The 60,948-nt window shown below is 40.3% G+C and overlaps 1 gene segment (V, D, J or C); it reads right to left on the reverse strand.

Annotated features, from left to right (window-relative positions):
• Positions 1-7,929: 7,929 nt before the first annotated feature.
• Positions 7,930-57,752, reverse strand: LOC103544596 (T-cell receptor gamma chain C region DFL12-like). The segment is given in 12 exon segments: positions 7,930-8,532; positions 10,696-10,743; positions 11,029-11,076; positions 11,357-11,416; positions 16,269-16,316; positions 16,581-16,640; positions 19,859-19,906; positions 20,171-20,230; positions 23,753-24,082; positions 35,095-35,158; positions 57,107-57,418; positions 57,532-57,752. Coding segments are annotated over 10 exon segments (891 nt in total).
• Positions 57,753-60,948: the final 3,196 nt, after the last annotated feature.

Consider the following 60,948-nt stretch of genomic DNA (forward strand, 5'->3'; position numbering starts at 1 on the left):
CAGGATAGCGAAAAACTACTTTTAGAACTATGAGTACTACGTTAGTCAAAGTACGTTTATGAAAATAAAACCATAACAACACCGTAGTTAAACATGGAGCATTTTCTTTGAGTAGATTCCGAGTAAAATTCAAAGAATTTGAGTGTGAGTGAATGGCAAAATTTGTCCTATTTACATGAATTTATCAGTCATGTTTTATTAAGATAACATTTTGTGCATAGTATAAATTTGTGAAGTAGAAAAATTACCTCAGAGTCCCAGATTTCTAAAGGAGGAGCCTGAGTTCATTATTGTTGACTTAGTCAGAATGTCTCCGTGTCAGATGTTGTTTATCCACAAACCCTAACTTAGTGAGCTGTGAGGGTCGCAGTCCTATGAGATGTGGTCCTGTTATTGTCTCCATTTATACCTGAGGCGAGTGAGACTAGAGTAGGTGAGTAACTTGCCCAAGGTCACACAGGGAGCAAGTGGCAGAGCCAAACTCAGGCCCGCCCAGTGTGGCTCCAGGGTCCCCTCCAACCCTGCACCGGGATGTCTCTCAAGTGCTCTGGAGCCTCAGAGATGCAGGACATGATCGTCAGAGCAGCAGCTCGTGCTGGGCCTCAAGCTGGGCACGTGGGTGAATCCCTTCAGGTCATCACAGGAAATAGTTCATGCTCAGAGACACAAGCAAATAAACCGAAGTCAACTGTAGCAGCAGCGACTCTGTCTAATTGTTTAGTCACAGAAGGGAGAGGTCGTGGGTGGACTCGGAGTCGTGGAGAAGCAGAGGCGGCCGGAGTCGTGGTGGGTGGAGGCCCCGTGCCCGCAGCAGAAGCACCCGACACGCTGCGGCCCCTTCTTTCCGCAGCAGTGGTTGACGTGAGGCAGCAGTGTGGGCGTGTGAATAGCAGACCCTCTCCTGAAACGCCTTAAATAGATTCTGTGTGGCCACAGCCAGGTCCTCCAAGTGTCTGTAGCACAGCTCTTCTTCAGGACATAGACTTTGTCATAAAGACATAAGGCAATGTGGCATTTTGCCTTTACACTACATCTCAAATATTTTGTGTTCTGTCTTTTCTAGCGTGAAAAACCCTCATTGAAAGTCACCTGAGGAAAAAAAGGACTGGAGATGGTGTCTCCCTATTGAAGGTTGAAATGGTGACATCCACTGCTGACTTCACTGAAAGGCTAATAAAGCATTTATTTATTGTAATACCTCACAGACACTGCCCCACATCTATATACATTCAGTGGCCTGCCTGTGGCTGGTAAGATAAAGGAATGATGCATCTAGCATTCATTGAGACCAAGTCTGATCTATTAGTGAATTGCGGCAGGAAGTGCTTGTACTGTATTCCTAATCAAAAGACTTAACATATTGGAATAACACAGTTACAGTAAGCAAAGTATCTTGTTATTTTGATTCACAGAATGGAATTTTTGTTTTGTGACTCAGATTGCTTTTATATGTCTATTTTAATATCTACGTCTGCCTTGTGTTTTCTAACTCATGCATTTGTGCTCTTCATACAATTTTAATAAGCAATAAAATCCAACATATCAAAATGATTCATTTTGTTTTTCTTGTTTCGCATTATGTATTTGGCTGTAAGAGTTGGAATTACAAAAGAGGGACAAGGAGAGAAAGTGAATACATATAAAAGGTCACCAGACATTGCATATTACTTTTATCATGAAATAGCGTCTTTCTCCTGGAGGTATGGCTCTGAATTAGTCTGAGTACTCCTATTTTGAGGCTACACTATGAAATCATTGCCATCATTTTCCCTTTGTGTTTACCTAATTTGAATTAAAATGAACTAAATCATATGGTGAGCTATATTTTCAAACATGATTATACACCTCGATGCTTCACAGGAAGGCAGCTTGTCTATTAGTTTTCTTTCATTATCCATTGAGTCATTCAAGAAAAACTCAATTGTGTGTAGTGGGAATGGCTCTGGTTTGGATGGAAACTGGCCATTTGTGCAGATCACATCAACTCCATGTGTACTTGTTCTAAGAATGGGCCACATGACAGAAATGCAACCTGGAGGCTTACTAGGAAGCTGGGTTCTATTAAAGAAGAGTTGCTAAGGGAGGACAAAGGGATTAGGGACAGCTCCAGTATCTGCCATGGGACTGAACTCAATGGTGTTACCACAGCAAGAATATCCTGACTCACGAGTGGAGTCACATATACACCAAGCCTACAGATGATACCTAAGCCAGACATCAGTGTATTAATTTAGCCTGAGAAAGAACTCTCATCCAGACATGCAGGGTTCAACCAGCAGATGAAGCCAATCCTTGTAGGAAGCCCAGGCTCACCCAGAAGTTGCCTCACCAGCACAGATCAAGAAGAATGAAGTGAATGATTTGAATGTGCCATGAGTTCAGACTATGAAAGCCTAAAGTGTTGATCTCAACAATAGAGCTCTACTCCCCCTGGGACTGGACAGATTGAGTCCGTGGCCTGAGCACCCACTCTCTACGATGCGTGGGTTGGTGGGTGGGGGTGGGGACATTTGCTCTTTATGCTCACATTGCTGAACAGCTGCCCTCTACTTGAGTCCATTCACACTTTTATCTGATGTTAATGTCCTTTACTGAGCCTTGCTCAGGTTGACTCTGACTCATTTTAGAGGGACTTACATTATTCAGTAAATGACATTCAATTACATAGTTGGACTCGGGGCCTCTGTGTCTCTGTATTATTGTGAAGGAAAAAGCACATCACTGTTGCCCACATCTACAGTCCATCCATGCTACCAGGTTCAGGGGCATGGGTCTTCTTTCACTCTGTCTACACTGAGAAAATAATACTACAAGATACCAACCTCAGTAAATCAAACAGCATGGAAAAGCTTGGATACTTGGTGGCCTGTTAAGATAATCTTAGTGCTCCAAGGTGTCCTGTCTGCTCTTTCCTTCAAAACAGGGTCACAAGAGTGGACTGAGATGCAGCATCTGAACAGTCCTGGGCATAAGACTGTGCCTAATTGGAGTAAATGCTGTAGATAAAAAGGAGGGCACCCCCTCCCCACAGCCTAAGAGTATATTTGACAGCAATCACATGTGTGTAGATGGATGTTTTCCTCCAATTAGCTGTTGCCTTTTGAAAGTGAGCAAGGCTGGTTGTGGTGTAACTGTCCTTAATTTATCTCATGACACCTTAGCCACTGCTCCCACAACCCCAACCAGTAGGGGCCGGTTTGAGTTTGAGAATTTTCCAAGAATCAGCCACATTTGGCAGAGCATGTACACAAAAAAAGCCTGAGAAATAACACACCAGCGGCCACACCAGCCCCTTCCCGCCACCCAGGCTGTGCCCTCCGCAACCTGTGCTCTCCCTCTCTGTGCCGCCTCTGTCAGGGCAGCCCAGGCCCAGTGCGGAAGGAAGCTGCTCAGAAGTTGGAAACCACAGAAGACACTGCCTAGCAGTGCCTGGCAGTGAAGTCAGCTGCACAAAGCTCTCAGTGATTTGCAATCTTCCCGTCTTTTGTTCTGCTCTTTCCCAACATGAAAATAGTTCCAGCTCTCTAAGTAGGGGGCCAGGGATTGGGCCTAGACAATCTGGTCAAATTCACGAGAGTAAAGGAGTAGATCTAATTAAATTCAACCATTCTTGTATCTGGTGGGTCTGTGTTTCCAAATGGGAATCTCTAGTTGATTTCCAAAAGAACATATTTCACAGAAACTGCATCTGATTGTAAAGAAGTAAACAAAAATGTTTTCCCTATTTTAAATGAGACGCTGTTTATTTTTAATATATAAATGATTTTTTACCTTAAAGCGATTAGAGAAAATAGAAAATATGTAATCTCTTATTTTTCCCCCTCCTACTATACATTGAACATGTTATTGTATGCCTATGCCTGTAGAAATACAGAGACATATATAAACGAGTGCCATACATGTTGGTATTATTATTCAGTAGAAGAAACGGTCAAAGTACGTGAACAAATGTTTCACAGAAAAAGAAATTTGTATTTTCCATATATGAAAAGATGCTTCTCCTCACTCATAGTAAGAGAAAAGCAAATTAAAATGTCGACGAGAGACTATTTTTCAGCTATCAGATTAGAAAGACCTGAGGCACACTCTTGGCATTCACCGACAGTGTGGTAGAAGTACAAAATGGTGCTCTCTATACAGTGGGTGAGCTGGCGATACCTATCAAAATGTTCAATATACACACACTCAAAGTGACAGAAAACACTATTATAATTCAGCATTTGGAAATGCGCCAACGGTCTATCACAGGGAGCTGAGTTTATAAAATATTGTACATTCACCAGCGAAATATCATGCAGCCATGAATTGTCCCTCTACACTGACATGAGAAAAGCTCTAGGACATTTAAAGAAAAAGAGAAGTGCAGAATAATGTACACCATTCACTATCTCGGTGTAAGAAGGGAGGAAATGAGAATATGTATTGATATGTATACATTTATATGCGTAGATTCATATTCGCATAAATTAAAACTGGAAGGATGCACAAGAAGCAGAAGTAGGACCTTAAGAAGCAGGGAGATAGAGACAGTGTTTGAAACAAGATCACTCAATGCATTTTTTAGAGTGTTTTGAATTTTGAACCACGTAAAGGCATTATCAACAATTTTATAGGGTTGTGCTATGCATATTACTTGTTAACAAAACTTTCTGATTAATCTTACATTTCTTTGAACAATCTACACTTTTTGAAGATGTATATTTTACAATCATATGACATCCTTTAGTTTATTTTGTAGTTTCTTATTGGGCATTTGGCTTAATTTGGGACTGCTATAAGCAGTGCTACACTAAGTGAATATCCTTGCACATAAATCATGTACATACCGTTTGTTTCCTTGGGAAATTGATGGATGGAATGGTGAGAACACTTTCTGGGTTGCAACATGATCTCACTTGTGTGATGGACTCTGTGACCGCTCCTCACCGCGAGCGATCTGGGACAGCAGCACCGGAGCTCAGGAGCTCTTTTAGTCACTTGCTGGCCTCCACTGCTGTGCACATTAGAATTACTGAAGGAGGTTTTTAAAGAAATCTCCTAACCTGTGCTGAAGACTTGGCCTCAGTGGTTTTTAAAGTCTCCCAAGAGGAGAGCTACTGGGATAATGGGTAGAGCAGCAGGTCTTAAGTCAGGCAGACCTGGAGTCATGCGGACTCAGGCACTACTCTATATTTACTCTGGGACATGTTTCTTAGCCTCTCTGGGACCTAGCCTTCTCATCAGAGAGATGAGTGTGATACCCATATGTCGTACAGTGAGAGCATTAGACATAAAGCATGTAAACTGCCTAGCAGAATTCCTGATGCTCACTAAGTGGTAAGCACTTGCCATTACTCAAACAAAGAAAATATATCAAAACAGCAAAAAATAGAATAATAGAACATGACAGAGTCCATGCATTTACCCAGGTGTGATTTCATGGCTAAGGAAAATTTTGAGTTTTTAGCCTTTTGGGTGAAATGTATCATGTTGGTACGGTATCTCTGGTTATCTCTTATTACTCAGATTTTCTAATTGGCAGTTATATGGGACTTTGACTAATATAAAGGGGAAAATCAAGTATTATTTTATTGTGACCTGCTTGATTGACAGAAAGCCTTCAAAAGCGAAGTCTCTGAGGAAAAGAATTCCAAAACAGTGGAGAGAGTTCATACGGGGGAAATTCTGAGAATTGTTGCCTTGAGGTTTCCCTTTGTTAGAGCTGAGAAGTGTATGGAGACTCTAGCTCTATAAAGGTATGGAGACTTGAGTGTTTTTATGTGAAACTGTGTAAATCTTTGCCTAGTTTTCCATTGCACACTTGTGGATGCAACCTGTTGTTCTGGTATTCATTTTACCCAACCAGGTGCTGTGGACTTTAATCACAGAAGTCCTGTTGGTGGGTGGGGAGTCAGTGTGTAAAAGTCTTCCCAGCATAAGAATTGTGTGGCAGGTTGGCCTATGACCCTTGAATGTTCGAACATTATAGGAGCAAGGAGAGAAAGTCTGGATGGTTCTTTTCACTAGCTCTTAGCCTAATAAGGAAGGAAATTTTCCTGTTTCAGTTGAAACTAAAGTAACCTGTTTCTACTCTAGTAGCAAATAACAGCTAGGTTAAGAGCAGAACTCCTACAGCCAGGCTTCTGGGGTTCAAATCTCACCTCTGTTTCTTATTAGCTGGCTAACTATGGGGACATTCTTTATCCCCTCTCTGCTTGCTTCCCCAATCTGTAAAATAGAGATAATTGTACAGATATCACAGGTTTTTTGTGAGACTTAAATAAGCTAACATGTATTTAGACCAGTACCAGTAAGCACAATACCAGCATTTGCTGCTATTGCTTTCCTTGGAGGTTAAACATTGGCCTTGTAAATTGCACTAGACACCTCATATTATTTTATTTGATCACACCCTTCTAAAGCTGGATAACTTAGGCAATGTGACACGGTCAAGAACAAATGACACAGCTAGTTAGAGGCAGAGAAAGGAGCTCAGACTCTACCTATGGCATGTGAGATATGACCTCTAGGCTAGTGTTTCACCCACCACACCATGTGGCAGTCGTGTTGTGGTGGAAAAGTACTGGAGAAAAAGGGCTGTATAAACAGCCTCATTCCTCAGAATTGCACCTGAAGCCATCAGAGGTTTCCACAGGTGATTCTGAGGACCTCCAGGCCCATTCACTCTAGAGGATGAGATGGGGTGTCAGAATGGTCCACCCAGAGAGCACCAGCAATGGGCCTGCTCTGCCACAGACTCTCAGTCCATTTCATTAGCAGCTCCCAAAAGAGCAGTTGCAAATCTAGGGCACACACTCACACAATAAAGTAGGATTTCCATAGTGTTGACAACAAAGGAAGTAATTATGTTAAGAACAGAGTATATACACGTGATGAAAACACAGATGCACTCACAACTCCTTAAGAAAATTCTCACTGACTCCTTGGAGGATGGCTTTAGTAAACAAGCAGTGTATGTTTTGCTTTGTTTTGTTTTTCCCAGTTGACAGTGCTTGAAGGGAAAGGCACCTGATAGTAGGTAAGAAAATATTGGCTCTGAGTTCAGAGAGACCTGGCTTTAAATGACAATTACTTACTTAATTACTACTTAAAAGTAGTGACCTTGAGCATAGAACTTAATTTCTCCAATATTACACTGTGGACCGTATTCGCACCTACCTCCAGAGGCTATTAGAGTAATAATGAGGTTCCCACTGCATAGTTGAAATTCAGAGCCCTTATTCTGCCCACAGCAAACTTCTACAAGGGGAAAAATATTACAGATGACTGTCAGTATTTTTGTGTATGCGTGTGATCTATTATTCAAAAGTAGAACTGCCAACAGTGGACACTAATGCTGTTGAGGACTTGCAAGTGCGAGGTATTATTAATACACTTAATCCAGGAGACAGGGTGCTGTAACTCCATTCTACAGATGAGGAGGGACAGATGCAGAGAGTCCAAAAGGCTTCCCTGAGGTCACAGATGCTAATGCCAGACCCAGGATTCAAACACAGGCACTCAGGGCTCAGAGTCCAGTGGCTTAATCCCTCCACTGCGATACCTCTTGGTGTGACCGCAGGTCTCATGTGGTTATTGTGAGGAGCAGGAAACACAGTCCTTGGGAAACACTAGTGTAGAGCTGAGCACACACAGTGCAAGTCGTGCTAGACATTATGGTGACCCCATCGGAATGTCCCAAACCAAATGAGTGTGAATCTGGTGATCCTTGAAAGAGAAGAAACCTGGGTGCCTTCATTTGACTGTGGCTCCTCTTGGAGCAAATGCCCCAAAGACAGCACCATGACCACTGTCTCAGGGAAAGAATTAGAACTGTAGTATTGACCATCATCACAGCCAACGTTGGACTTGTTTGCTCAGGTGTCATGCTGTTTCTTACCTCGGACTTTCAGTTAGATTTCACCAAATCAAAGGACACATAGACAAAAGTAGACTCTTGATTTCTTTTATTGTGCCTATTATGAAAAACAATGTACAGACTTTTCAAGAAACAACAATGGTGGCTTAAGGATGTGTAAAATGGAAGGCTTCGAGGAGGTCATCTGGTTTAATGGCCCTAAGGGACATAACTAGAGCTGCATGTTGTCTGTACTCAGAAGGCATGATTATTTGAGTCCTGGAGGAGCTGATGGAGATGCTGGAGAGTGTGATGCTGAAAGACAACCCTGTGGCCCTGCCCCTGAGAAATGGCAGAACTCGTTGTTACAGAATAAGATTTTCTGGTTGCCCAGTGGTTTAGAAAACTATTTTCTAACGTTGATATAACAGAAAAATACCCCATGAACTGAAATAACCCATACAAAGAGAGAAACCCCAAATAGATCCTTGGCAGACAGTTTTAGGGAAAATAAACAATGGAGGAAAGTTGCCTTCTTTGTGCCACCAGCTGTTACAAACTCTTTCCGTTGCCACAGACTGCTGCTCTCCTCAACAGACAGAAGGCCATGATGGCAGAGTAGACCACGCTCATGACGAGGAGGAGGACGTAGGCGTAACAGGCCAAAGTGTTGCTGAGCTGCAGCTGCAGGGCGTCTAAGAGAAGTCATATGATTAGATTCACCTGTCCTTTTGAAAGGATGGGACATATGAATTGGAAGGTGGTCACAGTTCTTTATTTCTAACGACCTACATTGCCTTGACACGCTGCACTATCAAACCCAAGAGTAAACAGGTACCCTACCCCCACTAACAACAACAGCAACAACAACAACAACAATAAGATGACTCGGAATACAGTTGACAAGTTATGTCGATCAACAACCTCTGCTAAATTCACTTAGAATATTCCATAATAAAAAAGTGAGGTTGCATATTTAATGAATGAATCCAATGGGAGAAAAGTATTTGTGATAAATAGCTTTTAGCATTTCTTCACCCCACCAAGTCTCAAAGCCATAATAATAGCTAATATTCCTTAACTACTAAGCAAGTGCCAAACACTCATTCTGAGAGCTTTGCATGCAAAGCTTTAATCTTATTTAATTTTTATAATAACCTATGATACCATTATTTTCATTCCCATTTCACAAACAATTTGATGATGGAGAGAGGTAATTTGCCTCATGACATGCATTTAGTAAGTAACAGAAGCCAAAATTTCACCCCAGTTCCATGACTTTAAAGAACACATTCTTAGCCATTCTGTCATTCTGCATCTCCGAATGCAAGAAATGCCTCAGACATCAAAAGGTTATGCATAAATATAAAGTGAGACTCTGATTTAGACACAACTGAGTCAATACACGTTGTGTATACATTGAGATTCCTATCAAGAATACAATCCATGGAAATTTGGTGGCGTTCACAGTGGGGTGGGCGGGAGGTTGAGTAAAGAGGGTATTATGTAACATGGAGAAAGCAGTTAATCCAAATTCTCTGAAACTTTAGGAAATCGTGGCCCACTCACCTGTCCTTCCTAAATGTCCCTCATTGTGGCTATGGTGTTATAGGATATTTGCACTTAATACCCTTTGAAGTTTTTCAAGAAATAAGTGAAGTCAAGAAATAACAACAATGATAGTGAACCAGACTGTCTATTCAATGAACCACAAGGCAGAGTCTCTTCCTGTGGAATTCCCCTTTTTCATGCTGTATCTTCGTAGATTCAAAACTCCAGCATCATTAGTACTTCTTGTGGAAAGAGATTTCAGAGGTGATGTGCTCATAACAGCTTGCCCTTGTTCAGGTAAGGTGTTAGCAGAGGGCCAGAGCCCCCTTGATGTGGGAAAGAAGGGAAGATCAGCAGGGCTAGAGCCAATGCTTCTAGTCACTTTCTTTGTACATACGTAGAGAGAAAGGGCCATAAATCAGCACTGCTTCTGTGCCAGCTAAATGAGATACCCTATGCTGGACATTCCACATAGATGATATTATCTCTTCAATAACTGAGTTAGGTGTAATTATTCCTGGTTAGCTGATGAGAAAAGCGCTGCTCAGAAAATATAAGTAATTTTCCTATATGGATGCAAGTAATCATTAAAAGAACTGGGATCAAGTCCAGTGTGTGATACTGTGAATCCTGTGCACTGAGCCACCCCCCACCATGTGTCCATCCTGTCTCAGGTACTTGGCTTTAAGTTTCTTGTTCTAGGACTGTATCTTAGAGGAAGAAGAAAGAACTGAGTAAGTGTATGAACTCTGGATTCAGATGGCTGGTGTGAAACTCCTGATCTAGCTGTGTGGCATTGTGCCAGGTACTTATTAATTTTAGCTGATTGCCCTTATCTGTAAAAGGGGAAAACATGTTCTACGACTTCATGAGAGTATTATGAGAATTAAACAAGAAAATGCATGCAAAACCCAGCACTAAGCCTTCTGTATATGAAGCTCTCAGTATCCTTAGTTCCTGTTTTTAGGTGCTGGGAAGGACCAGAGACTTAAAAAAGAAAATTCTAGATGCAGCTTATTATCATGTATCCCTCAGTCATTACAGACGAAAGCCACACAAATGAATGAAGTCCATTGTTGACATAATTCAGAGCCTGTCACTGAACTCTAATTTGCAGTCATCTCATCCCTAAACCAGCATTTACTGTGTTTAGATGACTCCTAGGAAGTGATGCATTGATTTAAAATATCACTCTGTCTGTTCTGCAACATCAAGCCTTTCTTGTTTTTCTACCTTCAAAGTGAAGTTTATCAAGAAGAAAAAAATGCTACAGCAAGACATAAAGACAAACATATACAAAAACTTACTGCTTTCACCATTCCAACAAGCTTTTGTGGAGTTGATAGCAGGGACCTCTAGAAGAAATAAGAACAAGTTGTAGTCAATTCTTCATGCCTATGATTTAACAGTGTGATATATATGTATTTGCATGTGTGTCTGTATACATATATATACACATATACACACATATATGTAAAATCTGCCAACAGACTGGGAATAAATTCATAAAAATATGAGACCCACAATTTCAGGAATAATTGGTCTTCTCAACTAAGTAGAAGGGGAGTTACAAAGATAATTTGATTAGTAGTGAAAAAAATGCTACAGCATGATATGGAGGAAAACAAACAAAAACTTACCACTTTCCTCTTTTGAGAAATCTTTTGCAGAAAAAACAGCAGTGACCTCTAGAAGGAATGAGAGCAAGTATTAGTCAATTGTGCATGCCCATAATCTGACAGTGTGTGTGTATAAATGTATATATACATATACATATGTGTGTGTATATATATATAATTTACTGAGACACAGGAGAGAAAGTCGCTAAAAATATGAAATTATGAGCCCCACATTTCTAAGAATAATTTGTCTTTCGTATTTTAAGCCCGAGAATTATAAAAGTTAAGTTAATGAGGACAGAAAAAAACCTATAGCATGACAGAGAGGCAAATATAGACATTGGCTTACTGCTTTCCTCTGTCGTGTAAGCCTTTGTGGAACCGATAGTGGTCGCCCTTGAGGTGACAACTAGAAGAAATGAGAGCAAGATTAGTCAATTATCCATTCCCATTGCTCCATAGTGTGTGTATGTGTTTATATGAGTATGTGTGTATGACACACACACACACACACACACACATAATCCGCTGAGAGTGAGACTGTCCTTTAAAGTATGAACCCTACAATTCCAGGCATAGGTCATCTGATTCTCTGTAGTTCAGTGGATCTAATTCATGTATTGTGTTTGTGCACAGGAAAATCTTGACCTTTATAAAAGATACATTTTGTTTTCCTTTGTCACAACTGAATGGTTATACTCAAGACTGTCTTGCTTTCCTTCTGTATTCACAGCTCCTGGCACAGCACCTGCCACAAACGAGTGGATGGGAAAACACTTGTCAAACAGAAAAATAAATGGAAAATGTCGCTACTCTAGTCTTCAGCACGTACTGCTGACGTGAAGAGTAGCTACCAAAATCAATTCACCAGCTCTCAGAATCCACAACTATATCTCATGTTTGAAGGAATATAATTTTGGCAAATTTCTCACAAAGCAAAGCAAGCATGCACACGTTTCTAAATTGTGCACATCACTGCATCCCCAACTCATGCACGTGATTTTCTCGAGTAGTGCTGTTTTGGACGTGACACCAATATGAATAAAAGCTAATAGTGATTATTACTGTGCCAGGCACTATGTTAAATGCTCCACATGCGTTGTCTCATTTGATGCTCCAGTCACACTGAAGTGAGTTGTAGTTTGGAGGAGTCCTTGTTGCAAATGATGAAACAAGGTTGAGAGTATAAGTAACTTGTCAAGAGTCATACCAGTGATGGCAGACCCAGCATTCAAAGGATCCTTGTAGCAGATCAGTGAGATAGATCATGTGGAAAGTACTTTGTAAAAATAACCCATAGAAATAGAAAAATTATTTATAGAGAAACAAAATAATTCCAAATGCGGACAATACAAACATTTTCTTCTCTCCAGATATGTTACATATTCTTAGCAAATGAATTTCTTACTACAGGAGCTAAGCATTTCAGTGCAATTCTTTCCAAACATAGAAAGACAGGTCAAGTCACATTTATACTTCTCATAATATACACATGAGGTGAGACTTATATACAATGTCAAAAAAAAGAAGGAAGACGTATAAAGGTAATTTTTTTAAAGACTATTTCATGGATGAAAACTGATTTGAAACCATTGTTTTAGTTTATGCTTTTTCCACAAGATGTGTTCCTGTTCATATGGATGTCATTCTGGTATGAAATTTTATGCGCCCAATGAAACCTCTTTCTGATGGCGTTAAAACTGGACATGAGATATAAGATTTGGAATAAATTCCAAGAATGAAATGATAGCATAATCATATTTAAAAGCTAAAATATCTTCAAGAACTGACTTTAACATTTCTTAAGAGTCTCTTTCTTTTCCTTAACAATGACTTACTCATCAAAAGATAAATCAGACTCTCTTATTACCATCCACTGATTGAAGTAAAAACAATAAAGTAAACACTTTTCATAATAAAATTTGTGTATGCATCCTAAGTGCTCTTCCTCAACCAAGCTTGGTCAAAAACTTGTACCAGACTAGTTTTATCTTCTTCAAAGACACTTCATTGATTTGTCCTTTCAAGCAACATTCTAAGCTTTTATCAAAAACAAAGAAACTTTCAAGAAACAGCTTTATAAATGAACTGTAGAACGACATCAACAGAAATGTGCTTATTAGCTGTCTTGCCCTGAGAAGCCCATGCAGACATTTGTTTCAGAAATTAGGTGCCACATAAAACACATGACCAACTGAACTTCTCTATGATGATCATCACCATGGAACTTACTATACTTATTTTTCCCTGATCACTGGAAAAATCACAACTTAACAGGACACTTCAGCCCAGTGGTTATACTAAATTTGTGCTTTGCATACATCGCTTCCCCTCTACTTCTTAGCTATAGAAATACTAAATTAGAGCTGTTGTTTTAATGTCTCCTTAGAGAGTTTTAGGAAAGGTAATTAAAAATACAATAAATACATAAGTAAATACGTCTATGTAGCATTTTCATAAGCAAGTGTCTTTACTGAAAATATTTCATTTGCTTTTCGTCACAGCCCCAGGAGAAAGCCAAGGCAAGTTTTCCTACCTAATTTCACTGGTGAAACTGAGGATCCGAGAAGATAAAGACTGCCTTCCTACTTCAGACTGGTACGCAGCAAAGGTCTTCACAGAATTTGTTATGTGCTTGCTCCCTACAGCTTCAAAAGGGCTTGTTAACCACAGGCAATGTATAACTCAATTTCTCCTTGTTTATAGGTGCTCTGTGGCCTTTGGTCTGTTGTGTTCATACTCAGAACTTAAGTCCTGAATCTAGACAGTTACAGAACCAAATGCAGGATCACGGCACATTGAGCCCTCTGCCCACACTGTCTGAATTATACAGAATCTGCAACAAAGGGACTCCTTTGGGACATCATGCCTGAATCACCAGTGACTTTGTGTGATTAGGAAGAGAATCTATTCTCTTAAAACAGATCCTCCATGGCACAGTAATTCATCACAGTGTACTCATCCACACATCCCTCCCAGGCATGACACAGGCCAGTTCTGCAATAAACATTTGTTGTGCTCTATTTACCAAGAAACGCATTCATTATGTAGAATGAAAGTATGTGTGTACATGTTAGCCTCACCCAATCTTTAATTATGACATTTTACCGTGCGTTGTTAGGTAAAATACAAACCTGGAAAATCTAAGAAGATAAAAAATTTACAGGCATAATTATTTGACTTTTGGTCAAGCTGCCATCTGGCTCCCTCATATGTACATCATTTTGTAACCTAACGGCATTGTTTTTGGGTTATACTTTGTGTATGGCAAGATGAAAGTTAGAGTGACTTTTCTTGCTGATTAGCACATTCCTGGAAGACGTATAATTGTTCTTATTTCCTGATCAACTAAGATCATCCAAAGTGGAATCTCATTCTGAGCATTTCTTGCGTGCCAAGTGCTAGGTGCGGTCGCATATCTTGTTTCATTTAATCCGTACAACCACCCTAAAAAACTCCACTGTGACCTTAATATTTTGCAGGATGAATCTCAGTCTTTGAAAGGTTAAGTAAATTTTACTTTTTCTTTTTCTCTGTTATGCTCGAAATCTATACTATTTTAATTGTATGGGGAAATAGAAAGACATTTATGATAACAATAAATGGAGAAACATTTAAGAAAGACTTGCATTTGTTTAATTAATGGTAATGATGGTGAGCCAGACTAATTATTCAGTGAACAAGACTGAGTCTCTTCTGAGGAGAAAATTTCCCTTTTACATGCTTTATCTTCAAACAGTCAGAACTCCAGAATCATTAGCATCTGTTGTGCAAAGGGATCTCAAAGGTGATGTGCTCACAACTCCTCGCCCTTGGTTAGGGAAAGTGTTAGCTGAGGTCCAGAGCCCTCCTGATATTGCAAATGGAGGAAAGATCAGCAGGGCTAGAGCCAATGCTTCTAGTCACTTTCTTGGTACACATATAGGGAAAAAGGGCCATAAGCTAGTGCTGCTTCAGTGCCACCTCAATGAGATAGCCTACGCAAATCAATCCACATAGGTGAACTTATCTCATCAGTAACTGAGTTAGGTGTAATTATCCTGATTGGTAGGTATGAAAAGTCCTGCTCAGGAAATGTAATTTTCCTATATTGATGCAACAAATCATTAAAAGAACTGGGGTTCAAGTCCAATCTGTGATACTGTGAAGCCGGTGCAATTACCCATCCCCCTCCTTGAGTCCATCGTGTCTCGGGGCCTTGGGTTTGGGGTTTGCTGCTCTAGGACCATATGGCAGAGGAAGAAGAAAGAACTGAGCAGGTGTATGAAGTCGTGATTCAGATGGCTGGGTTGAATCCCCAGATCCAGCTGTGTGGTAAGTGGCAGGGAGCGTCGTTAATTTTAACTCATTGTGCTCATCCATAAAATGGGGAAAATATATTGCATCACTTCCTAGGGATATTATAAGAATTAGACAAAAAAAAATGCTTGCAAGACCCAGCACAACACCTTCTGTATAGGAAGCTCTCAGCACGTATCAGTTTGTGTTGTTAGCTACTATCAAAGACCAAAGACAAAAATATCTGGAAACACCTTGATATCATGTGTTCCTCAGTCGTTAGAAACAAAAGCCACACAAATGCTGGAAGCCCACTGTGGAAATAATCCAGAGCCTATCACGGCACCCTCTAATTTACAGTCATCTCATCCCAAACCAGCACTGACTGTGTTAAGACGACTCCAGGAAATGATGGATCGATTTGCAATATCACTTGGTATTCTCTACAAAATCCAGCCATTCTACTATTTCTATCTTAAGATAGGGAAGTTCAAAAGTTAAGTTTCTCAGGATGACAAAAATGCTATCTCGTGAAATAATGGCCAACATACACAAGATAAATGGCTTTCATCTTTTAGGTAAGATTTTGTAGAACAAACAGCAGTCACCTATAGAAGAAATGAGAGATGTATTAGTCTACTGTGCGTACCTATAAGTCGAGAGTTGAAATATATGAGTATGTATGTATGCATGTGTGTGTGTTTCTGTTTGTGTGTACCTATATACATTTAGATTTATCTATTTATACATATTTATATGTATAATATAAATATTATATTATCTCTCTCTCTCTCTCTCTCTATATATATATATAATCTGCCAACAGAGCCACAGGAGAGATACTCATCAAAAATATGCACCCTACAATTCCAGGGATAATTAGTGTTGTCTGCTATAAACTAGTGAGGTTCAAAATGTAATTTGATGAAGAGGGAAAAAAATACCATAGCATGACATGAAGGCAAGCAGAGAAAAAAACTTACCAGTTTGCTCTGTTGGGGAAGCTGTTGTAGGTGCAATAGTAGTGACAGCTGGAAGAAATGAGAGAAAGTGTTAGACGATTGTCCAGGCCCATTATTTGACAGTGTCTGTACGTAAGTACGAATATATGTATGTATATATAATCTACAGACAGACAGGAGACAGTCACTAAAACCATGAAAGTTATGAGCCCCACAATTCCAGCAATAATTGGTCTTTTATATCCTAAACCAGAGAAGTACAAAAGTTAAGTTGATTAGGAGGGGAAAAAATCCTACAGTATGACAGAGTGGCAGACATAGACAGTGACTTACTGCTTTGTTCTGTCGTATAAGCCGTTGTAGAACCAACAGTAGTGGCCATTGAGGTGACAACTAGAAGAAATGAGAGCAAGATTATTCAATTGTTCATGCCCATTGCTCGATAGTGTGGGCATGTGTTTATATGAGTGTGTGTATGCACACACACACACAAACAAACACACACACACACACACACATACATAATCCGCTGATAGTGAGACTGTCCTTAAAATGATGAGCCCTACAATTCCAGGACTGGTTCATGTGAATCTACGTAATTCAATAGATCTAATTGATAAGCTGTCTTTCTGCATGTTGACCTTCATGAAGAAAACATTGTTCCATATTTATCACACCTGGACGGTAATATCCAAGTCTATATTGTTGTCCTTCTGTATTCACAGCTACAAGGACAGTGCCTGTCACAAAGGAAGTGATGGGGAAATACTTGCCTAATGGAAAAAGAAACAGAAAATGTGGCTACTCTACGGTCTTCAGCACACGCTCCTGACATGAAGAGTTGCTACCAAAATCAATTAGTTAACTCTCAGAATCCACAACAGAATGTCACATTTGAAGGTGTCTGTTTTAGGCACCTTTCCCATGAGAGCAAATGACTCACATACACCTTTCCAGAGCATGCATATCCCAACATCCCCAACTCACGCCCAAGATTTTCTGGAGTTCTGGGGTCTGTGGATGCGACAACAGTATGATTCCCTCTTATTTATATGTGCCCGGGGGCTTTGGTCTGTTGTGTTCATACTCAGGACTTTAAGTCCAAAGTCTAGACTGTTAGCGGAAGACTGCCAAGACCAAGAAACGTTCAGCCCTCTGCCCACACTGTCTAAATATGTGCAGCATCTGCATCAAAGGGACTCGCTTTGAGACATCATGCCTGAATCACCAGTGACCCTGAGTTATTAAGAGGAGAATCTACTCTCTTACAGTAATACATCCTCCTTAGGATGGTAATTCTTCCTAGTGTCCTCGTCCACACATCCCTTCCAGGCCTGGCACAGGCCAGTTCTGGAATAATTTGTTGAGCTGCCTTTACCAATGGCAAGAAATAGATTCATTAAGCAGAACAGAAGTATGTGTGTACACAGTAGTCTTACCCAATCTTTAGTTATGAAATTTTACCTTGCGCTGGTTAAAAAAAAATACAAACCTGGAATACCTAAGACCATTCTAAAACTGCAGTGGCAAAATTATCTGACTTTCTGTTCAGTTACCATCTGGTTCCCCCCAGTGAACACCATGTGGTCACCTAATAGCATTGTTTGGGGGTTGCACTCTGTGTATAGCAAGATGAAAGGCAGACTGACTCTGCTTGCTGAGAAGAACATTCCTGTAAAATGTATAATTGTTGTTATATCCTGATTAACTAAGATCATCCCAAGTGGAACCTCTTTTTGAGCATTGCGAGTGTGCTGAGTGCTAGGTGCTTTCACGCATCCTGTTTCATTTAATTCATACACCAACCCTAAAAAGCACCACTGTGGCCTTAATATGTTGGGAGATTTATCTCTGCTCTGAAAAGTTAAGTAAACTTTACTTTTTCTTTTTCTTTGTTATGTTCAAAGCCTATAATATATTAACTCTATGGGTAAATAGAGCGACATTTATGCTACCAATAAATGGAAAATCTTTTAAGAAAGATTTCTATTTGTTTAATTACTTAACATTTGATGAGTCAGAGTAGTTATTACGTGAACCACAGGACTGTGTTTCGTCCGGAGAAAATTTCCCTTTTACATGCTTTATCTTCAAACAGTCAGAACTCCAGAATCATTAGCATCTGGTTGTCCAAAGGGATCTCAAAGGTGATGTGCTCACAACTCCTCGCCCTTGGTTAGGGAAAGTGTTAGCTGAGGTCCAGAGCCCTCCTGATATTGCAAATGGAGGAAAGATCAGCAGGGCTAGAGCCAATGCTTCTAGTCACTTTCTTGGTACACATATAGGGGAAAAGGGCCATAAGCTAGTGCTGCTTCAGTGCCACCTCAATGAGATAGCCTACGCAAATCAATCCACATAGGTGAACTTATCTCATCAGTAACTGAGTTAGGTGTAATTATCCTGTTCGGTAGGTATGAAAAGTCCTGCTCAGGAAATGTAATTTTCCTATATTGATGCAACAAATCATTAAAAGAACTGGGGTTCAAGTCCAATCTGTGATACTGTGAAGCCGGTGTAATTACCCATCCCCCTCCTTGAGTCCATCGTGTCTCGGGGCCTTGGGTTTGGGGTTTGCTGCTCTAGGACCATATGGCAGAGGAAGAAGAAAGAACTGAGTAGGTGTATGAAGTCGTGATTCAGATGGCTGGGTTGAATCCCCAGATCCAGCTGTGTGGTAAGTGGCAGGGAGTGTCGTTAATTTTAACTCATTGTGCTCATCCATAAAATGGGGAAAATATATTGCATCACTTCCTAGGGATATTATAAGAATTAGACGAAAAAAATGCATGCAAGACCCAGCACAACGCCTTCTGTATAGGAAGCTCTCAGCACGTATCAGTTTGTGTTGTTAGCTACTATCAAAGACCAAAGACAAAAAGATCTGGAAACACCTTGATATCATGTGTTCCTCAGTCGTTAGAAACAAAAGCCACACAAATGCTGGAAGCCCACTGTGGAAATAATTCAGAGCCTATCACGGCACCCTCTAATTTACAGTCGTCTCATCCCAAACCAGCACTGACTGTGTTAAGACGACTCCAGGAAATGATGGATCGATTTGCAATATCACTTGGTATTCTCTACAAAATCCAGCCATTCTAGTATTTCTATCTTAAGATAGGGAAGTTCAAAAGTTAAGTTGATCCAGATGACACAAATGCTATCTCATGAAATAATGGGAAACATATACAAAATTAATGGTTTTCATCTTTTAGATAAGATTTTGTAGAATAAATAGCAGTCACCTATAGAAGAAATGAGAGATGTATTAGTCTACTGTGTGTACCTATAAGTCGAGAGTTGAAATATATGAGTATGTATGTATGCATGTGTGTGTGTTTCTGCTTGTGTGTACCTATATACATTTAGATTTATCTATTTATACATATTTAAAATGGCTCTCTCTCTCTGTGTATATATATATATACACATATATATGTAAAATCGGCCAACAGAGCCACAGGAGAGATACTCATCAAAAATATGCGCCCTATAATTCCAGGGATAATTACTGTTGTCTGCTATAAACCAGTGAGGTTCAAAATGTAATTTGATGAAGAGGGAAATAATGCCATAGCATGACATGCAGGCAAGCAGAGAAAAAAACTTACCAGTTTGCTCTGTTGGGGAAGCTGTTGTAGATGCAATAGGAGTGACAGCTGGAAGAAATGAGAGAAAGTGTTAGACTATTGTCCAGGCCCATTATTTGACAGTGTCTGTACGTAAGTACGTATATATGTATGTATATATAATCTACAGACAGACAGGAGACAGTCACTAAAACCATGAAAGTTATGAGCCCCACAATTCCAGCAATAATTGGTCTTTTATATCCTAAACCAGAGAAGTACAAAAGTTAAGTTGATTAGGAGGGGAAAATATCCTACAGTATGACAGAGTGTCAGACATAGACAGTGACTTACTGCTTTGTTCTGTCGTATAAGCCGTTGTAGAACCAACAGTAGTGGCCATTGAGGGGACAACTAGAAGAAATGAGAGCAAGATTAGTCAATCGTTCATGCCCATTGCTCGATAGTGTGGGCATGTGTTTATATGAGTGTGTGTGTATGGACACACAGACACACACACACACAAACACATAATCCGCTGACAGTGAGACTGTCCTTAAAATGATGAGCCCTACAATTCCAGCACTGGTTCATGTGAATCTATGTAATTCAGTAAATCTAATTCATAAGCTGTCTTTCTGCATGTTGACCTTCATAAAGAAAACATTTTTCCATATTTATCACACCTGGACGGTAATATCCAAGACTATATTATTGTCCCTCTGTATTCACAGCTACTAGGACAGTGCCTGTCACAAAGGAAGTGGTGCCGAAACACTTGTCTAATGGAAAAAGAAACGGAAAATGTGGCTACTCTACAGTCTTCAGCACACGCTGCTGACATGAAGAGTTGCCACCACGATCAATTCATCAACTCTGAGAATCCACAACAGAATCTCATGTTTGAACGTATATGGTTTAGGCAAACTTCCAATAGAAGGAAAGCAGAGCACGTAGGGCTTTCCTAACTGTGCACATCCTCGTATCCCCAACCCAAGCACATGATTGCCTAGAGTTGTGGACATGGTAACAATATGAATAAAGCTAATAGCTACTGAGTAATTCTTACTGTGCCAGGCACTATGTTAAATGCTTCACGTGCATTATCTCGTTTAATGCTCCAGTCACACTGACATGAGTTGTATGAAGGACTCCTTGTTACAAATGAGGAAATAAGGTCTGGATATAAGCAACTTGCCGAGAGTCATATCAGTGATGGCAGAGCCAGCATTCAAAGGATTGTTGTGGCAGATTCAATGAGATGGAGCATGTGCAAAGCACTTTGTAAAAATAACCCATAGAACTCAAAAATATTCTATAGAGAAACACCATAATTCCATCATTGTGGACACTAGAAAATCTTCTCTTTCAGATGTGTTAAATGTTCTTAGCAAATGATATTTTCATCACAGGAGCTCAGCATTTAGTACTCTGAATATATACAACCTAAGGTGATATTTCTCTGTAATGTTAAAAAAAAGAAAAAGAATAAGATGTCACCAAACATACAGAGATAAAAGTTTTTTAAAAGATAATTGACTGTTGAATGGAAGAAAACAGAGTCAAAAGCATTGTTTTGGTTTATCCTTCTACTACATGTATTCTTGTACATTTAGATCTGGTACTGAATGCAGTTTTACGCCTTCAATGAACTCATATTTTTGATGGCTAAAACACTGGGTTTGAGGTGTAACATTTGGAATAAATTCCGATAATGAGAATGTTAGCATAATCATGTATCGATGTTAAAATATCTTCAAAACTGACTTTAATGTGTCTTACAAGGCTCTTTCTTTTCCTTAACAGTGACTTTTTCATTAAAAGATAAATAAAACTCTTTTATTACCATGCATTGCTTGAGGAAAAAACAAAAAAGTAACGGTTTTTCATTATAAATCTGTGTATGTATGCTAAGCTCTCTCTCTCAATCAGGGTTGGTCAAAAACTTGGACCTGATTAGTTTTATCCCTTCAGAATCACTTCAATGACTTCTGGTTCGATGTTATATTCTTAGTCTTTATCAAAAACAAGATACTACCAAGAAACAGTATTAGAAATTTGCTGTAAGCTGACGTTAACAGAGATGTCCTCATTAGCTTTGTTGCCCTGAGAAGCCCATGGAGACTTTTGTTTCACAAATTAGACGCCAAGTAAAACACATTATGAACTGAAACTTCTCTATGATAATCATCACCAGGCAGCTTACCGTACTTTTCATTTTTCCCTGATCACTAGAAAAATCACAACCTAAAAGGACACTTCAAAGCAGTGGCTATATTAAACGTGCTTTGCATAGATTGTTTCCCCTGTGTTCTTAGCTATAGAAATAGAAAATTAGGGCTGTTTTTTAAATCTTACTTGAGTCAGTTTTAGGAAAGGATATTAAAAATTACAATCAACGCATAAATAAGCACATCACCATTGTGTTTTCAAAAGCAAATCTTTTCATTGGCACTATTGCAATTGCTTTTCATCATGGCCCCAGGAGAAAGCCAAGGCAAGAGTTTGAAGCTAATTTGATCATTGAAGAAACAATGAAGCAGAGAAGGTAATGATTGACTTCTGAGGCCGGCCCTGTGGCCAAGTGCTTAAGTTCACATGCTCCCTTTCTGTGGCCCAGGGTTTCGCTGGTTCTGATCCTGGGCGTGGACATGGCACGGCTCATCAGGCCATGCTGAGGCACCGTCCCACATAGCACAACCAGAGGCACTCACAACCAGAATATACAACTATGTACTGGGGGTGGGGAGGGGCTTTGGGGAGAAGAAGAAGGAAGGGGAAAAAAAAAAAAAAGAAGATTGTCAACAGTTGTTAGCTCCGGTATCAATCTTTAAAAAAAAGTAAAAAAAGAAAGACTGACTTCATAAATTTGGACTGGTATACAGAAAAGATCTTCACACGTTTTGTTCTCTATTTGTTGCACACTGCTTCTAAGGGGTTTATTAACCACAGGGAAAAGTACAAACTGATTTCTTCTTATTTGCCCTTCGGAGACTTTGGTCTGCTGTGCTTATACTCTGGACTTCAAGACTTGAGTCTGTTGAATTACCAGGCCACTGCCAGGACTCCTTAGGGACATCATGCCTCAATCACCAGAGACATTAAGTGATTATAAAAGAATGTCTTCTCTTGTAATAGGACATCCTCCTTAGGGACAGTAATTCATCCCAGTGTACTCAACTATACATCCCTTCCAGGCCTAGGACAGGCCAGTACTGCAATAAATGTTTATTGAGCCGCATTGACCGATGGCAAGATATGCATTCATTATGTAGAATGGAAGCAAGTGTTTACACATTAGCCTCCCCCAATCTCTAATTATGAAATCCTACCTTACAGTGGCATATAAGACACAAACGCAGAAAATCTAAGGCCATAATAAAATTGCAATGTCAAAATTATTATATTTTTTGTTGAGCCGTGATTGGACTGCATCAAATAAGCACAACTTTGTCACCTAATAGCATTCTTTTGGGTTATACTCTGAATACAGTAAGAAGACAGTGAGAGTGACTCTGCTTGCTAAGTAGAACATTCTTGAAAGTTGTATAATTGTTCTTATTTCCTGACCAAGTAAGATGATCAAAAGGGGCCTCTCTGTTTGAGCATTTCTTGTGTACTAAATTGTTAGCTCATTTCAGATATCTTGTTTCATTTAATTAATCCACAACCCTAAAAAAAATCACTGAGAACTTAGTATCGGTTGATGAAACTGAGGCTGAGAAAAGTTAAGTAAAATCTTTCTTTTTCTTTTTTATGTTCCAAGGTCTAACTATCTTAATTCTATGGGGGGAAAAAGGACTATTTATTCTGCCAATAAATGGAACAACATTTAAGAAAGATTTATATTTGTTTTTCATTGATACTTTATGGAAAAGGTGGGCTATTCCCTTTGGAGAAAAAGTGTTTTGGAAGGTTATATTTATTTATACATACCTTTGTTCACTGAAGGAAAAAGAATCTCTTGGTCAATCCCTCTTTGATTATTCTCATGTTGGACAATACATCTGTGTTCTTTATCCATTGACTTTCCAGTCACGGTCAGCCAGCTGAATTTCATGTATGTGTCGTTAGTCTTCACGGTATTTCCCTGCTGGGATTTCAGAATTGTATGCCCATTCTTTTCTTTCCAGTATACCTTGATAACATCAGGGAAGAATTTCTCAAGAAGACACAAATATGTTCCAGCCTTATGGAGGTTGATTTCAGCAATTGAAGGAAGAAAAATGGTGGGCTTGGGGGGAATGGCTGCAGGAAGGCTGCCATCTGTGGGGGGAAATTGGATAGCAATTAAAAACAATCATTAGAGATGCACAAACATTGAGCAGTGTGGAACAACCTAGGACATGGTAAAAGGAAGAAAAGCTTCCACTGAATTAGTGCTCACCATGGTCGAGTACTGATTGGTCATATTTTCAATGGGAAAAGAGGTTCCAGAGGTTATATAACTTGCCCAGAGTCACAGCTGTTAAGTGGCACAGCCAGGACTACAACTTTTCCTTTGTTCCTTCTCCACATGCTAAGATGTGGTATGAATTTTTACTGTACCATTTCAAGACTTCTAACAGTCATGAACACACAAAATTTTTAAAATCTCTTTTGTCCTATAATCATGGAGCGTGTTTTCAAGGTGGGTAGGTAGGTGGTGGAGATGATGTCTCTGCACGTGAGAATGTCTAGTCCTTTCTAAAGTACTTCCCTTTTCCCATCCCGTTAATTTTGCAACTTATGCTCTTTTAGCCAAATCACACTTTGTCATGTTCTGTAACTCTTTGAAATCTAGATCTTTATTTAACTGTTTCTCAGATGCACCAGATTGGCTTATTTGTCTTATAAATAAATAGGAGGAGGAAATTTTTCATTTTTTTAAAAAATGATGCACGGTAACTTGCTAATGGGAATCCACTTTTGCATGTAATCGACAAGCACGTTGACCTTTTAGTTTCAAATGTGGATCCCATGCCCACTTCTGAGATAATGAGGTTCTTCTACTTGATGTATAGTTTTATATAACATCTCAATTTCACATTTGAGCCACTCCAAATTTTTGGGTAGTGCAGTATTAGAGCTGCACCTCCAAATTGTTTATAAATCTTTGAATTTAGAGGCAAATGAGCAGTATTTTACAAACTCTTATTAAAAATTTTATTGACTATTTTCAGAAATGCTATCTTATTAATCTTATAAAGTACTGCACTTATCAGAATTTTGCTTCACTTTACACTATGTTCACCAAAAGCACATTTTATTTTGGAATTTCATTTGCAAGTCAAGCTTGAAGAAGAATACATCATATTTTGACTCTCAGTGTCTCCTCCAAAATTTGTATCTATCCCGTAATGCTGCTGAACTGTTTTAGAGCTCCACTGTTTTCTTTCCTGAATTAAGTATATATATAATTGGTGTAACATTAAATGTCACAGTTCCAGAATCTCTTGCAGACATAATGTCAAAACAAGTAACACAATATCATAGTTTATAAAGCCATGTCACTTGGATGCTGGAATGTTAGCTGATTACATATTACTGTGAATCTAGTGATTGGAATTATAAATATTAAAACTCTTTCCAATTTGATTTCTAATTGACACACAAATGCTTTCCTCGTACTCTCATTGGGTTAGTTGGAGTTATATGATTCAATGGGCAATTTCTTGAGTAAAGAAGAATTAGATTTCTTAATTGAGAAGAAAAGAAAAAGAAATTCTTGAGAAGTGCTACCTAAATAGCAAAGTTCCTGATTTTTATAGTAAATTAGTAAGCAAGCAATGTTGATGGTTTTTTCCATGTTGTAAATACAATTAGGTCATAATGTGCTTATTTTAATTTTATATATATCCTGCTTTTAGAGTAAATAGTATTTTGCTTATTATGATAGTAAGACACTATATTTCTCCAACCTTATACTTTGTTTTCAATTTAAAAAGCATGTTATAGGGTCTGGCTCGCTCTGCTTCAGTGGCCTTGGGTTCACCAGTTCCTATCCTGGGCACGAACCTACACACTGCTCAAGAACCCATGCTGTGGCATCATCCCACATAGAAGAAATAGAAGGACTTACAACTAGGATATGCAACTGTGTACTGAGGTTTTAGAGAAAAAAAAAAGTGAGGAATATTGGCAACAGATGTTAGCTCACGGCCAATCTTCTTCACCAAAAACAGCCTACGTTAAAAAAAAAATCATTAAAAAAACCCAGCAAATTTGCCTATCTCAAAAAAAAGCATATTATATAAAATGACTAATTTTTCAGTCATCCATTATATTTACATAATTGTAGCTTTTAGTCAATATATTAAAGAATGTAATTTTCATCTTAGAAAGTTTTGCTCTTTATAAGAATACTTCTGATCATTGTATTAAAGAAATTGAAAATAAAATGATGATTTGAAAAATTTCTGCATGTTAAAATGCTATACTTAGCTGCTGTCCCTTTTCCTTAGCTAGATCCTTTCAGTTTCATTTTATTCAGGAGAAAATAAATCTCACATTTGCATAACTTTCTCAATGTAGCAGTTAGCTGACCATTAAATAGTGTACTTATGTATACAGGGTTAGTGCCTATGTTTTAAATAATTGCATTGCAGGCTTTTTCTTTAAACATTCCTTTTAATACTTATTAACAGCGTATTTTATGGTAAAAGTCATTTTCATGCAGCGTAGAATAGAAACCAGGTAAAAAAATAAGCAAACACATCTAATCCATTTATATACCTCATCTGCATGACCAAGTAATACATTTGAGGGAAATTGCCTCACTTGCTTATATTTTATTAATATGCAACAGTATGAATTCTAAAAAAATTTACAAAATGTCAACTACATTTTTAATTGAAAGCATGATATTTCAACCCCACATGTTGGTATTGATTTAAGTATTCTTTAGTTTCTTCTTGTAATTTTTTATCAAATAAATAATTATAGCTATTTGATATTTAAATATGTATTTCAAATTTATGACAGATTACTACTATAATTGACTTTACGTCTTGACAATTTTCTGTAGGAATTTAAACTTTTTTCCGATAAACATGGGCATGAAGCTTAAACTAAGTGGCTACAAATTTTTGAGCCAATACATGTTAGTATTAGAGATAATATTAACTAAAATAAAGGATTGAGATTTTAAAAACATAGGACAGCATAAAAAACACATTTTAATCTCATTTTTCTTGCCAAGTGATGGAAAACCCTGCTAAAGATAAACAAATAACTCCAAATTCGTACTCCTAGTGTGAGTGGACAGTGAGATGAGTTTCCATTGGAGCAGTTGGAAGGACAGCTAATCCTCTGGAGAGCTACTGCTCTGTCAGTGTCATTGTCATCAAACAACTCTCCACACTGGGTACAGTTCTCCCTTCACAGTGGAATTGGAGGAACATTAATCCAGCACCTGTTAGGTGTTGGACAATGTGCCAAGCATTTACTCACACGATTTCATTCAATTCTCACACAAGGCCTGCTGGATACACACTGTCATCCCATTTTATGCATTAGGAAACTGAGGCTAGAGAATAATCGCCAAGTTCACATAAGCAGGACGTAAGTGGTGGAGCCAGGTCAGCCTGACCCCAAAGCCCAGGCTCTTTGACAACACCCTCTCGCAGTTAGAAAGGAAATGTGTCAACTCACAAAGCTTACCTGTGATAATAAACTTCGTCCGTGGGCCAAACCCATTCATGATAATTACTTACGTTCTACTTAAGTCCTTTATGAAAATCCACATGTACACAAAACCAAATCCCATTGTAATATTTGCACAATGTTGTCTATGCTGGTTTTTGCCACAGGGATCTGTTTTAAAAGCTCTCCTAAGATTTCTAAGTCCAATCCCCATCATATTACTGTTTTTATTAAACTTTCTTAACTATTATTCCAATTGAAGTGCTTCTTTCCTTCCCTCTATTATGTTGAAAAATTCCATTCTTCTGATCCCTACTTATGATGACATTTTGTTGCATCACCAAGGAGTTTTGTACAAGAATTCCACAGTGACTGAGACGTATCAAAAACTTTAGACTAAAGTGGCATCTCTGAGTTCTTAAAATTCTAGGGATCTATGATGGCCTGTGATTCAAAAGACCAGCCTTCTGCTCCTGGTGCATTTTGCACAGAACAATTCTGTGGCTGAGAAGTAAAGTGAATGAAAGGCTTTGGGATTTCATTTGTTTGAAAACAATAGAATTTAGTATAAGTCAACCAAACATCCCTACAAGAGCTGAAGTGAGACCAAAATTAAACAAGATCTGAAAAGCGATTTGAGTAAAAATGCTATTGAAGTAGAGATTGTAATTATTATTATGGCATTATCAACATTATCTTCATCACTAACAATTCGTTTGTGATGATTGTGGGCTCCCGTATGATATTTTAATCTTGTGGCACCAAACCTTGCCCTTAATAATAGGGATTCAGTCTGCAATCTGGAGTTGGAATAGGGATTGCAATCTGGAGTTGCAGTTACGTCTGTGGTAACTAAGCCTGAAGACTTGTCCCTTCGTTTGCATTCCACTTTGCTCTAATAAGCCTGGATTTCTCAAAGCCATAAACCGAGTAAACGTGACTTTCATGCACTCAATTAATAGGCAATCACTGTTTTGTCTTCTCCACTGCATTCCCAGTGTTAGGAAAATCAAAGGGATCATTGGCTAAAGCTTAATAATATACAGTCAGTGTATGAAAATGCTTCACTTGTGTTGTCCAACCAACTGGCTTTTTTCCCTAATCAACAGCACAATGTATTTGCATTCCAAGTTTTCACCAAAAATTTCAGCCTCAAACTGACATCTTTCCAGCCCATGTGGGAGGTCCAGCTTGAAACTCCTGGCAGTGGGCTTTCAAGGCAGAATGACTAGAGAGATGACAAGATGCTTGTCCTCAAATCCTCCTATTGCCACATTAGATCACTAAGCCTCACCTGCCTGACAATATCCACTGAGGGTCACTGTCTGTGGATGACAGCGTTGTGATGCCCATAGCATTGATGCAGTGGTGGTATAATATGGGTTTGCTGAAAGACCATTTCTTCCATCTTATCAAATGGATGTTAAAGGCAACGTCCACTTTATTACTTCATTTTCCTCCAGAGAAATCATGCTTGAAGTCCTTTTCTAAGTTTATCATGGGAAAAACTTGTCCTATTTGAAATTTTATTCTGCTTCATTTCATCGGTTAATGAAAACTATGAATTCCACTTCATTTCTCCTGTTACCTCTGAGCATAAAATTTGACCCTGTGTTTTTGCTAGATAATCACAGATCTTTTTTCTTCTGCTTTCCTTGGTGGTTCTTTTGTTTTGGTTTTTTGGTTGGTGTTGTTTTTTCTGAGGAGTATTAGCCCTGAGCTAACATCTGTTGTTAATCCTCCTCTTTTTGCTTCAAGAAGATTAGCCCTGAGCTAATATCTGTGCTAATCTTCCTCCACTTCAGACAGCTGGTTGCTGTCACAACATGGTTGACGAATGGTATAGGTCCCTGCTTAGGTTCAGAACCCACGAACCCAGGACCCCAAGCAGAGCACGCTGAACTTAGTCGTTATGCCATGGGAGTGGCCCCCCTCCTTAAGGATTTGGATCTTCTATTTTTATCTCATGCTTTGACTGGACAGGCATACTTTGAAGGTATGGTACATTCAGCTCCACATCACCGCAATAAAGCAAATCACACAATTATTTTGGTTTCCCAGTGCACATGTAATTTGTCTACACTATTCTGTAGTTTATTAAGTGTGTGATAGCATTATGTCTACAGAAGTAATGTACATGCCTTAATTAAAAAATACTGTATTGCACTACTCAGCCATAAAAAAGGACAAAGTCGTCCCATTCGCAACAACATGGATAGACCTTGAGGGTATTATGTTGAGTGAAATAAGCCAGACAGAGAAAGACGAACTCTGCATGACTCCACTCATAGGTGGTAGTTAACATATAGACAAAGAGAACTGATCGGTGGTTACCAGGGGAAAGGGGGGGTGGGGGGAGGGCAGTGGGGGTGAAGTAGTGTACCTACAACATGACTAATAATGATGTACAACTGTAATTTAACAAGGTTGTTAACTATCAGAATCTTAATTAAAAAAATACTGTATTGCTTAAGAATGCTAATGATCTGAGCCTTCAGAGAGTTGAAATCTTTTTGCTTGTGGAGGGTCTTGCCTCAGTGTTCGCTGCTGAATGATCAGGGTAGTGTTTGCTAAAGGTTGTGGTGGCTGTGGCAATTTCTTAAAAGAAAACAGCAGTGAAATTTGCTACATCAACTGACTCTTCCTTTTACTATCAGTTTTTGGGTAGAATGTGATGCTATTTGAAATCCTGCATTGTCATTTCAACAACATTCATACCATCTTCACCAGGAAGAGATTCCATTCCAAAATACCAATTACTGTGCTCATCCATAAGAAGTAACCGCTTGTTGATTACAGTTTTGGCATGAGATTGCAGCAATTCACTCACATCTTCAAGTTTCACTTCTAATTCTTGCTCTATTTCTATTTCCACCACATCTGCAGGACTTCGTCCACCGAAGTCTTGAATCCCTCAAAGTCATCCACGAGAGTTGGAGTCAACCTTTCCCAAACTACTGTTAATTCTAATATTTTGACCACTTTCAATGAATCATGAATGTTCTTCATGGCATCTAGAATGGTGAATCCTTTTTAGAAGGTGTTCAACTTACTTTGCCCAGATATATCAGAGAAATCACTATCTATGGCAGCTATAGCCTTATGAAATGTATTTCTAAATAATAAGAGTGGAACGTCAAAATTACTCCTTGATCCATGGGCTTCAGAATGGATGTTGTGTTAGAAGGCATGAAAACAACATGGATTTCACGGTACATCTCCATCAGAGCTCTTGGGTGACCAAGTGCATTATCAATGAGCAGTAATACTTTGAAAGAAATTTTCTATTCTAACAGTCGTTTTCAACAGTGGGCTTAAAATAGTCAGTAAATCATATTGTAAACAGGTGTAATGTCACCCATCTTTTGATATCTCATTTATAGAGAACAGGCAGAGTAGGTTTAGCATAATTCTTAAGGGCCCTAAGATTTTCAGAGTGGTAAGTGAACACTGGCTTCAACGTAATGTCATCAGCTGCATTAGCTGCTAACACAAGACTCAGGCTGTCCTTTGAAGCTTTGAAGCCAGACACTGACTTCTCCTCTCTAGCTATGAAAGTCCTAGATGGGACCTTCTTCCAAAAAAAGGCTGTCTCATCTACATTAAAATATGTTATTTAACATAGCTACCTTCATGAATTATCTTAGCTGGATCTTCTCCATAACTTGCTGCAGCTTCTACATCAGCACTTGCTGCTCCACCTTGCACTTTTATGTTATGGAGACGGCTTCTTTCCTTAAACCTCAGAAATCAACCTCTGTTAGCTTCAATCTTTTCCTCTGTAGCTTCCTCACTTCTCTCATCTTTCATAGAACTGAAGAGAGTTAGTGGCTTGATCTACATTAGACTTTGGCTTAAGGGAACCTTATGCCTGGTTTGATCTTGTATTCAGACCACTAAAGCTTTCTCCCTATCAGCAACAAGGTTGTTTTTCTTTCTTATCATGTCTATGTTCACTGGAGCAGCACTTTTAATTTCCTTCAAGAACCTTTCCTTTGCAGTCACAAACTGGCATAAGACTTGGCTAACTGGCACAAGAGCCCTAGCTTTTGTCATATCTCGGCTTTTGCTATGCCTTCCTCACTAAGCTTACTCATTTCCAGCCTTTAATTTAAAATGAGAGACATGCAGCTCTTCCTTTCACTTGAACACTTAGAGGCCATTGTAGGGTTATTAACTGCCTTGATTTCAATATTGTTGTGTCTCAGGGAATAAGGAAGCCCAAGGAGAGGGAGATGGGGAAACAGTCAGTGGAGCAGTCAGAACACACACAACATTCATCAATTGACTTTGCTGACATATATAGGCCCACTTCACGGTGCCTCTCAAAACAATTACAATAGTAACATTGTAGATCACTGATCACAGATCACCATAACAATAATAATAATAATGAAAAATTTTGAAGTATAGCAACAATTTCCATAATGTGACTCAGAGAAATGAATTAAGCATATGCTTTGGCAAAAATGGCGCTGGCAGAGTTGCCTAATAGAGGGTTGCCAGAAACGTTCAACTTTTACAAAATGAGGAATGCCTCTGTTTGTGTATTTGATTTCAGGTCTTCTCACATAGATTTCGGAAATAGGCAGTTTAAATAAATGACAATTAATTTGTGCATTATAGCTTGTTTCTTTTTCAGCCCCAGAGGTTGATAGATTAGTAAGGTCTAACTTAATATGACATGAGAGGTAGGAGAATATGTTTGCAAATCTCAGCTCTGTGATATAGACATAAAATATGCAGAATTCAAACAGACTGAAAGTGCCAGAACATAAAGAGAGGTTTTCTTTCCCAAAACTATCGCACAGAAAACAGGGGTCGCCTTATGTCTCAGTCCTTTTACAACATTTCATGTTAAAAGATGCTCTTCTAATACTCTGCTGTCATCAAAAACTACTACTTGGACAAGATCTCCACCTTTAATTGAGCTCAATTAAAGCTAGTTTTAGAGCAAGCACTGGTGAAAGAAAATAAAGAAATTTAACATGGATTTGGTAAATATTATTTGGGAATAAAGCTTGTACAGTTTATGCTTATGTTGCATATTTATAAAATAGAATAAATTAAAGAGTTGTTTTCCTTTTATTTGCAAATGGATAATTTTCTCTTTAGATAAATATCTGGTGACATCATCCCACAGGGATCACAAAACTGGCACTCAGCCCCTGAGATGACCTAGAATGTCGCTCTAAGGTGGGTGTTGCAGGTGTATGTGAAGAGTCTGAACAAAATATTTAATGAAATATGAGGGCAAAAAGAGCAGTGATTATCGGGGCTGGCCCCGTGGCCGAGTGGTTAAGTTCGCGCGCTCCGCTGCAGGCGGCCCAGTGTTTCGTTGGTTCGAATCCTGGGCGCGGACGTGGCACTGCTCGTCAGACCACGCTGAGGCAGCGTCCCACATGCCACAACTAGAAGGACCCACAACGAAGAATATACAACTATGTACTGGGGGGCTTTGGGGAGAAAAAGGAAAAAAATAAAATCTTTAAAAAAAAAAAAAGCAGTGATTATCAACTGATACTTATGTTGATATAATTTTTAACTCTGTAGCTATAATCTAATTAAAAATCAAATACTATACGTGGATATTTGACTTTTATTTATTTGACTATAAATTAATATATTCAATATGCAAAAGCCTCTCCTTCTTTTTCTTGCAGATGCTTCTACTGGAAAATGAGAGATCACCTTATATTCAGGCTAATAAATTTGAGATAATACTTATTATATTCTAATAATTTTTAGAGACTTTTAATAGTTAGTCTTAGAAATTGAAAGGTTTTTCCAAATACAGACCATTCCTTCCTATGTGAACTGTAGACTAGATGGTAATTAATGCATTTATATGCACTCCTGATTTCATAAAGACCTCCAATGGTGGTAATTTGAATCCTGGAGAATTGACATTTTTATCACTGACCATGTTGGTAATTTCCATATTTAATTCCATTTAATATTCGAAACATCCACTTGAGATGGTTGTTTCATGGATAGAATGAATGGACGGAAAGATATCAAAATGTTAACAGATTCCTATTGATATATACATTTAATATTTTGTTTATTTTTCTGTGTTTCCCAATTTTTTTCATAATGGGCAAGTATTATTTTAATAATTTAGTAGAGTTATAACAAGTGAATCAAAATTTATTTACTGAAGGATGACTGGTCAAAAAGTGATAAATCCTGAATCAGTGTCCATATTTTCCCTGTCCCACTCTTCTAAAAACATTTGAACATATACTCACTTGGAAAATAAAGGACTAGAAAGCTGGTTTTTAATCTATGAGTTCTCTGTTTATATGATCACAACCACTAAGGAAAACAAAATTCTTACTTGCTTTCATTTTTTCAATCTTTTAACAACTTTGTGAAAATTCTTTGAAAACTTTCTCTTCAGTGGATCTAATGATTAAGAATATCCTTGTGAGATATTCTTCCTCATTCAGGCAAAATTTCATCTTTAAGGCTAATGAAGACTGATTAAATTTACTGGACTGAACTTAGAAGAAACAAACCCATCTTGTGACATTCTTGAATATGGTTGCCCAGTTCAATGTTTTAATACTTGATGTTAGTCACGCTCTGACCAAATAATAAGTTTAGCATTGTTTTTTCAATTTTTCCCATTGGTTATTTTGGAATCAAATACATTAAATACCTAAATTTCATTACAAATCTTTCAATACAGAAATCGCAAATGGACCTAACATCTCCACCCTTAGGGACTCATAATTCATCTAACTAGGTAAATTTTTGTTAATAGCCTCCTAGCTATGGCTAGGAAGCCTCCTCTGCTGGGCAGAGAACAGCCTCCAAGGACATGGTTGGGGTTAGAATGCTTATCTACTAGGCTAGAAGCTTTTGGAATATTGAGACTTGTTCTATCTTTATCTTCTTCCATCATTCATCTCCAGAGTCCAGCTCAGAAACTGTCTTCAATGACTGTTTGCTGACAGAATCAATAAGCAAATGAGGATGTAAAACCATGCAGACTCTTTTCATGGACTTTGGAGCTGAAATGGCTTATTGAGCTTACAAATTCCAGTAAACTGGCCCATCTCTAGGAAATTCATCAATTGTTGCGATGGCATAAATTTTGACTGATTTTAGCCTACCTCTAAGAAGCTAGAGTAATAAGTGAGATTTATTGATCTTATATAGTCAGTTACTTTAAGAATCAATGTTTGGCACTGCTGTTAGGGATGAGATGATAACCAATAAGATAGGTTTTGTAGGTTACTGGGAGAAAAGAACACTATGTAGGATCTCAATATATAGAGAAGAGGTATTTAATAAAAGTGCCTCTCAGCTAAAGTATTGTTAACAAGAAAAGTATCATGAACCAGTAACATAAACAATAGTTTACAGACATAGTCCAAAAAATATCTTAATTTCTAGCCTGAGTCAATAATTTTTTAAGTGTGTATTTTAAAAGTGGAATTTCAATCTGCTTACAATCAGGGATATGAACAAACCATTTATGAAGTAGTTTTGTTTTCATGTATAACAGCTAGTAGTTGCAAACTTGCTATTCATATGCTAAGGTCAAGTATGTGGCAGTCAGATAAGAGTCATCCTAAACTGTTTTTTCTAAAACGCATCTACCAGTTTTTCATTACTAGAGTAAGAAACAGAAAAAGGTTACTTACCAGAGGGAGTTACTATGAGCTTAGTCCCTTTTCCAAATATCTTCATCCAGTTTGCTGTGTCACACTGGTTACAGCTTCTACAAAAACTCAGCCTCCTCCTAAACCTGATGATGTACCTATGGTTAAAAAACTGTGTACTGGTAAATTGATCTTCTGGGTTCCTTTGGGAGTCCTTGAACATAAGTTTTGTGACATCAGATATTATATAAGTTGTCCTCAGATAAATTGACCCAAGCGTCTGTTTTCCAAAAAGTCTGTAATCATTGAAAAGCACTGGTGGAAATGGAAAGAATAAGAGCAGACTAAGAAGAGATCAGGCCCAACTGGTCAACCAATTACTTTCCTAAATTACTAGGAAAAACATTCAGAGAAATAGGATACATATATTTTTTTTATTTCCAGGTGTTCAATTGTGTTGAAACTGCTCAGAGATCACATCAAAAGGAAGGCCCTTTTGTTCTCACAAATACCAGGGCTGCTTCGTTAGCAATTTGGGAATGTATTTCTGAAAGGAAGAAACTCTTCAGTAACTGAAATGGAATGATGCCAATAAAAATAGACTTGAGAAATGTGAACAAATTTCTTCCTTTTGTATAAAGCCACTTTTACCATTTGGCAATAGGATTGCTTACCCAGCAATGCCAAATAGAAAATAATAACTGTGATGACATTCTTTTTCATGGTATAAAAAAAGAAATTTATGGAAGTCTATCTTGTATGAAATAATAGATTATTTGAACTAAATTTCAAATCACATTAAGTATTCTTTTGTGATTACAGAATGTGGAACTAGAAATCAACTGTAAGAATAAAGCTTGGAAAGTTACAAATATACTGCTGAATAACTATTGAATCAATGATGAAATCAAAGGAGAAATAAAAAAAATACCTAAACTGAGGGGCCAGCCCCGTGGCCAAGTGGTTAAGTTCATGTGCTCTGCCTTGACGTCCCAGGGTTTCACGGGTTCAGGTTCCATGCATGGATCTAGCACCACTCATCAAGCCATGCTGAGAGCGCATCCCACATAGCAGAACTAGAAGGACTTACAACTAGAAAACACAACTATGTACAGGGGCACTTTGGGGAGAAGAAGAAGAAAAAAAATAAGATTGGTAACAGATGTTAGCTCAGGGCCAATGTTTAAAAAAAATAACCACTAAATTCAAATGAAAATGAAACACAACATACCAAAAGGTATGTGATGCAACAAAAAGTGGTAGTGAGGAAACTTTATAGCAATATTGGTCTACCTCCAAAACAAGAAAAAGCTCAAATAAACATTTTAACGTTACACCTACAAGAAGTAGATGAGGAAGAACAAATGAAGTCCAATTTCAGTAGAAGGAAAGAAATAATAAAAATGAGTGTGGAAATAAATGAAACAGAGATTGAAAAGATAATGGAAACGATCAATGAAAGTAAGAGTTGGTTCATTGAAAAGGTATACATATTTGACAAACCTTTAGTAGGCTCATTAAGACAAGAAGGTAGAGAGGCCGGCCTGGTGATATAGTGTTTAAGTTCCTGCACTATGCTTCAGTGGCCCAAGGTTGGTGGGTTCAGATACCGGGAAGAGATCTATACACTGCTTATCAAGGCATGCTGTGGCAGATGTCCCATGTATAAAATAGAGGAAGATGGGCACAGATGTTAGCTTAGGAACAATCTTCCTCAACACACAAAAAAGGAAAAAAGAATAAAGGGAGAAAGCTCAAATAAACAAAATCCAAAATGAAAGAGGAGAAATTAAAACAGATACCACAGAAATACAACCGATTATAAGAGAATACTATGAAAAGCTATATGCAAATTGGATAACCTAGAAGAAATGGATAAATTCCCAGGATCATACAACCTTCCAAAACTAAATCAAGAACATATTGAGAATCTAAATAAAACAATCACTTGAAAGGAGATTGAGGGGCCAGTCCGGTGGCACAGCAGTTAAGTGTGCACGTTCCGCTTCTCGGCAGCCCAGGGTTTGCTGGTTTGGATCCCAGGTGCAGACATGGTACCACTTGGCAAAGCATGCTGTGGTAAGCATCCCACACATAAAGTAGAGGAAGATGGGCGTGGATGTTAGCTCAGAGCAGTCTTCCTCAGCAAAAAGAGGGGGATTGGCAGCAGTTAGCTCAGGGCTAATCTTCCTCAAAAAAAAAAAAAAAAAAAAGGAGATTGAAAGTGAAATAAACCCCACCCCCACAAAAAAAGTCCAGGAGCAGGCAACTTCTCTGGTAAACAATACCAAACATGTAAAGAATATTCAATACTTCAATATCTATCCTTCTCAAACTTTTCCAAAAAGTTGAAGAGAAGAACCTTCTTAACTTATGTTACAATCTCAGCATTACCCTGATTCCAAAAACAGACAAGGATGACACAAAAAAAGAAAATTACATGGCAATATTGCTGAGCAACATAGATGCAAAAATTCTCAACAATATATTAATGGATTGGATACAACAATACATTAAGAGATCATGTACCGCTATCCAGTGGGATTTCTTCCAGGGAGGCAGGGGTGGTTCAACACCCACAAATCAATTAACATGATACACCATATTAACTAAATGAAGAATAAAAATTATAGGACTATCTCAATAGATGCAGTGAAAGCATTTCACGAGACCTGGCATCCATTAATGACAAAACCTGTCAATATAATGGGTGTAGAAGCAAAATACCTCACCATAATAAACACCATATAAGGCATGCCACAGCTAACATCACACTCAGTTTTGATAACCTAAAAGCTATCTCCCCAAAATAGGAATAAGACAAGGATACCGACTTTTATCACTCTTATTTAATATAGTATTGGAAATCCAGACCAGAGCAATTAGACAAGAAAAGGAAATAAAAACTATCCCAAATCTAATGAAGAAGTAAAATTTTCACTAATTGTGGATGACATGCTTTTATATATAGAAAACTCTAAAAACACCAAACAAAGCTCTTAGAAATAACAAATGAAAACAGTAAAGCTGTAGAGTACAAAATCAAATATAAAAATAAGTTGTGTTTCCATACATTAACAATGAACTACTTGAAAAAGAAAACAAGAATACAATTCCATTTAAATTGCAACAAAAAGAATAAAATACAGAGGAATAAATTTAACCAAGGGATAAAGACCTATACATTAAATCCTATAAGTCACTATTGAAAGAAATCAAAGACATAAAAAAATGGAAAGATGTTCCATGCTCATGGATTGGAAGAATTAACTTAGTTAAAATGTCCATATTATCTAAGCAATCTACAGATTCAATGCAATCTCAATCAGAAGCTCAATGACATTTTTCAAGGAAATAAATAAAGAATCCTAAAATTTCTATAGAACAACAAAAGACCCCAAATAGCCAAAGCAATTCTGAGAAAAAAAGAACAAAGCTGGTGATATCATACTCTTGAATTCCAAATCTACTACAAAGCTTTTGTTCAAAACAGCATGGCACTGGAAGAAAAAGAGACACATAGATCAATGGAACGGAATTGAGAGCCCAGAAATAAAACCACAAATGTATGGACAGTAATCTTTGACAAAGTTCCAAGAATGTATATGGAGAAAGGAAAGTCTCTTCTGTAAATGATGTTGGGAAAACTGGACAGCTACATGCAAAGGAATGAAAGCAGACCATTATCATATACCATACTCAAAAATCAACTCAAAATGAATTAAAGACTTGAATGTAAGACCTGAAACCACAAAGCTCCTGGAAGTAAACATAGGCAGTACATGCTTTGACATCACTCTCAGCAGTATCTTTTTGAATACCATGTCTCCTCAGGCAAGGGAAACAAAAGAAAAAAAAAAAAATAGGAGTACATCAAACTAAAAACTTCTACATAACAAAAGAAACCATCAACAAAAAGAAAAGACAACCCACCCACTGGAAGAAAATTATTGCAAATTATATTTGAGATAAGAGGTTAATTTCCAAAATATATAAACTGATAAAACTCAACAACAGCAAAAAGAAAAACCTGATCAAAACATGGGCAGAGGATATGAGCAGAAATTTTTCCAAAGAGGATATACAGACGGCGAACAGGCACATGAAATGATGTTCAATATCACTTATTATCAGGTAGATGAAAATCAAAACTAGTATGAGAGCCAGCCCTGATGGCTTAGTGGTTAAATTTCAGCACTCACCAGTTGGGCTGTCCGGCCTCATTTTCCAGTTGCGGAACCACATCACCCATCTGTCAGTTGCCATGCTGTGTCTGAAGCTCACATACAACAACTAGAATGACGTACAACTAGGACACTATGCACTGGTGCTTTGGGGAGGGAAGAAAAGAGGAAGATTGACAACAGATGTTAGCACAAGGCAAATGTTTCCTTGCACAAAAAAAAATACTGTGAGATATCACCTCACAATCATCAGAATGACTATTTCTAAAATATAAAAAATAAACCCCATGTATTGGAGAGCAGGTAGACAAAAGGGAACTCTCACACACTGCTGGAGTGAGTTCAAATGGTGGCACCCAATATGGAAAACAGTATGGAGATTTTTCAAAGAATTACAAATAGAAGTACCCTATGATCCATCTATTTCACTTCTGAGTATTTATCAAAAAACCCTGAAACATTATTTGAAAAGGCGTATGCACCCCTGTTTTCACTGCAAAATTATTCACAATAGCCAAGACTTAGAAGCAGCCAAGTGTCCACCCACAGATGAATGGACAAGGAAGACGTCGTATATATACACAATGCAATACTACTCAGCCATAAAGAGGAAGATATCATGCCATGTGTGGCAATATGGATGGAACTTGAGGGTATTATTTTAAACAAAGTAAGTAAGAGAGAAAAACTGCATGATTTCACTCATATGTGGAATATAAACAAACAAATAAACACATAGAGGAGAAGAACCGATTGATGGTTACCAGAGGGAAAAGCAGTGAGGGGAGGGCAAAAGGGGTGAAGAGGCACATATATATGGTCACAAATAGAAACTAGACTTTTGGTGTTGACCACAATGCAGTCTATACAAAAGCCAAAAAATAATGATGTATACTTGTAATTTACCCAAGGTTATAAACCAAATTGACCCCAAAAATAATAAAAATAATAAAAAGTAAGTAAAAAATAAATAATAAAAATAAATCTCAGCAAATAGTAAAAAAAAAAAAAAAAAAAGGGAACTGGGTATTGCAGCCACTATGGGTAATACTTCCTGTCTATACAAGTTAGAAAAAGAGACCTTCAAGCCTAATAAGCCACCGTGGGCACCCCAAGCATGAATTTCATCTCTAACTTGGGAGATGGGATCAGTAGGAATCAGGAGAGAAAACAGATTTTGTTTTTAAAAAAGGCAATGTTGTTAGAGAAAATGGGGTCAAGACAGAGAGCATTACAGACATTTCTGATCACCAAATTTCACCTGGTCTGTCCCTAAGTACTCAATAATATGCAGGTGGTTTAATACTTTGAAATGTGAATTCTTTCTCAAATAAATTTTAAAATAAAATTCAAAAGCCACAAATGTTTTCTACTAGACAATTGGAGGACTTCAGAAATGACATAGAAAAGCATATCGAGGATCCAATGTCCAGAGACGATCACTTGAAAGTTGCCCACTCCTCTGAACCCATTTTCAGAGCTGGAAAACAACCACACTCAAGACAAAAGAGTCAACATGGATTTCAGGGGGGCCTGGCAATTGTTTGAATTGTGATTTTACAAGATGACTCCTAGGTTACAGACATCAATTTCCCACAGTGCTAGGACATGTGGGGAGCTGGGTGATAAGTACGATATATGAAAGTAGTGATTTTGAAGATTTTCTTGGATTTTCTTCAGCATTCGTTAGATAATATAATGGTGCTTCTATTACTCAGAGTCATCGTGTCTCACCCACTTCAGATATTAAGGACAATAAGTTAGGCCAAAATCAAGAGGATCTTTCAGGCATCCAAGTATAAAAAAATCCCCACCCACTAGGTAACGTGAGCACCACAATAGTAATCAAAATATTCATCTCAGGGCTGGCCCCGTGGCCGAGTGGTTAAGTTCGTGCGCTCCGCTGCAGGCGGCCCAGTGTTTCGTTGGTTCGAATCCTGGGCACGGACATGGCACTGCTCATCAAGCCATACTGAGGCAGCATCCCACATGCCACAACTAGAAGGACCCACAGCAAAGAATATACAACTATGTACCGGGGGCTTTGGGGAGAAAAAGGACAAAAATAAAATCTTAAAAAAAAATATATATTCATCTCAACTCCACAGACATTGCCTGAGTCCTCACTATATTCGGTGCTACACATTCTAGTAGATGCTTCCAGTGTTTCTATGAATCAGCAATTTAAACCACCATTCGATTGGCAAAGGTCACTTAGGACAGGGCTGGTTTCCTCTGGCTGGTTGCCTTTGGTAGGTGTGGTCACAGTGTCCTTGGGGAAGCTCAGCTCAGCCCAGAGGAGAAGGGCAGGAGGAGGAAATGACTCCAAACATGGACTTGTTTTTCCCACAATAGAGTTGGTTTGCTCCTAGCTTAAGCCCATTGTCCTCCTCGATGTGTGTAGGTCAAAGGGACTATAGATCCATGATGGGAAACATAGATTTGAATTGACTTGGGATGACTACTTGCAAGAGTCTTCTCAGATCTAGCTAATCTCTCTTTAAACTGTAACAGTCAGCCACTCTATGAGAGATATGGTGCTAATGATGAGGATTTTAGGCTGGTTACTTTTAAAACTGCAGATGAGAAGCAGGCTCCGAGGACTGGAATTTTGCTTGCCCTTTTGAGAGACATTTGCATTTGTGAAGGAACGGGGGATGACCTTGTAGGGACCTGAAATTGCCCACCCCTGGATATGTCTCTTTGGCATTGGGATTGTTTGGGGCTGATTGCTTTTGATAAACTGGGACAGGGAAGGAGGCTCTGGGGAATGGAACTTGCCCTTGTTGGGACACCTTTACATTTGTAAGGTAAATCTCTATCTGTAAAAGGTGCCTCCCTCTCTGTACCAGGAAGAAGAAGACAGATGACCTTGTCCCTAAAAAATCTTAACAGGGAAGGCAAGAACTTAAATTGATTGCTGTCTGACAATCTCATGTAACTGATTTAGGGTGGTGGCTTCTAACCTTTCTAACCTTTACTTAATCCGATTTGATTCTTGTCTAAAAGTCATGGGATCACCCAATGACCAGACCCCACCTGCACTGATACCATTTTAACTTTTTTTTCATGTTATTTCCTTTGTCTTGTAAAGAGATGACTTACATACCCATGCCTTATAAAATTAGCCCTAACCCTCAACTCGGGGCAGCAGCAGTGGCTCCTCCTGCCCGTGGTCCCTGTCCCCACGCAGCAGCCTGACTGCCCATGGGTCCTGTCCCTGATGCGGGGTCGGTGAGCCGAGGAGTCGAAAGAAAGATTTCTTAGACTCTCAAGATCTGGCAGTAGTGCTCTTTTATTTAGAGAATAGTGTGGAATAGCATGGGGACAGGACCCATGGGCAGTCAGAGCAGCTGCTGCTGCCCCCGCTGGCATGGGGACAGGACCCATGGGCAGTCAGAGCTCCTGCTGCTGCTGCATGGGAACAGGACCCATGGGCAGTCAGAGCTCCTGCTGCTGCCCTGAATTGAGGGTTAGGGCCAATTTTATAAGGCATGGGTACGTGACTTATTTTTACTGGAGAAAAGAAAAGATGATGTAAAAAGTCATTAAATGATTTCAGTGCAGATGGGATCTGGTTATTGTGCGGTCATATAACTTTAGATAGGAATCTGGCCATAGAGATCGGCATGTAGGTGAGGATGCCCTGGGCTTCTCTCCCTGGGGCGGTCCTAATTCATACCATAAAAAAAGTCCACTGGGTCGTATAGTTTGGCATGTAGGCCAGGTCACCTTGGGCTTCTCTAGCTGGGGCAGCCTTAATCCACATCATCCCCATGCCAGCGGGGTCAGCAGAAGCGGTAGCAGCAGCAGCTCTGACTGCCCATGGGTCCTGTCCCCATGCTATTCCACACTATTCTCTAAATAAAAGAGCACTACTGCCAGATCTTAAGAGTCTAAGAAATCTTTCTTTCGACTCCTCGGCTCACCGACCTCGCATCACTAAGTCCTGGTATACAAAGGTGTGTGGGTCATGTGCATGTGTGCAAGTGTGTGTGTGTGTTCCTGTAGGCGCATGCATGATAATTGTCGTTTTCTTTGTTTTTTATCAGCTAACATTTACTGAGCTCTAACAATGTTCCACACACTGGAAAAAACACTTAGTCTGCATCATCTCAGGAACTCTCATATCAACTCATAAGGCAACTACAGGACCTCTGTTTTACACGTGAGGAGATGGGCTAGAGAAGCTCTCAGCCAGACACACAGCTACTAAGTGTCAGAGCCCAGGTCAGACACGGATCTCTCTATACAAGAGAGGTGGGTCCTAACCACTTTGCTTTACTGTATGTGTAGTCAGATAACAGCAGCACAGCAGGAGAAGGGGGCTCTGCAGGAGCAACCTGCAGCCTTAACAGCAAGGTGAGATTTGCAATGTCTGCTGTGACAGTGGCTGGCTCAGAGGAGTCAATGAAATGCTTGCTGTTGGATGAATGAAATCTTAAGCCAGAAAATGAGCTACTCCTCAAACTCCAACCCAAAGTAGACTTTTACGTGGACTCATGAAGTAGCAGTGTTTAACACTTTTGTGCAAAATGAAATATCACCACTCCAGAGCATGCATCTGGTATATTCTCATTGCAGTTGGCCATACTAGTGGTTAGATTATGCTGTGTTTGTTAGATTTTAGTCTCTAGGAGAATGAATGGCATTTAATCGAATATGCAGCTTTTTAATACAAGCAAAAAGGTAGATCATAAAAATAGCAAAGTTATGCCAATTAAGTAGAACAAAAGAAGTCACAGAAATGATGTGGTGTACATATCTTGGTAGAAAATAAAATAGAGCAAGTGAGGGAGGTTGACCCAGATGAATAACATGGGTGCCATGGGAAAGCCTGTTGGGGAGAGAGTAGATTCCAGAAAAGACCAGCCTGATCATTTGCAACTACTTGTACACAGCTTCCTCTTGGAGGAAATAAAGAATTTGGCAACTCCATACACAGTGACCCACAGGAACATTTATCTAGAAAACTGCATAAAAGCATACAGGTGAAGAAACACTGAACATTTACTGACTGACACGGCTCTAATGTCTGCCTCTGTGCACCTCCCAGAAGGCACAACAGTAGGTGACTGAGTCTTCTTTCCCTACATTGCGAATGGTGAGGGTAGACGTAGAAGTTTCAGGTATCTTGTCTACCTCAAATTTGCCCATCAGAACACCTGACTCCATCCTGACAGTGTTGTCAGATGAAACCCACTGCAGGGGCTACAGGGCTTGACCAGGGCTTTCCTGATACCAATATGCGGACATCGTAGAAATTGTTACAGCAGATAACACACATTCCAGGTTGGTTGATTTGATAGGTCTTTAGTACTGGAAATTGTTCTAGATGACCTGCACCATGCACTCCCTGGAAGATAAGGGAAGGAGAAGAGTAACAAGCATAAACTTAGAAATTTTAGAAAATTAGCATATTAGAGAATATCTGTCTAATGGAATTTGGAGGAAAACAACTTACAAGCTCCAAGGACTGCGAGAGGTAATGCTTGGAACAGTGAAAGCATATCTGAAAGAACTTCGTTTTCCTCCAGGGCAGCCTGCAACCCCTGCTGAAAATAGTCAGACCATTGTGGCCTGGCTGACTCCACCAAGTCAAACCTCCCACTGGGGAGGGTGAACATGGCTCCCCTACCTCATTGTGAAGGAGCGTCCTCACCACTGTTAGCACCTCCACTCTATGTGAAGAGAGTAGGGCAAGGTCTTCCACCTTAGATCATACCACACGGTACAGACGGCCACCACAGAACTCTGAGAGGACTCATTTATCTAAAAAGTGTTCATGAGGCTCCCATTATGTGGGAACATTGTGTTAATTTCTTTGGATGTAATAAAGATGCAGTGATGTGGCACCAAACGTGAAGAGCTGTCTAAGGGAGCGATGGCTATGAGGTAATGCTGTGATCTCAGTGCTCTCTCATTTCTCCCACTGCCTGTCACAGGATAAATCCTCAATAAGCCCAGCGAGTTGTCAGGCCAGAGTTGGTGAGAAGAAAGGAGGGTGGTCTGTGCTGTGTTAGACATCATTAGGCCCACAGAGAACTTCTGACACCAGCTGGCAAGTTTAGTTCATCAATCTGCTTCCTTCTTTTCCGCTACCCACACACCCTACGGCTTAGAGTGGTATTGGCACCTCCAGGAGTCTGAATTATCCATTCTGGTTTGTTTGCTTCTGTTTGAGATTTCAGGTTTATGTTCTCTCCCTCAGCCACGTCAACAATACATCTGCACTAAACCCCAGCTTCTTCTCTATGAAACTGGATTTCCGCTGTCTGGATTCCTGAGTTTCCTTTTGGTATGTTTTTCTTTTTCTAACCCAAGACATCCCATCTATCCTAGGGTGTTTTTACAGACTACGCTTCCCCAAACCACCAAAAGTTGCTTTTTCCAGATTTCTCTTCTCACTTTACCTCTCTGCCTGAGGGGTCTCTTCCCATTCTTGGCCTTAAATATCTTGAGGGAACGAGTGAAGGAAGACAGGAGGAAATTACAGGACCATCTCCATCCTACACCTTCTCCTGAGCTCCAGACCCACACATCCAGCCAACTACTGGGCATGTTCATGTGTCTGACATAGGGGCTCAAACTGACTTTGTACATGGCCTAAGCTTAATTCATTCCCTCCCCCAACGCATCTCTTCTTCCTGTCTCCGTGAAGGAATTTTCTACCCACTTTGTTCAAGCCAGGAACCTGAGTGTCATCCTCAATTCTCCCCTTTAAGAAGAATTAAGACCTTGCCCAAGGTGTTGAGCTCATCAAGGGCAAAGCCGGAGTCAGTGAGGGGTGAAGACGGGGTGTAAGGCGGTGTGGAGGCTCACAGCAGAGCGCTGGGCAGCTCCTCTGGGGAATGTGGCCAATGCTGTTCTGTAAGGAGATGAGTGAGGAGCTTGTTCGCCCTGTTGGCCACCTCATTTTGACTTGTTCACAGAGCTCCCTCCTCCATGGAGTCAGGCACTGAGATGGGGGCAAGAAAGAGAAAGGGTTCTGTGTTATTAGGACAACGGGGGAGACGAAATGAAGGAACAACCTGAAAACAGAGCTAAATTAATTTTCAGCCTCTCTAACCCGACCTCTTATCACACCTACTGGGGGGTCTTAGCTTTGACCTAGGCCTTCAGGAGAGTGTAGGGGTGCTGGAATCTTTCACAGTCAGCCATGTCTTAATTATAACTTTCTCACTGCAATAATAAAAGCTGAGGGAGAGAGACAATGAGTTAATAAATCTGAGGAAGTGATTTAGACTTTCTTTTCATTAATCGTTTATACCAATGCTGTTAAACTGTGCATAAACTTTGAATCTTCAATTGAAAAAGTGTCAATTCAGCTTAGATCCCAAAGAGCTTCTTTGCCCCGCCCTCCCCCACATATAGCACCAATGGTGCTTCCTGTTTGTGGCTTGAGGATCAGTAGCATGGTTTTCTTTGCTTTACTTCTGGTTTTTTTTTTTCTCTTTCTTGTTTTATTTTCAAGAATTTGACTGGCTTTATGAGAAAGTAATGATTATAGTTATAGCTTTTTTATGATTGTGCTTTATAGTATGCATCACAGCCACATAATTTCTGGAGTTAAACCACATCATTTTACAAATGAGAGAACAGAGGTGCAGAGCAGCTAGAGATCCACCCAAGTTCCCATATGAGGTGTCGTTAGGGGAGAAGTGGAAGGCGGAGGGCCCGATGTCTCCCCAGGACTGACTGCATCACCCTGCATGAGGATTGTCTTCTACCACCATGATCTGAGTGGTGGGCCTGCTAATGGACGAGGGTGCCGAGAAGGTGGCAATATTGTCTCCTGTGCATCTAACTGCTGACTCCTCTGCTGCAATGTGATTGACAGTTGGTGGGGCAACAGCTTAGAGACTGGAGTTAGGAATTGACATCTAGTCTCAACTTTCAACCACTTTGTGGTCAATCTCCAGAGAGTCTTTCACCCTTGGGATTCCTTGCAAAATACTTTCTTTGTGCATTCCTTAGGGGAGATGGTCAAGTTCTTAAATTGTTAGTCTGTAACAGTGCCGTATAAATAAATATGAGTGACCAATTAAAGCCACAAGCTAATTTTTCTTTAGCCGCTGCATTAAAAAAGTAAAAAGGAATAAGCAAAATTAATTTTAGGACTATTTCTATTTAGTCCAAAATATCCAAAATATTATTTCAACATGCAATAAACATAAAAATTATTAATGAAATATTTCACTTTTCTTATCTTAACTTCAAAATATGGTTTGTGTTTTACACATCTAGTCCATCTTAGATCGGTCTATTGGTCTGGCTACATTTCAAGTGCTCAATAGCCACATGTGGCTAGTGGCTACTGGATTTACCAGCCCAGATCCTCCTCCAAATGCTCAGGAACACTGAACTGGGTGACCTTTAAAAAGGCCCCTTCTGACTAGAGGGATCCCTGAGTTGCGTCAGCCTGCACACTAGCAACCCTTTGGTCTCATCCATTGCCTGCAGTGGACTGGTGGAAGTGACATCCAGGAGAGTCCAGGATGATGAGGGATGACCACAGGATAACCACAGGGACTAGAGGTGATGGAAATTGCCAGGCCATGACAAAGAAGGGAGTCCGTGTGCTTTTTGCACAAGGGACAGGGCTGCTCAAGTAGCTATGCTTGTTCCAGGCAGTACAGTAGTATACTCCTGCATTGCACTTCTCTCCCTGCAGCATGAGTGGATATGGCTGGTGCCATCCTTGGCCTCCATCATGGTGACTTTATCTTCTTTTAGGATTGAATCCCACTGCACATCTGTCTGAACATGGCCGGTCAGAGGAGGCTCTCAGGGTTCCTGCATTTCCATGACTGTGGTGACACAGGTGCATTCCCTAAGCAGACGGAAGTTTCAAAGTGCCTAACACTCCTTCAAGGATGTTTTTTAGACCTCCCATGGAGGGGATACCAGGGTCATCTGGCCTGACCCAGATCGATGCCCACTGCAAGAGCAGTGTCTGGGCAGATGACCCAAATGCTCCTTTTCCCCATCTTAATACTAAAATCTCCACCCTAGGAGGAGCTTAGGCCTAGTAGCATAACATGTGATGTATTGAGAGCATGTTTTCTGACTAAACCCCTGCCCACTAATAGCCACCTCTACACGTGATGACAAACTTCCCTTTTAAATATTCATTGCCTACCCGAAATAAAAGGGCCTGCTTTCCTTTGTATGAGGAGTGCTGTGAATTGGTAAATGATGCCACATGGTCTCCTATTTGCTGCAATTATACTTTGCTTTGTGTGTCAACTACTTCTGGTGGAGAGTCTGATTTTAACTCTCCAGGGAGTGAACTCATTTTAGTTTGGTAGCAGTGGTACCAAGTGGATGTAGCTGACCATGGTGTGGGCATGCACAGCAGGATGGCCAAGCTGAGCCAGGGTCATCGAGCACACCACCACTGAGGCCAGCTGCTCCAGCCTGACCACTGTCTCGTCACCTGAGATGGAGACAGCAGTGAAGCAGAGGCAGCAAGAACCTTAGAATCTTCCTGTGCACCCTGCACTGGGAAAGGGTATCAGACTTACCAGACACAGGAGAGTCCACAAGAGGGCAAGGAGCCCAGCATGGCCCTGCTTCCTGCTCTTGTGGAGAGAATCCCAGAGTGACCTTGAGAGAGGAGCCACACCCTGGTGGGTGGTGGAGGCCAAGTTGGGGTCTGAGTCAAAACTTCCCTGGGAGCACAAGGAGGTAACTGGTGAGAGAAATGAGGGAGGGAGGGGTCTGGAGAGAAGAGACAGAAGTCTGACCACGAGGTGAAAGGCGAGATGAGGAATGGTGAGAGTTCTGAGAAGCTTAGAGAAAGTTGGTGGAATGATAATGGCAATAAAAGTATTCTTTGATTGGACATTGACTCTGCTCTAGCACTGCAGTAAATGGTTTATATTCATTGTTTTATTAAATCCTGAAAATAGCCTTGTGGGAGAAGTATTATCAGACTCAGTTTAGAAAAAGAGAAAGTGGGCCTGGTATTTTAAATCACTTTCCCAAAGCTGCACACTGGGAAAAATGACATGAGTGGAGTCATATCAGAGCCAGAGCTGCCATTTCAGAGGAATTGCCTTGCTCATCTTCTTTTCTTTATTTTCCAAATTGGACCAAACTGCTGACATTCTAAGTAGTCAGTATGGACAAGAATGCCCTGTTTGTGAGAACTGATGAAATTGGACTTTGTTGATGACTGAATTGCTAACCAATCAATAAGGTACAAGTCTAGGATTTTGCCTGATGCCAGAATATCAAGCCAGTCTAGGAAGTACAATCCTAGCCTCCCCCATCTAGAACCAATGTACTCTTCGTTAATACAACTTATGTCATCTTCCTCCCTTTTTCCCTTAAAAATCTTGAGCTCGTCTCCTGTAATGGAACACTATTTGGGTTTCTACATAAATCTGTGTTCCCTGAACTGCAATTTTTGATCCCAAATAAAGGCTTTGCCCTCAAAACTGGTTTCTGATTTTATAGGTTGACAACGCCCACAGAGAATGAGGTGGGGATGTGGAGGCAGGTCTGGCTGGAGACAAATCTCATGCTTCATTTACCTCTTGACACTAATAGAGCAACGGGTGTGCTGCTTGCTTGGGAGGGAGGGACAAGCACAGAACAGCAATCCCTGCCAGAAACACATGCCCGCCATCTGAGGTGCATTGGAGCATTTCACACTGTCAATGCAAATAATCCATAACTAATCTATAAATCAAAATTGGAGTGAGTTTATTATGGACTAGCCTGGGACCTTCCTTCCTTAAGGAAGGAAGGGCACCAAAGAAGTGGGGAGTGATGCGGGGTCGGTGAGCCGAGGAGTCAAAAGAAAGATTTCTTAGACTCTTAAGATCTGGCAGTAGTGCTCTTTTATTTAGAGAATAGTATAGAATAGCATGGGGACAGGACCCATGGGCAGTCAGAGTTTCTGCTGCCGCTTCTGCTGCCCCCGCTGGCATGGGGACAGGACCCACGGGTAGGCAGAGCCGCTGCTGCTGCCCCTGCTGGCATGGGGACAGGACCCATGGTCAGGCAGAGCTGGTGCGTCGGGACAAGACCCACGGGCAGTCAGAGCTCCTGCTGCTGCCCCGAGTTGAGGGTTAGGGCTAATTTTGTAAGGCATGGGTATGTGAGTCATTTCTTCACAAGACAAAGGAAAGAACATGAAAAAAAAGTTAAAATGGTATCAGTGCAGGTGGGGTCTGTTCATTGGGTGATCACATGACTTTTAGACAAGAATCAAATCGGACTAAGTAAAGGTTAGAAAGGTTAGAAGCCACCACCCTAAATCAGTTACACTAGATTGCCAGACAGCAACCAACTTAAGTTCTTGCCTCTGGCATTAAGAGTTTCTAGAGATAAGGCCATCCCCTTTCTTCCTGGCACAGAGAGGGAGGCATCTTTACAGATAGAGGTTTCCCTTAGAAATGTAAATCTTTCCCAACAAAGGGACAAACAAGCAAATTCCACTCCTTGGAGCCTGCTTCTCATCTGTAGTTTTAAAAGTAACCAGCCTAAAAGTCCTCATCATAAACCATTTTAAAATTAAGCAGCCTAAAAATCCTCATCAGGGAGTACAGAGTGGTTATATACGGTCAAAGAGCATGTATCACATATGATTGGAAGGTCCCTTTTACAACAGTCACGCAATTTGCTAGCCAGCACAGTGATACACACAGCAGGTAGCTGATCTACTGTCCTGAGGGACACAGCGGGTAACAGGTCTGTTGTCTCCAGCTGGGTGGTCACAGGGTGAGCACAGCAATCACTTCCTAGCCTAGGGAGTAATGCATATCCTTAAGGAAATGCCAACGTGGGAGAAGTTGCATCTTCAGGGTTCTTGTCTTTGGAACATAACGAAAGCTTAAACCAGATATAAAATGTATGCTCAACAGCCACATCAGACATTTTTGGAAAAACAAGGTCAGGTGGAATTAGTTTTACACCAAATGGCTTCCAAATATAGTCCAACATATTGTATTGTTAACCATTTATTTATCAACGCAGAGATCCCATCAAAGAGGATTTTAAATGCCCTAAAATAACATGATAGCTCTGTAGTCCTGGAAAGTTACATCACCTCCTTTTCCTCATCTCTAAAAGTGCAGCTCATCAGGTTGCCTGTAGAGTAAACAGAATGATGTGAGCAAAGTGTGTAGCCCAGTCCCAGATGCGTAGAACTGCCCAGGATGTTGACAAATAAAAATGGCAAGTAATAGGATATATTGGAGTATATGAGGAAGCCATTTTGTGTAAACCTAATTCGGCCTGACCTTGTCCTTCCAAAAGGGCCTGACCTTGGCTGTTGAGCATGCATTGTATATCTGCTTTAGATATTCCCTATGGCAAGAGCAAAGACCCTTGAGATAAAGGTGCAACTTCCCTCCCCCTCCCAACGTTGGCATTTCTTTAAGGATAAGAATCTTTCCTTAGGCTAGAAACCGATTGCTGTGACCACCCAGGTCAAGACAATAGACTTGCCTCCTGCTACACCCTCTGAGATAGCAGACCCACTACCTGCTGTGTCCATCAAGTGCTGTGCCGACAGGGCAATCTTGTGACTATTGTGGGAGGGACATTTCAATCATATGTGAAACGTCCTGTTTGGGGGTATATAACCACTTTGTATACCTCACTTCTTTGGTGCCCTTTCTTCCTTTGGGAAGAAAGGCCCCGGGCCATGGTCTTCATATTTCACCTCAGAATAAACTCACTCAAATTTTCATTTATAGATTGGTTATGGATTATTTTCATCAACAACATGGTGGGATTACTGTTTCACCTTGAAATTGGAGAGATTGCAGTAGATAATCTCTGGGGTTCACATAAAGTAGAAATGATTGGGAATATTACCTTTTTGGAGAATCAAGGATGTGTGTGTGCGTAGCCAAAGGAAGAAGCCTAGATTGAACTAAGAGACAGGGATAGCCAGGGGTCAGGACCAGGTCCTCTTGTTGCAGCACCATATCCTCAGAAATGTCAAGACAGGGCATTGTGAAGGATCAGAGAGGAATGTATTTTAAACGAAGCTTCCAGAAATAGAGGTAACCTTGACTTCCAACAGAAAGGAAGATTCCTTCCCAGTTATGCTAATTACACACAGGGTCTCCTGGGTATGGTTATGCTAGTTAGTTATGCTAATTATATCCTGATGGCCAAGAAGAGAAAGCAACTGGAAAGGGCACTTGGCCTGGGGAGGGAAGTTGTGGGTCCTCCAGCATGCACCACCAGACCCTGTTCCTGAGCTGCTCTTCTACAGTAAAAACTGAGAATCAGACCTGCTCAGCTGTAACCAAAAGTCAAGTCTCCAGTGTCCCCTGATGTAGGCTTTTGGGTCATGCTGAGTTGGTGAGGTGTCAGCCAAATGTAAAACAATAGAATCTACTTTGGTAAAAGAATATTCCAGGGCTCTTATTCATACCTTCTGCTGATGTTTAGCCCATTCTGGTAAAATGTTAAGTGGAAAAGAAAGTGACAATTGTCATGACACCAGCATAGCAAAAAGACAGGTGAAAAGAGTTTTAATATAGTCAGTGAGCAATTGGGTGTTGAGAAATTGGGTAAACTGTTTTCTTTCTATTTTTCTCTATATTCTACATTTCAACAATAAGAAAACATTGCTTTGGGGGACAAAATCCACAACTACGTATTGGTTCATGAAAAAAAATTTTATTTCGCATTGTCAACATTCAAAACTATGTTTCTCTCAATTATTATAACCATTTTTATTCAATTACTGCTCAAATTTAAGACTGAATAACTGTTGACGATAATCAGCCATAGTTTTAAAGAAATCTGTTCCAACCCCCAGCCAAATACTTTTTTCAGCATGTCAAATTACAAAAATAATGCAATTTAGTAATGAGATTGATGCCTCTATTCAAGGGAACACAATCCATGGCCTGGGGAGCACAGCGCCTCACAGGCAGTGGAGCCCTCTGCCCAGGGACTGCAGGAAAGAGGAGCTCTATGGAGCCTTAGGAGCATTGATGCAGAAACAGGCAGGATTAGCCAGGAGGTCAGTGACTTCCTTATAAGGCCAGCACGTCAATCAGAGAATAAGGAGAGAGCATTTATCTTAAGGTGATTGGCAGGGGTTGCATATCTGACCTTATTTAGAACAGGGAAATCATCACAGGTTCCTGGCAGGTGGGGCCTGGCTGGCTGGATAGACTGTGTTTCTGGTCCAGCGCAGCATTTATAGGGACAGGAAAGTTATCTGAGTTCTGATTTGCTGACCTGGCACCCGGGACAGCAGCAGCTCAATCTTCAGACTAAAAGGTAATTTCAACAAGTGATGTTTGTTTTCCTTTCCTCTTCTCTTCCTGCTGTGATGTGTCCTCTCTAAGAGGCACTGAAATGTTATACTGGTCTGAGAGACACATGTTTAAAAAACAATAGAGGAAAACTCTTGTTCAGCACACAGTCAAAGAGTATCCAGGGCTTTTCCTCTCAGCCCTCATGTGGAGTCTGGAGGATTCTAGTCAAGACCCCTCTGGTCTTCAGTAAAAGAGAGGCAGGTGTGGCTTGAGGGAGCAGGACTTCCTCTCATCCGGGTCTTCCTGCTGCTGCCTGGACTGACACCGCTCTGACGGCGCTGAGCTCAGCCAGCCTGGGAGCAGGGGGTGAGGAGAGCAGATCAGACTCAGGCAGAGGGGTGAGCAGAGACCCAGGTACTGAAGTTTGCACTTTTAATTTAACCTCTGAGGCCCTGGAGACTTTATCTGACCCGGACAGCGCTCTTCAGGCCATCACAGAATCTTAGAGCTAATCTAATCTGACTTCTTCATTTTAGTCATGGAATCAATTAGATATTCACATTAGGACAATTATTAGTGAAATGGACAAGCCTGGAAAACCAAAACGAAGAAATCCATTGACATATTTTGATGAGAGGACTGTGGATACAATCTTCTTTCTTTCATCTCCAATTTTCCTCCATATAACACTGTGTGTTGAGTAAATATTTTTTCTTGAAAAATAATTTGTCTTCTGTTAGAATTAGTAACTATTTTTAAAACCGAGTCATAGGTTTGCTAAGAAATCAGAGGCTTAGACACTTGAAGATGAAAGGGAAACCCTTCTTACCAGAAGCCTCATTGCTTCTCATTTTTAAAGATGAGAAAACAGCTCCCAAAATGCAGGTGACCCCTTCAATGTTACAGGACTGTGAGCACTGATGCAGAATCAGGACACCCCTCCCTGCTTTCTAGTGTGTGTGCCTTTCATGGAGTGAAGCTGTCATTTCAAATTCGACAACTTCATCCAGAGCACCCAGGAAGTGTCAGGTGTGGGGCCAGGCCCTTTCACATTAACCTCATGTTTACAACCAGTGAAGATAATGCAACTCTTCGGGGCCACACACGTATTCTCAGTCACCACAGGATGACAGTTGGGCTCCCTGGACGTTCCTCACAGAACTCTCTTTAAAGAGTGGACCAAGCCTAAGAGCTATCAGGTTTGGGGGCACTATCTTTTAAAGGACTTGAAAAGATATCATCAAATGTCCATTAACAAGCTCAGTAGTTCAGAGAACGAACCAAAGGTGTACTATAAAGGGCTTATGAGAATTTGGTTTAAAGACAAAAAGAAGACATTTAACATGATTTTTCTTAGGGATGTGTGCTATGTCAGGAAATAGAAAGAATTTAGAATGAAATGTGTTATTGGCATTGGTGTTGGTGGTGGGGTGGTTTACAAAGTGGAGTGCATAAGACAATACGTTGGTGTGTGGGAAGAAAGTGTTAGATGTACGTTTTGTTTTCATCTCATATTCTCAAATTGTCTATTTTTGTGTACGTTTTATAATAGACATAATGCATTTCTTCCATAGTTCTTGTGACATTACTTAATAAGTAAATACATGTACAAAAATTGACGGTTTATTCACCAATAAAATAAAGCCAAGAAAATTTTGAAGAAAATGAAAGCAAGAAAACATGCTCGCCAAAGAGCAGGAATTATTACAAAGCTATACTAATTAGAATACTGTGTTCCTGCCACATGATTAGACAAAATAGGGATTCGGCCCCATTTGTAAAGGTGAAGTTGTACATACACAATGATTCCAGCTTTTTCCTTAGAGAAACTGGCTCACGTAAGTGGACACAAACAGTGAAAAGAAGAGAGGGAGCAGGAAGGGCTATGTGAGCCTCTGGACCCTTAGTTATCACAGGGGTGGCAATGAAGAACGGGGGGAGAAATGACGGATGAGTCAATAATTTGGGGGAGAAATTGGATCTCCACATTCAGATTCCTACCTTACCCCCATACACGAAAATTCAATTCAAAGCAGATCAAAGAAATAAATGTGCAGAACAAAGCCTAACACTATTAGAAAAATATAAATGAGGATCTGTTTATGCTTCAAGATAAGGGATAAACTTTCATAAAACTGAGAAATACTTGAAATAATGGTCCCTGATGCAGTAAGCAAGTTAGAGCTGGTTCATTGTGCATAGAATTCTTCTTGCCTGGGGTCACAGCAGTGCGAAGGAACTGGAGTTTCCACTTGTGGTTCTGGTGGGATTTTCCTGGAGAAATGTGATGACCTGTTAGGGCAGCAGCATCCAAGGTGCCATAAGAGAGGAGGGGTTTGTGTATTGGGAGGAAGCCCAGGGGCACCTTTCTAGAATGCATTCTTATGCCAGGCTGGGAACCTGCCCATTTGAGAGGGAGACAGGTCACCCTATCTCTTCCCACTGGGACAGCAGTTCTTACAAATCAATCTGAATAAAAACCAGTGCAGAGGGCATTGAAAACTACACATTTTCAGCTTTCATCCCAAGATTCTGACATATTTTGTTGAATGTTACCCAGAACCTGCACTTTTGTTCAAACCTCCCAGGTGCTTTTGATGAAGGTGGTCCATGGACCACAGTTTGAGAAACACTATTCTAGGAGCTTAAACTCTAAGCTAGAGCCAAGGCTAAGAGTTTTGGCAGAAGGTTGGAGCATCCAATACAAAAGAGACCATACATAGGTGAATCCAGCCTGTCTGTACTTCAGTGTTAATTTTACATCCTTAAACTTGAACCAATGTGGTAGCCACAACACATTCCTATATGGATTTTGAGTTCAAATATGTACCATTCATGTCTGAGTCTTCACCGCAAATGTCCCTAATTCTAATTATTTAGAAAAAAATAATCTGATGGACTCATTCTGGTTTAGGACTTGGCCGTGTCACTGTTGGGGAAGGGGTGAAGGGAGCTTTGGCTTTACTTGCCTAAGACAGAGCAGTTCTGGGTGAGGCTGAATAGAGCACAATGGTTGGCATCTCTACAATAATCACTTTATTCCTACACTTTCACTGTCTCAACAATGCCATGGTTGACTATGGTGAGGGAAATATCAGTTTGTCCAAAAGATAAATCGGATACCAGCTTGAGGTCTTCATGAAGTCCAAAGTCTTCATTCCATCAATTCTCATTCTCCTCAGTATGGCAGGAGCTCCTTTCCTAGCCATTTTCTCTGGATAATGATTGGATAAATGATTCAGTACCACTAGCCTTCCTATACTGCTCTCCTAAATGTCTCCCTGAACACATCACCTAGAGAGGTGACCTTGTCTGTCCCAGGAAGCAGATTGAATGGACTCCACCAGTTCCTAGGAGAGCTGAAAGAATATGGTGTCTTCAGACTGCTTGTCTAAGGCCTTGAGATTAGGGGTGGATCTTTCAGAATGTGCCATGACTCACTGAAGCTGGGGACAGGCCAGTGGGCTGTAAGGGTGGAGGTTGGTCGCTGAGCACAGGGTCTCTCATGTTCAGAGCACAGTGAAATCAAGGCAGGAAGGGAGGCAGGGGCTGGTCTTTCCTGGGTGTCAAGGCTGCTCTTGGCAACCACAAGCAAAATTTTCTGTGCAGGATAGAGGAGATATGAATCACTGTGCCTCTCCCAGACAGCACAGCAATACACACCAGAATCTCTCTCTTGCAGAGATTTGATTAAAAGTTTACAGGTCCCCCCTGTGTCTTTAGAAGCATAGTATTTCTGTGAACTGAACCCTGAGTCCACCACAAACTTTGAGCTGGAGAACTGGTAGTAGAGAAGGCGTTGTGGGGCTGTCCCCTCCTGGTATCGGTACCAGTGGATGATGCCGCTGCTTTGTTTAATATCACAGGTGATTTCAACAGCTAAACCAGCCTGTCTGGTGACCGATATCTGTGTCCCTTCCAAGTTGGAAGATACCTGAGTGGCTGCAATGGGAACAACAAAAAGTAATGAGGAAGAGCTAATAGGAATCCCTCAGTATGCCCTCCCGTTGTCAAAAAAGAGAAAAATCCCAGGAGCATGGAGGCAGCACACTTACCAGGAGCCAGGAAAGCTAGAAGGACGGTGAGAGCCCACAGCATGTCTTCCTCCTCTGGCCTTAGAAGGAAAGGACAGATGATACTCCAGTCCTGCTCGAAAGACAGGGACCCCAGGACACAAGGAAGGAGTCAGTGCCGGGCTCTGGACAGCTGTCACAGGCGGGCAGAGACTGAGGGGCTCTCCTAGAAGACCACCCAGCTGATGACCCAGAGGGGGTGGGGCTGGGGGAGGCCTGGGGAGGAGCCCTGCCTCTCTGCACAGCCCATTTCCTGACAGCCTCCTGGGGCAGGCTGAGAGCAGACCCTCTGCAGAAGAGGAAGAGCCAGGAGCCCTGAGAGCCCAGAGCAGAGGGAGGGACAGCCTGAGCCAATGGAGGGGGCAGGAGAGCCATGGATGCAGCTCCGTGTTCCCTGGTGCAGGGAGCGGTCCTGAGTCGGGCGACTTCCCTGCAACTCAGGGTTCAGTGTTCACGCTGCTGCCATGGGCTTGTCCTGTGATGCAGCTTCTGTATTCTGGCCCTGAACCACCTTCCTTTCACAGCTGTCAGAAAACTTTGAGGCAGCACCAGCATAGCTGATAAGCAGTGAACCCACTTTAGTAAAAGAAATCAAGAGAGACCAGCCCAATGGTGTTGTGGTTAAGTTAGTGCCTTCCTCTTTGGTGGCCTGAAGTTTGGATCCGGGACACAGACCTTTGTGCCACTCCTCATGCCGTGCTGTGGAGGCATCCCACATACAAAAACTAGAGGAAGATTGCCACAGATGTTAGCTCAGGGCCAGTATTCCTCACACACACACTCAAAAACAAGACAAAGAAAAAAGAAAAGAAAGAAAGAAAACAGAAATTAGGATCAGTTATGTTGGTCTACATTTGACTTTCCTGAAAGTCAAATGGATGTGTGTGTGTGTGTGTGTGTGCGTGCAGCAAATCAGTATGTTAGAGGATTCCTGTTCATCCTCACGTAATACGTCCATTCAACGTAGGGTTGCCAAATTTAGAAGAAAAGAAACTTGCAGGGTGCTGGTCAATATTTTTGACACAATTAAACTAAAAAATTATGTATTGTTTATCTGAAATTAAGACTTCCCTGGGCATCCTGTGTTTTATCAGGCAGCCCTCCCCTCAGGAAGTGTACCCATATCTGCGATTTACTTGGATTCACAGATGGGTAGATAAGCAATCAAACAAGCATAGTGAAATCACGGGAGAAGTGAAATGGTACATACAGAGATTTCACCCCCACTTTTAATGATGTGTTTGGATGCAAGTTTACAGTACACATGGTCGAATGTAGAAAAATGTCCTCTCCATCATTGTTTTGGCCTCTCTGTCTGGTGGTTCATTTCTGCCGTCCTAAGAGACAGCTGGGAAAGGAGGAAGGGAGGGGACTCGGGCTGCTCTTCCTTCTGTCTCAGGGACCACACGTGCAGGGACGTGAGGTGTCAGAGCAGCAACTCTGCAAGAGAACGTTCCAGGTCACTAAGCAGGAAGCAAGCTCAGTACCGCAGAGTCCCAGCACATGCCTGCTGGACAGAATCATGGTTTACAGCTAAGAGAGGAGAAAATGCCTTCACACTAGAGTCAGTAGAATATTCTTGAAAGAGTAATAAAATAGAAGTGCTCCACCAGAATGTAAAAGGAAATATAGAGCTACAGTAATGAAAAGAGGGCACTGTTGGCATCAGAATATATTCACAGAGCATAACGTATCCTGAGAGATTGCAAGAGAGAGAGAGAGAAAGGGAGGAAGAAAGGACAGGGGGGAGAAAGAAAGAGGAAAAATAAAATCTTAAATTGCATTATCTGTTGTTTGTGGTTGTTGCAATATTTTTTCTTTCCACAGCAGTGGTTGGACATGAAGCAACAACGTGAGCATGTGAATAGCATATCTTCTAAAATGACTTAAATAAACTCTTGTGTGGCCACACCCAGGGTCCTCCAAGTGTCTGTAGCACAGCTCATCTTCAGGACACATACGTTGTTATAAAATCGTAAGGCAATGTGGCATTTTGCCTTTACACTACATCTCAAATATTTTGTGTTCTCTCTTTTCTAGTGTGAAAAATCCTCATTGAATGTCACCTGAGGAAAAAAAGGGCTAGAGATGAGGTCTCCCTATTGAAGGTTGAAATGGTGACATCCACTGCTGACTTCACTGAACGGCTAATAAAGAATTTATTTATTGTCATACCTCACAGACACTGTCCCACATCCACATCCATTCAGTGGCCTGCCTGTGGCTGGTAAAATAAAGCAATGATCCGTCTTGCATTCAGTGAGACCAATTCTGATCTATTAATGAATTGTGGCAGGAAGGGCTTGTGCTGTATTCCTAATCAAGACACTTAACATATTGGAATAACACTGTTACAGTAAGCAAAGTATCTTGTTACTTTGATTCACTTAATGGAATTTTTTTGTTTCGTGTCTCAGATTGCTTTTATATGTCTATTTTAACACCTACGTCTGCCTTGTGTTTTCTAACTCATGCACGTGCTCTCTTCATACAATTTTAATAAGTAATAAAATCCAACATGTCAAAATGATTCATTTCATTTTTCTTGTTTTGCATTATGTATTTGGCTGTAAGAGTTGGAATTACAAAAGAGGGACAAGGAGAGAAAGTGAATACATATAAAAGGTCACCAGACATTGCCTATTACTTTTATCATGAAATAGTATCTTTCTCCTAGAGGTATGGTTCTGAAATAGCCTGAGTATTTTGAGGCTCCACTATGAAATCATTGCCATTGTTTTCCCTTTATGTTTACCTAATTTGAATTAAAATGAACTAAATCATATGGTGAACTATATTTTCAAACATGATTACACACCTCGATGCTTCACAGGAAGGCAGCTTGTCGATTAGTTTATTTTCATTATCCACTGAGTCATTCAAGAAAAACTCAATTGTGTGTAGCAGGAATGGTGCTGGTTTGGGTGGAAACTGGCCATTTGTGCAGATCACCTCAACTCCATTTGTGCTTGCTCTAAGAATGGGCAAAATGACAGAAATGCAACTGGGAGTCTCACTCAGAGGCTGTGTCCTAAAGAAGAGCTTCTTAGAGGGGATAAAGGGTTGAGGAACAGCTCCAGGGTCTGCTGTAGGACTGAAACTTCAAGAACTCAATGGTGTTACCACAGTGAGAAGGTACTGTCTCAGGAGTGGAGTAGCGTATTTACCCACCCCACAGACATTGCCTAAGCTGGACATCAGTGTATCAATTTAACCTGGGAAAGAGCTCTCCTCCAGACATGCTGGGCTCAATCAGCAGTTGCAGCCCATTCTCATAGGAAGCCAAGGCACAGTCAGGAGTTGGCTCTCAGAACACAGACCAAGAAGAATGAAGTGAATGATTTGAATGTGCCATGAGGTCAAACTATGAAAGTCTAAAGCATTGATCTCAACAATAGA

Source organism: Equus przewalskii, chromosome 4 (genome assembly GCF_037783145.1).
Source record: "Equus przewalskii isolate Varuska chromosome 4, EquPr2, whole genome shotgun sequence".
Classification (NCBI taxonomy): domain Eukaryota; kingdom Metazoa; phylum Chordata; class Mammalia; order Perissodactyla; family Equidae; genus Equus; species Equus przewalskii.